The 72,089-nt window shown below is 38.8% G+C and overlaps 1 pseudogene; it reads right to left on the minus strand.

Moving 5' to 3' along the window:
- Positions 1 to 23,876: 23,876 nt before the first annotated feature.
- Positions 23,877 to 23,967, minus strand: LOC122903852 (annotated as a pseudogene).
- Positions 23,968 to 72,089: the final 48,122 nt, after the last annotated feature.

The raw sequence follows: 72,089 nt of genomic DNA on the forward strand, positions 1-72,089 counted from the left end.
AAAAAACTCCACAGAGGAAACTGTTAGTTCCTTTTAAACAAGTGATGAAGTTGTCCTTAAATTACAAACCATATATACTTGAATTCCTTATCTTCAAATTATGTAAACTATCCATGCAACTTGTGGATTACACCTATTAAAAAAGAGAGAGGGAGACACCAGGCCCCAAATGGAGTCACTTGTGGTGAGCCTCAATCAGCCAACCCAGACTTAATATCTAAACCAATCGCAGATTCAGTCTCCACCAGGAATGTGACCTTTAACCAGTCAATCTGAAGCTACCTCATCAGCAGTGGTGAGTTAGTCCGCATGATAAACCCCCGCGCTACACGCCCCCCCTCCCCCGCAGGAGGGTGACCTTGCGGGGAAACAATATACTCTTTTCCTTATCTTATCCCCCTTTCTGGCCTAGAAAAGACTTCCACTTTGTACAGCTCTTAGGCCTCCCTTCTGTCAGCTGGATGAGACCGTGCTCTATTCATGAATTCCTGTTAAGACCTTTAAAAGTTTGCTCACTTGATTTTTGTTTTTTAACACACCTAGCAGTTGAGAGACAGAACAGTGGTTTCTTTAAAGCTGAAGCTACCTCCCTTTCTCCCCAAAAAGAGAGAGAGAAACATTTTCTCCTAGGTTCTGAACTTAACCTTTTGGAATGTCAGTAAAATCTCTCCAAGGGCCAGAGAGACCCCTGCTCTTAGATTATTTTTGACCTAGACAAGCCTCCAAGATCTGAGCTCTTTTTCGTCATGTAAATACCTGAGGAGCCGGCACTCCAGTATTCCTGACACGGAGGTTTTTTTTGTTTGTTTGTTTTTTTAAGATTTTATTTATTTATTTTACAGACAGAGATCACAAGTAGGCAGAGAGGCAGGCAGAGACAGAGAGAGAGGGGGAAGCAGGCTCCCTGTGGAGGAGAGAGCCCGATGCGGGGCTCTATCCCAGGACCCTGGGATCAAGACGTGAGCCTGAAGCAGAGGCTTTACCATGGGGGTTTTTGAACATCATTTGAGCTGTCACCTTTTGGCCCTTTCAGGGAGATAAGGAAAGATGTATTGTCCTTTTAGATATAGTTAATGAGACAAATGGTTACATGTTTTTCTCTTGGTAGAGGAAGAGTACAATGTTTTTAGGGAAAGGGAAATCAGATTCCCTATCTTTCCATCATATGCATTGCTTTATCTCATGAGTCCAGGCTTTCTTTTTACAGAGGCACTGAGAAATCCAAGGAATCTTTATTTCCCCATAGTGCGTGTATTGCTTTTTAATAAAGCTGATCAGATATGAATAAAAGAAAAGAATGAACTACTTATATATGCAACATTACAAATGTTCATGAATCCCCAAAATATTACGTGTGAGTGAGAGATGCCTTTAAATGCCTTTCACAAAAGAGTGCACAATGTTTGATTCCACAACTAAACTATTGTGATGAAAGACCAGTGTTTCCCCAAGAAAGGTAAGAATAGACTGAAAGGAGAACAAAGGAACTTATTTCAGGCATGGGTCTATTCTATAACTTGATTCAAGTGATAGTTACACAGGTATATATAGTTAACAAAACTTTAAAAATTATACACTTAGATTAATGGAAGATGGCAGAGCGAAAAATCCTGAGCTCAACTCTTCCCATGGACCTGCTGAGGTAACAGCCATGTCAGAGCAACTAACTCTGAAAATGATCTGAAAACTAGCAGAACCGATTTTTCCACAGTTAAACGTAGAGAGGAGGCCACATCGAAAAGAGAAAGAGGGACAGAGACACAGTCGGCAACCAAATCCCTGGTGAGACTCCACGAACTAGAGAGATACCACAAGAATGGAGAAATGAGCAGACCACATCGTAACAGACACCCTGGGCATGGGGAAACCACACCGGGGAGACAAGTCCCCACAGTATTTGGCTTGAAAACCACTGGGCTTAACTTCATGAATTTTTACAACTGGTGAGGCTTAATTCCAAGTAGTCTAAAAATCAGTGGGCTTAGCTCCAGGAGAGCCAGAAGGTGATAGGAAATGGCATCCTTGCCCTTCAAGAGCCAGAATAACAAATCGACTCACAGAGATATTGCCTAGAAGCAGCAGTTTGAAAATCACCTGAGGTATATGGGAAGATTTATGTATTAATCTCAGAATTTGTGAGAAGTCGGGATTTTTAAGAAACTTCTCCAAGAACAGAAGTGTCAGGGCCACTTCTTCCTCTACCCCCAGCCTAGATAGCAGGACACTGTGGACACCAGAGAAAACACTCACTACCTATCTTGTAGCACCATGCACTGCTCACATGTTTTTCTGTGAATCCACCCCAGACAACATGCGCCACTGGTAGGCATGCCTCCTAGGTGTCTCCTGCCCTAACACTCCCTGACAGCAGCCCTAGCAGGGACCAGCACCAATCCAAAGTGACTCTTGCCCTGTGGAGAGGGAAGGATAACCACACACACCAGTGCACACGCACACTTTTTTTTTTTAACTACAACAGTATGAAACAAGAAATCAGTCACAAGGAAAAAAAAAACTGGAAAGAACACAAATGCATGGAGGCTAAATAACGAGTCACTAACAAATGAATGGGTCAACCAAAACATCATCAAGGAAATTAAAAAATATATATATGGAGACAAATGAAAATGAAAACAAAACAGTCCAAAATTTCTGGGATGCTGCAAAAGCATTTCAAAGAGGGAAGGTTTTAGCAATATAGGCCTACTTTAAGAAACCAGAAAAATCTCAAATAAACCACTTAATATTAGACCTAAAGGATTTAGAAAAATAAGAATAAACAAAGCCCAAGCCAGTCAAAGGAAGGATATAATAAAGATTAGAGCAGAAATAATGAAATGGGCACTAAAAAAAACAATAGATCGGATCAATTTAATGAGGAGTTGATTATTTGAGAAGATAAAATTGTTAAATTTTTAGCCAGATGCATCAAGAAAAAGGGAGGACTCAAATAAAATCAGAAAGGAAAGAGGAGAAATAACACCTAACATCACAGAAATACAACGTATCATAAAAGAATATTATAAAAAATGACATGCCAACAATTTGGACATTGCAGAAGAAATGGATAAATTTCTAAAATCATAATCTCTCAAAACTGAATCAAGAAGAAATAGAAAATTTGAGCAGACTGATTACTAGCAATGAAAATTTATCAGTAGTTAAAAAAATCCCAACAAACATAAGTCCAGGATCAGAAGGCTTCACAGGTGAATTCATCCAAACATTTAAAGAAGGGGTAATACCTTTTCTTCTCAAACTATTCCAAAAAGCAGAAGAGGAAAGAAGGCTTCCAAACGCATTCTACGAGGTAGTCAAGGAACCATAAGCAAAATGACAAGGCAACCTACTAAATGAAAGAAGATATTTGGAAATGTTATATCCAAAATTGGCTCAATACCCAAAATATATAAAGAACTTACACAACTCAACACAAAAAACCTGCAAGTAATCCAATTAAAAAATGGTCAGGCAACCTGAATAGATATTTTTCCAAAGAAGATATGTAAGTGGCCAAAAGACACATGAAAAGATGCTCAACATCACCAATCATCATGGAAATGTAAGCAAAACCACAATGAGATGTCACCTTCAACCTATCAGAATGGCTAAAACAAAACAAAAAACAAAACAAAACAAACCATGAGAAATAAGAGTGTCAGCACAGATATGAAGAAATAGAAATCTTTGTGCCTGTTGGTGGGAATGTAAATTGGGAAAGTCACTATGGAAAACAGTATGGAAGGTCCTTAATAAATTAACAACATGATTTTAAAAAGGGCGGGGGGCACCTGGGTGGCTCAGTCAGTTAAGTATCTGCCTTTGGCTCAGGTGATGATTCCAGAGTGCTGGGATCGACCCCTGCATCAGACTCTCTGCTCAGCCAGGAGTCAGCTTCTCCCTCTCCCTCTGTGATCTCTCTTGTTTTCACTCTCTCTAATAAAGAAATAAAATCTTTAAAAAAAATTAAGAATAGGATTACCATATGATTTTAATTCCACCACTGAATATTTACCTAAAGAAAATGAAAACACTAATTTGAAAAGATATATGCATCCCTATGTTAATTTCCTCATTATTTATAATAGTCCAAATATGGAAGCAACTCACATGTCCATGGATAGATGAATGGATAAAGAAGAAGTGGTATGTATACACACACACACACACATACATACATACATATACACACATACATAATAGAATATTACTCCATCACAAAAAATAATGAGATTTTGCTATTTGGAACCATATAGATGGATGTAGAGGATATAATGTTAAGTGAAATAATAAGTCAGAGAAATACCATGTGATTTCATTCATACATGGAATTTAAGAAACAAAATAAATGAACAAAAAAAAAGATAATCAAAAAACAAAAACAAGACTCTCAAACGCAGAGAACAAACTGATGGCTGCCAGAGGAGAGATGTGTGAAATAGGTGAAGGGTTAGATTAAGATATACTTACCAAGAGGAGCACTGAGTAATATATAGAATTGATGAATCATTATATTTTACACCTGAAACTAATTATATAATACTGTTTGTTAATTACACTTCAGTAAAAAAAAAAATTGTTCACTTAAACTGGCATTTCAATGTTTATAAAATTCATCTTACTTAAAAAGGTGTTCTTCAAGGGGTGCCTGGGTGGCTCAGTGGGTTAAAGCCTCTGCCTTCCACTCAGGTCATGATCCCAGGGTCCTGGGATCAAGCACCACATCGGGCTCTCTCCTCCACAGGGAGCCTGCTTCCTCCTCTCTCTCTCTCTGCCTGCCTCTCTGCCTACTTATGATCTCTGTCAAATAAATAAATAAAATCTTTAAAAAAAAAAAAAAAGGTGTTCTTCACAGGGTGTCTGTGTGGCTCAGTGGGTTAAGCCTCTGTGTTCCACTCAGGTCATGATCTCAGGGTCTTGGGATCGAGCCCTGCATCCAGCTCTCTGTTCAGCAGGGAGCCTCCTTCCCCTCTCTCTCGGCCTGCCTCTCTGCTTATTTGTGATCTCTTTCTCTGTGTCAAATAAATAAATCAAATCTTTTTTTAAAAAAGGTATTCTTCCCATATATTCTTTTTTTTGTATGCTGACTTACAATATAATTCTTAGTCTCTAAATAAAATCCTCTCATCTTTTATTAATTCTTCATTCTCAAAATGAAAAAAAGAAAACAATCCAACAACAAAATGTTGAGTTCTTTCTCTGTTTTCACTTGCTGTAGGACTGCTGAGCAGGAGTAAATGCTGTTGTCTCAAAGCCAGACCAACATGAACTCTGTTTTACAGAGATGAAGTGCCCAAGGTGATACAGTAATAAAACCAGAACTATATTCTTAGAATCTGATCCTAAATCAGTCTCTGTCTTTTTGACACAAACTACCCTGCTAAGTGAAACTATTACCACGGTGATAAAGAGAAAGGGATAGAATAGTTTCTCATGTACTGAAGTCGCCTAGTGACTAGCAAATAAATGACATACGGCTAAGAAACTAATAAAACTAGAACCCCAGCTACAAAATGTCAGCTGCAGAACTAGCGTTTATGGAGCCCCGGTTGGAAAAAACTTCAGAGACTATTTTAACATGTAGATAATGAAATGGTGGCAGTATAAGCAATAAATCGCATAGCAAAATATAGATTGTTTATTATCTATTTTTATAGTTTATCCATTTAAAAATTTAAATTTTTCTGCAAACATATTTGTTTTCTATTGCTATTATAATAAATAACTACAAACTTAGACCCCTAAAACAACAGAAACTTACATCTTATAATTTTGTAGGTCAGATTTTCAATGTGGGTTTTACTGGGCTAACTCAAACACTGGACTGTGTTTTTTTCTGGAGTCTATAGAGGAGAACTGATCTCTTTGCCTTTTCTAGATTCTAGAGGTCACCAGATTTGTTGGCATGTGGCTCCCTTTTTCCATCCTCCCAAAACCAGAGCCAGCAACAACAAATCAAGTCCTTTTCACTCAGCCATCTCTTTGGTCTTTGAAGCTAGGAAAGTCCTTCGGTTCTAAGGATTTATGACTTGATTGAGCCCTCTTGAATTATCCAGGATACTCTCCCCTTTGCAAGATTCTTCACCTTAATCACACCTGCGGAGTTCTTTTTTCCTTCGTAAAATAACAAGTTCACAGGTTCTGAAGAATATCAGAATACCGTGTCTATCAGGGCATGGACATCACTGGGGGTGATTATTTTGCCTACCACAATGGTTATCAAAGAATTCTTTACAGAGGAGAGCTGTTCAAATGGGGTATGAAGGAAGAGTAAAGAGGAATTTGGCTTCAGCCCAAGATGGAGGAAGTCCTTTTACCCTTTCAGCTGAAAACAACAACAAGAAGAAGACAAAATACGTGGCTCTCTGACATTAGACATCACACATCACAGGGTGATGATTCCTGAGAGCAAGGAAAGAAGGTGAGCATTAAGATTGCCCTAGTTTACTGCTTGGAGAGAGATGGCAGGTTGTATACAGCTCAGGGAGGGAAAATCCAGGGGAAGTTCAGAGATCTCCCCCAGTTGAGGAGAAGCAGTTGGGAATGGAAAGTCCAGAACTATTATACATCACAAAAAAGATTACTAGTAAGAGAGTTAGCTCTGGAGAGCTATAGTCCCCAGGAATCATCAGTGGAGCACTAATCAGTCCAGGTGTGTGAACCTATCTACCTGAGGCCATGGAAGGAATCCCCCAAAAGGAATAGAGAGTACAATCATCAAATCTTATACAAAACTGTGTTTTTAAAAACAATACCATTGGGGCAACTGCGTGGCTCTGTCCCTTAAGCGACTGACTTAAGTGGTTTTGGCTCTGGTCATGATCTCAGGATTATGCGATCAAGACCAGCACAGAACTCTGCACTCAGCCAGAGTCTGCTTGGGATTCTCTTTCTCCTTCTCTATCTGCCCCTCCCTGCACTTGCACCCTCTTGCTCTAAATAAATAAATAAATATTTTTTAAAAAATTGAAAGTAAATATATAAGTAAAACAATACCATTCACAGTAGTGTCCAAACATATGAAATAATTAGAAACAAATCTAATACTCTGATAAAAGATGTGTAATACCTGTACACTGAAAACTGTAAACTGAAATTAAAGATTTAAATAATTAGATAGAGATATACCGTATTTATGGAACAGAGAAGTCAATATTTTTAAGATGTCACTTCTCCCTAAAATAATCTATAGATGTAACACAGTCCCAAGGAAAAATCCCAGCAGTATTTTTTTTTTGTAGAAATTAAAAAGATGATTCTAAAATTTAAATGGAAATGTAAAGGGCCTAGGGTGGCCAAAACAAACTTTGAAAAACACAAATAAAGTTGGAAAACTTGCACTACATTATTATAAAAAGCTACTATCATTAAGACATTGTAGTATTGCCATAAAAATAGACAAATAGATCAATGGAACAGAACAGATAGTCCAGAAATATACTGACAAAGACATGGTCAATGTATTTTTAATAAAGATGCCAATGAAATTAAATAAATAAAGATTATCAGCTTTTTAACAAACTGTACTAGAACAATTTGACTGAATATAAAAGGAGAGAGAGAGAATCAATTCTCACCCAGCATTACATACAAAAGTTCAAAAATCAATTATAGGTAGCAGTGTAAGAGATAAAACTACAAAACTTCCAGAAGAAAGCGTAGAATAACATCTTAGTGACCTTAGATTTGACAAAGATTTCTTAGGACACAAGAAACAAACTCTAAAAGAAAAAAAAAATCAATAAATTGTACTTTGCCAAAAGTAAAATAAACAAACAAACAAACAAAAACAAGAAACTGTTCTTTAAAAGCACTGTTAAGAAAATGAAAAGGCAAGCCACAGAGTGGGGGAAAATATTTGCAAACTACACCCAGCTGAAGACTATATCTAGAATAAACAAAAAACACAACTCAAAGATAAGAGAAGCAATTCAATAATGTTCAAAAATGTGAAAAGACACTTCACCAACAGAGACAGATGGCAAATAAGTATATGAAGATAAACTCAATATCATTAGTCATTAGGAAAATGGAAATTTAAACCATAATAAGATACTACTACACATCCAGTAGAATGCCTAAAGTTAAAAGAAATAAAAATACCAAGTGTTGATGAGAAGGTGGGGGAGCAGGAACACTTACACACTGCTGTTTGGGAGGCAAATTATTACAATATTTTTGAAGAGTTTGGCAGTTCATTAAAAAGTTCAAGATACTCCCATCATATACCCAGACATTCCACTCTTAGGTATTTATCCAGAGAAATAAAAGCACATGTCTCCACAGTTTGATTCCCCGAACTGGAAACAATCGAAAAGTCAATTAGCAGATGAATAGAAAAATTGTACTGTACCCACACAATGGAATACCTTCAATTGTTTTGTTGTTGTTCTTCTTTTCTTATGGTACTATTATTCCATGCTCTCTCATTCTTCTCTATTTTTGTATATATTGCCTTTTCACAGGCCAATATATGAGCCCATAATTGGAAGGACAGAAACAATAAAGGATGACAACAATACACAAATAAATGAGAATCAATTTTACTAATTCTAAATATATCCATGCTAATTGTAGGAAAGAAAAATGTATGAAATAAAAATTATACACACAGTATCAGTACAATATCACATCTGAAAGAATTGCTATTATTTGAATTTTACATGATTCATTCTTATCATTCAATTTTGATTTCTACTGTTACATTACTACTAAACTATAAGAACCATTAGTATGATCCTACAAGTACTTATCAATGCACCATCCTTTCTTCATCTAGATACTGGCAAAAATTATAGTAAGGAGGAGCTCAGAGTGTTCTACACTATTCCTAGTAAGGTTACCACTACATTCTCCCATCTATACTCTCCAACTGACTAAATTCAACAGACCCAGAATCGGTCCCAGTAATGGACTACAAATAGAATACAAAGCTTTCTATGAGAAACACTCGGGCATACCACTGCATCATCCCTGTATCCTTGCTAACCTCAGGCATCCCAAGATGTCCAAGCCTCACTTCCAGACACTTTTCACTGTCAACTTCAAACATTTCGAATCAATTCTGGAAGCCCATCATCACTAAAATCCTGTACATCCCCTTACTCTTTTCTGGATAGTCTCCTAACCTTCTTGCTTTAATTCATTCTGAACCTGCCTCTAAGAACATTATTTCTCCTGAATCACTTCCAAAAAGGGGTTGTTTTGTTTGTTTGTTTGTTTGTTTTTTTCCTAAAGATTTTATTTATTTATTTGAGAGAGAGAGAGACAATGAGAGAGAGCATGAGCGAGGAGAAGGTCAGAGAGCGAAGCAGACTCCCCATGGAGCTGGGAGCCCGATGTGGGACTCGATCCCGGGACTCCAGGATCACGCCCTGAGCCGAAGGCAGTCGTCCAACCAACTGAGCCACCCAGGCGTCCCGGTTGTTTTGTTTTTGTACTTTTGTTTTCTCTGCCCTATCCTACGTAGTACAGGACTTCTAAGGTCTCAACCACAACTAGACCTTTTCCCATTTTTTTATTTTCCCTGAAGAGAAGCAGCTACCCCCATTCAGGCTTTTGCTATTAAGTTCTGCCTCCCAACTTCTCTATCTCACAGCTGTCTACTGATAAGTAGACCCTAAATACTGCCTGGCCATCTTCTCTGTACTTGAGTTGTCAATATATATTCTCACTCTCCAAAAATCTATTTGACCTCTATCCTCAAATTTCTAAAACCCCTTCCTTCTCCAGACACTTCACTGCCAACTTTTTTTTTTTTTAATCTCAGGAGGAAATAGAAACAAGTCAGAAGAGATATGCATCTTTTTCCCATCATAAAATTAACCAACCATATGAACGCACATGCTCTGCCTTTCCTTCTGTTGTAAGAGATTAACTGTCCAGGACCCCATGTAAGATTAACCCCTCGGGCAATGCCCATCTTCTCTCACCCACTCAGTGATATCACTTTTGGACCTAACCTCTCTTTCTAAAAATAGCCATTTTCCTTTGCAATAACAATCCTGTCACATAACATGCTGCAAAATGTCTTTTTTCTTAAACAAAGATCAAACTCTTCCTTGAGCTATTATTACCTTCCACTCACTGACCCCCTTTATAACAAAGCTCGGATAAAGAGCTTTTATGATCTGTTTTCTTCAATTTTTCAGTTTGTTTTTCTTCCCTAAACCACTCCAATAAAGTTTTATAATCAACATTCCTGATGAAACAGTTATAAGGTTGACAATGACCGCTACATTGCCAAATTCAAGTCTTAATCCATATTTTACTCAACTTCGCAATAACATTTGACCTGGCTGTCATGTCCTCCTCCTTGAAATATTTTCTTTGCCTGACTTCGCAGACCCCACACCGTCCACTCACCTCAGGAATTATACCTGCTCAGTCTCCTTTTCTGGTTTCCATCTTCTTCCTTAACAGTGAGGCTTTCAGAGGTCATAATAGGGAATAATGGGGAGAACAATACCTCTTTCATTGGGAGGAATGCAGGCTAAGTGAAATGATTTGGAGCACTCACTATATGCTTGACATTGTGCTGGTACTCACTGAACAGTAGTATTAACCCTGAATCTTTTGACACATCCCTGATTCTTACCTCAGTGTGAATTCCTAGAATCGAATTACACTGTCAATGCATATTTTTATTCCTCTCAATAGGTATTGACAAGTGGCTCTTCAGAAAGATTGTATCAATTTATACTTCACAATTCCACAACAATCTACCCGCCACAGGACTCTTTCACAAAAACTACTCTCTCTTTATATAAATCTAATTAGCAGTATTTAACTAGGATATAATACAAACGCTTCTCTTACCAGATGTCCTCCTGCTTATGGTGCCAAGTTGTTCTATGACTTAAATTGACTTTGCCTTGATTTCTCCATCTGTGAAATGGAGATAAATTTGTGGGTTGGAAGGGAGATATATAATTGGACTAATCAACAAGCATCATACTTTTGAAAAGATAGAATATTCGAGGCCAAGTGATTTTAACACATGATATAGTCAGAATATCCCAATCAAAATCAAGCGTGCATTGAAAGAGAGTTGTGAGCACAATTCAGCTGATAATGGCTGTCAGGAAGGCAGCCGTATTTCTTTTCAGAGCAGCTGGCTTGTCTGAATTGCCTAAGCTGTACAGTAGCCTTGCAATTAGGATGTGTATGCCTATGCATTTTATTCTTACAAAATCATCTCCATGTTCATCTGCTTAGTCATTAAGTTTTATGGTGGAAGTTGAATGCCTAATGAAATTGCAGATTTGAACTGTTTTATGGCCTCAGAAAATCTCATTTACCACAGAATAGCTATGAAAAGATGTGAATGACAGATGAAAGTGTATAGCATTATTATAAATGTAAGAGGGAAATTGTTCCAAGGATACACAAAGAAACAAGGCTGATACTGGTTTGTTTGTTTTTTGTTTGTTTGTTGTGTTTTTTTTTTTTTACCATTTCCTCTACCACTTGATCACTTCATTCATTCATTCATTCATTCATTCATCTACTCAACAATCATTTACTAAACACCAACTGAAGTAACCAGGACATAGTCTATTGTTTACAAAGATTCTATAATATAGATGGGGAAACTGATAGGGCCATAGACAAGACAAGGCAATGCTAAATATCCTACTTGTACCCATACTCTCATTTGGAAATTTTATAGGGAATGATGACTATAAAGTGGAAATTGACTAATATATGATTTAAAAGAAGTATGAGACAGCATGTTATACTCATGGGATTTGACGTTGTGTGTGGCATTAATTAAATTTAGTGGCTTCTAAATAGGCTGGAATAATGAATAGGGCAATAAATAGCTGAAAGACAGATGTCCTAGGCCAATTTACATTATTTGAACATTAATTTTTATAGGCTCACTTTCTGTGCATGTGTGTGTGTGTGTGTGTGTGTGTGTGCTGCTATCCCTAATAAACCTTATGACACAACTACATACATGAGGTTGATGAGCAAATCAATACCAAGCTGGTGGGGATGTCTCGTTGGCTCATAAGACCCCTTGTCATAGTCAATAATCTTTTACTAACAATTTTGATAAAATAAAGTGGTAACAGCACATTCATATAGAGGTTTTCTACCTGTCACTCTCAATTTACTACCCACTGTTTTCACCTTTCTTCACGTGGTTCTGTCCCTGGGCTCCCTTGCCCTCCGGCTTCTCATTGGTTATCAGTCAATGGGAGGAAGCTACAGGATAAGAGTGGGGTCAAGATATTTACATTTCATCATCCCGGTCTGCAGGTTGAACCAGGAGTGGCTGATTTCCTCTATGAAAGACCACAACTCCTGCTGGGAGCTGACACTCATCTCAGGTAACTGCTTCCTTGCCTTGCTCCTCCTGAGCAAGCATGCTGATCCCTCACCGCCCCTATTGCTAGCCCTGTAGATTCCCTTCTTCCCTGCCTCATCTTTGTAAAAAGTCCCTCCATTAAACACTTATCAGATATTCCACTAAGGCATGTCAGCTGCTTCCTGCCAGACCCCAACTGATGCAATTGTTCTTCAAAGCTACTTGTGCAAAAACCCCAGCGTAACCCCCACTTCCCTTCTGTTTTGTATCCCACATATAATTGTTCTGCTCTGTCTATTCTACCCTTCCACAGTATCACATCATCCTTTCCTTTTCATGCCTATTAGTGCACTTCCAGATCACATGAACCTTGATGTTAAATGATAGGACACGTGTGGAATTTCTAAACCTCTACAGACCTTGTTTATGTTCTCCGTAGGTATCAGTATAGCATGGCAGGTTGTGATTTGTTATGGAAATGAGTATTTTCACTGGAGCCTTTCAAACTCCTTGTAAGCAGAACTCATTTGGATTCTCTATTTTATTTTCATCTCTTCATTGTCTGGCACATATCAACCATTTGAAATGTTTATTAAATGGAATTAGGTGATGGCATATGAGTAGAAGGTATGTTTGTCAAATTTGTTTGACAAACAGAGGGGTAATGAATGGTTAATGTGCAATTTGACAGAATTGAGATTCAAAATGATTTTGATAAAATAGCTACAACAAAACTAACAAAATGGATATTAAAGGAGATGAAATTATGCCGCTCAATTTTAAAGGCCCAAATGCAGATATGGGAAGTCCTGGCTGGGCAGCAGTTCAAATTCCAATTATAGATTTTTTTTCATGTGCTGTAGAACAACAATTGCAACCAAAATATATAAGTACATGTCACATATAGTTTCAATAAATAATACAGATTTAGATTAAAAGTAACAAGAGCCTTATTTTGTTCTGTACTGTTTAGACTGTATCTCATATAAGGTGTTCAATTGTAGCTATCCATTTTAAAGAAAATTTTGACAAAGTAGTGAGAATCTGCTACTGTGGATCCTCACAAGTTAATCATAATATTTTTCCAGGAAGAAAGACTTTGAAACAGACCCCAGCTTGTGAGGCTGATTAGTCTTTGCAGTCCCAGAGATTCAGAGTTACGGCAAGTGAACAAATGCTGTAGATAGAGTTCAGCTGGGTATAATAGTGTAGTTATAATCAGAACCATCTATTTGTTATGAAATTCTAAACTCCATGGCATCAAGCAGAAGCTGAGAAGTCCTGTATCAGTGATGAAGAGGAAGGAACATCCACCTTAGCAGGAGAGAAGGGACAGAGCACTTTCCAAAGCCATTCCCTGATTATTTTGTCACACACACAAATTTCACCACATCAGGGCCTTTTTACAAAACTTTTATCTGGCTCTGTGTTTTCCACTGTGTCAATTATAAACTGATAGGCCTGGTTCTCAATGACTATCACAGTCATACACACAGAGTAAACTCCTTTCCCCACAAATTCATTGTATACATCCCTGAAAGAACAAGGTCTCATGTCTCCACAACATCCAAAATCTTGGGGTTGGTACTGGCAAAATGACAATAAGTCCTTTGAGGTTTGTTTTTCTAAACATAATATTTTTCAGTGTAAGGGTTCCTTTTACTGTAGATATAGCACGAAGGGATACATATTGTTTTAAGATTGGGGACTCTTCATCTGCTACTCCCTTCCCACTATATCTTTTTACATGAAGTCAGCATCATTTACCATTTATTTAACAAATATGTATTGTTATATAAAGTCCCTATGCTAAGGTATAAAAATAAAACACGGTTCCATTTCTCATTGTGCTTAGACATAGTGAAAAGACAGAAAAGCAAGTCATTCTAATCCACCATGGCACATGCTAGAGCAGAAAGTAGAGAAGACAACATGCCTGGGGTCAGAGTCGGGTGAGGGGTGGCTCATAGAGGAAAGGGTCACTGATGATGATGGCAAAGTTGGAGTCCTTTCAGAGACATGAACAGATGCTTCATAGAGGCACGTGAGGAAAGAGGTTTCTGCCCAAGAAAACAGTGAACTTTTCCACAGATCTAAAAGAACAGGATGTGTTTGGAGTCTACAAGGAGTTTTGAACAGCTCCAGCTCGTTTGAGGTGGTGACAGTAGATGAGGGTGAGATAAACCTCGGGGTCCTGCCTACAGTGATAAGGGATTCAGACCTCCAAATTCTCTTTCATCATGACAGAAAATAGGACTTAACCAGAGGAAAATGAGTGAGAGGTGTGCTTGTTCCATTATTTTTTTACTTAGAGTTTTGATGGTTTTAAGTGAAAAGAGGGGTGCATATGGCTTGGGATGGATCTCAATCCCAAGAGGTGAATGCCTGGCCTAAATCAGCTTCTCCTCTGGTGCCCCTGAGAAGCATGTGTGGCCTCTGGGTGTAGTCGTATTCCCAGGCTCTGTTCATCATCTTCACTACAAGTCCAGAGGGACCTGACTCAGAGAAGCTATATGAAGAGAAAAATCATTCCGGACAAGGACACTCAAGGGACACATTGCTGCAAATTCCACGAATTGAAACAAATTCTGTCAGTTGTGGAGCAGTGGTGCATGGGAGCTCTCTGGCAGGCAGGAAGTTAGGTAGATCAGCACAGAGGCCGTGTACGGGCACAGCTGTGCTGGCTTGTGTCGCCTGCAAAGCAGTGACAAAGAAAACACTCTTCCTTGTGTGGAAGAATGATCCCTGATTGCTTGGGGAATAGAGATAGAAGAACATGCATCAGATATTTTAAGTTCTTGGCCTTTGAGGAATTATCTTGAGTGCTCTGTTAGGTTATTCTTAGGGAAATGCTAGCCCTGCAAGACAGGGTTGGAAAATGCCTATCACTTAGGAAGACGGCAGCGCATAAGATCTGTTTCCAAAGACTGGTTCTACACATCAGCTCCTTAGCTTTAAATGTCTCTTTCTTTCTTTCTCCTCCCTTCCCCTACTCTTTTCTTCCCTAGCATCAAAACTAGGAGAAAGGAAGAAAGTGAGGGGCACCCGCGTGGTTCAGTCAGTTAAGCGTCTACCTTTGGCTCAGGTCATGATCTCAGGGTCCTTGGATCAAGCCCCGCATCAGGCTCCCTGCCTAGTGGAGAGTCAGCTTCTCCCTCTCCCTCTGACCTTCCTCCATGCTTGTGCTCACTCTCTCTCTCTCTCTCTCTCTCCCTCTCTTTCCCCATCTCAAAAAAAATAAAAAGAAAAAAGAAAAAGAAAGAAAAGAAAAGGAAAAAGGAGAAGGTGAGAAAGGAAGAGCATGCTTTGGTTTATACAATAAGCTTCAGTGAAGTGATTCAGGCTTTTTGGAAACCAATTGTATTTCCAGTTGTGCTCCATGCTTTAACCAGCAAAAGAAAGTATAGCCATATTCTTCTACATACCAATTGTATCTCCTCAGGACCGGAGAGACAATGTGATCACCCCCTGACACTGCATGCTCAGGTCTGCAAAGTCCGCATAAGAGGAGAGCCCTGAAGTGATTTCACCACCCAAGAGAATCATTGAGTTTGAGCATAATGTCTGCATATATGGTCCTTCTAAATAATATTCATTGCACAAATTTTCACTAGAATATTTCCCTAAGTCGGTGTTTCAACACTTCTCTCCTTGATTGCTCAAAGATGACTGACAGCACTTCAGTACTCTTATTTATAAGTTTTTATCCTGCCATCAATGATATTTATTAGGTGAATAGTCATCAATGCATTCGGAGTAGTGAAGTGCTTCTGTGTAATTCCTTCATTGACCAAGGGTCTCCATTCCTCCTGATGTCTGCTCTTTTCAGCTGAAGATTATTCCCCTTCACAGTGTTTTCATAGGAACTTAGAAACATAAGACAGAGGTTTGTTTTCTCTTCATTGGCCCCAAACTTCTGGCTTATACCTTGCAAACTATCTCAAGATAGGCAGAGAAATTGACCTATTTATCTCAGGATTTTAGTGCTGTACCTGGTACATACTGTGTTCTTAATAAATGAAATGTTCTACAGAACGGAACTGGTCTTCTGTCTCCAAATGGGGGAGACACATCTTGGGAGTCCTACAATGAGTCGTATCCTTGGCAATCACATCCCCTTGAGAGCAGGTGGAATCTGTGACCTGCTTCTAACCAACAAAATATGGCAAAATTAATAGAATGTCACTCATGTGATTGTGCTATTCATATGGCAAAACGAAGGGATTTTCAGATGTACTTAAGGCCCTGATCAGTTTGTTTTGGGTTAATCATAGGAAAGGCTGCCTTGGGTAGGCCTGATCTAACCTATGGAGCCCTTTAAAAGAATGTTTAGGTCTTCCCTAAGCTCAGAGACTTGAAGTAACAGAGACTCAGTCTCCCCACTGGCCCTGAAAAAAGCAAACCAACGTGAGTTTGGGAGGGTAGCTTGCCTCAGATGAGATCACAGCTCAACCAACCCCTTGATCACAGGTTTGTGAGACCTTGAGCAGAGGACACAGTGAAACTGTACCCAGACTCCTAACCCATGGAAACTATAAGATAATTTGGTACTTGGTACTTGGCTGCCCGAAGTACATCTCTAAGTAGTCGTAGAAAACTAATATGCTAAACGTAAATAAAATGACCCTTTATGGTTATTCCTGGTGTTCTTTGTAAATCTCAACTATTTGTGCTCCAGATTCTCCTTGTTATAATTTTGTAAAGTTTTATTTGTCCTTGGTATTTTACTTCCTTTTTATTATTATACATCTGATTTTAAAATGTGTGCTCATTGGGGACTCTCTGACTCACTAGGTGGGGTGGATTCTTTCTTTCTTTCCTGCTAATGTCAAAACCAGTAATACAAGCAAACTTTAACCCTTGAAAGCTACACTTGTCAGTTTTTTTCTCCCTCTACAATCTTGTGGTATAGAATCAAGGAGTTTTTTTCTTCGAAACTTTGGAAAATTTATCACATATGGTTGTTGCGAAGACAAACCAAAATAGAGCATTAGAATGCCCACTATCACTGAATATATAACAATTTATAAAGCTCCCTTGCAAACATAATTAAGGCCTCTAGATTAATTCATCAGGCAGGAGGTATTTTGTTTCTGTTCCTGGAGAGGTCCTTGATTTACAGATGAAAGAAATAAAGCCCTTAGGAGTTAAGGATGTTTCCCAAGGTAATAACAGAGATCGATGAACCCAAGACAGTCAACCCCAAACACCTTTTTATAATCCCTCACAGACCCTAGCAAGTGTTTCTTACACCATTTTGTTCAAAGTCAAAGTCTACCCTCTAGTTACCTACATTGGCACCTGATAATGTAGGATCCGAGATAACCACCTCAGATCCCAAGGATCTCTGAGAGGTGGAAACCAGCACTATGCATTTTGAACAAACTGCTAAAGCTATTTTCACTTCCTAAAGATGGAGACTCGCTGCTTTAGGATGACATGGCCATGTTCCCTCAAGTTTCCTTTAGCCTTCTAATTCACAAATAAATTCTTTCTTTGAATCAAAATTATGCCCAGAGTAGCCATTTCTTAGTTGTCTCCTCCATCCCCTGGACATGGAGCTGTCAGGAAGTTGGGCCAGTAACAAGGTTATCTATGGCTATGGTAACTTTTGACACATGCCCAGGTGGTGAAAGCACTCTAACACTCAATTATCACCTCCGGAACAATACAATAGTTCATATAAGAAGTGAATCTCCAATTGTTCTTGCTTAGGAACATGGCAGTGCAGTAAAGAATATTCTTCGAGGGGCGCCTGGGTGGCTCAGTGAGCTAAAACCTCTGCCTTCGGCCCAGGTCATGATCCCAGGGTCCTGGGATGGAGCCCTGCATCAGGCTCTCTGCTCAGCGTGGAGCCTGCTTCTCTCCTCCCCTCTCTCTCTGCCCGCCTCTCTGCCTACTTGTGATCTCTGTCTGTCAAATAAATAAATAAAATCTTTAAAAAATATATATTCCTCTAGAGAGGGTTTGGGAAAAGAGTTGGAGGAAATGAATGCCAAAGTACACATGCATCTCTTAGACATTACTCGGTAAGAATAACTACACCAACCAACTTCTTTTTTTTTTTTTCCAATTTATTTATTTTTAGAAAAACAGTAAAAAAAAAAAAAAAAAAGAAGTTGGTTGAAAAAAAAAAAAAGAATAACTACACCACACAGTGATGATAGAAGACATTCATCACCTCATTTTAGTGAATAGTAAATGGAATCCAGAATCAAAGGCAGGGATTCAGTGTCAGCTGCTATTTACCAACCAATCATTTTTCTTCTCACAACCTTATTTTCTCTGTCTTAAAATATAGAGAACTGGCGTTTGCTCTGTTTACCTCATAGGATTGCTGTGAGGACAAACTAAAATAAAATGAAATAATATGAGTCTCAAAGTGCTATATAAACATAAAACTACCTACACGTGAAAAGGGACATGTACAGTTGACCCTTGAACAAGAAGATTAAGGGGTTCTGAGCCCCCACAGAGTTGAAAATCCACATGTAACTTTTGACTCCCCCAAAACTTAACTACTAATAGCCTATTGTCGGCCCTTCCAATAACATAAACAGTTGATTAACACATAGTTTGTATATGTATTATATACTGTTTTCTTACTTATAAAGTAAGCTAGAGAAAAGAAAATGTTGCTAAGAAAATCATAAGGAAGAGAGAACACATTTACACTACTGTACTGTATTTACTGAAAAAAATCCATGTATCAGTGGACCTGAACAGTTCAAATTTGTGTTGTTTAACGGCCAACTGTATTTTTCCAGGGCTTTATATACAAAGCTTGGCATGGCTCAGATATAAACAAGGTACTAGAAGTCATTTCTGTTTATTGGTTGACTGAAAATATGTTCCTTTATAAGTGTGAAAAAATTACTCAGGAAGATTCTTCACTTGTGGCTAGTCCTAGAGAGTGAAATCCTAAAACAATATACCATAATCCTGAGACAGCTGCATGGAAAAAATGGGTCACAGGGGCCCAACGCTACTCTGAGTTTGAGTAAGAATATGGCTTGAAGAGGGTAGAGGGAATGCAGTGTCCATGGGGTTGGGAAGAAAGCTCAAAGGGACAGGAAGGGAGGGAAATAGGTAATGCTAGAATTCTGGGGAAGAGGATGCCACAGAAAGCATATTTATTTTTTCAGTCACACACTGCACTCAACAAACATTTATGGAACAACTCCCATGTTCCAGGTATTGAGTGAGATGCTGGGGATATTAAGATGAAAACATGGTTCCCAGCCTCAAGGAAATGTCTGGGGCAAGGAGACAAACTAATCCCAGATATTTAATATAGAGCATGGTAGGTGCTGGGATAGAAATAAATACAGAGTGCTATAAGCAAGAACTAGAGTTGCTTAACTCAGTTTGGGAAACAAAGAATGTTTCTCAGAAGAAATGATACCTAAGAGTAATATATTTTTTTTAAGATTTTTTATGTATTTATTTGACAGAGAGAAATCACAAGTAGATGGAGAGGCAGGCAGAGAGAGAGAGGGAAGCAGGCTCCCTGCTGAGCAGAGAGCCCGATGCGGGACTCGATCCCAGGACCCTGAGATCATGACCTGAGCCAAAGGCAGCGCCTTAACCCACTGAGCCACACAGACGCCCCGATACCTAAGAGTAATATTAAAGGACAGGTAAGATTTATCTAATAGGAGGAGAATGAGGTAAGAGTGAAACAGGAATAAGTGATTCTTAATCTCAAAAAACAAACTGAGGGTTGCTGGGGGGAGGGGGGTTGGGGGAAGGGGGCTGGGGTTATGGACATTGGGGAGGAGATGTGCTATTGTGAGTGCTGTGAAGTGTGTAAACTTAGCGATTCACAGACCTGTACCCCGGGGGATAAAAATATATTATGTGTTTATAAAAAATATAAACTTCAATTTAAAAAAAAAAAGAGCCAAAAGTAAAAGCATAACCCAGAATGAGAGATAAAAGGGCCATTTTTGGATAATGCAGTCAGGGACCTGTATGACTAGACAGAAAGACATGTGAGAGAAGGTGGAGATCGACCAAGTTATACCCAAATCTTATTGTAAATGACCTTATACAACATGCCAAAGAGTTGAAATTTTATCCTAGAGGCTTTGGGAGCCATTGAAAAAGCCCAAGTGCGAGAGTGACATCATCAAATCTGCTACAGGGTTAATTGCTTAACTAAATTACTTAACTAAAAATTATTTGAAGATTCTGCCCACTAATAAAGGTTTATATAACACAAACTTGGGTAGTCCGTAACCCACAAAAATGTGGAAAAATGGGTTCATAGCAAGTTCGGAGGCAGAAGTTCAAAGATTTGTACAGCTCAACCATGATGAGCATCATAATTCTAATTAAAGTTACCCATTGGGAGAGCATCTGCTGCTGTCTGAACCCTCCCACCTTTAAAAGCACTAAAGGCCTTACTGTTTCAATAGTAAGGGAATAAGAATTTGTATGTTTGAGCTTACAGTAGTGTTTCTAGGTGGATGGTTTCGCTGTAATACACCTAAATGTACCTCAGTGACAATGACAGATGATACCATAGAATGGAATGTGGGGAATGGGTCATACCCTCAAGCATAATGGTGCTAAGTGGCATTATGCAGTATCTGTCAGTGGGATACCAGTGTCCTGTAAATTTCATCTGCGATTGCTTTGAAAACAACCATGCAAAATATTTTGAATGAGAGCTATGAAAACAAGCAAACAAATTTTCTCCAAGAGATAGCTGGAGAATACATTTGCTATAAAACAGGAATACAATAGAAAGGATTTTAGAGTTATAGTTCTAGTAGACACCTTAACATTAAGAGAATTAATATTGAAAAGCCAAGGAGGCCCTTCCAGGAATTTGAGCAAGTACTCACAGTGAGAAAAATTCAACTGAAGCCAAGTAGTTTTAGAATTATGATAATTTCATGTTTTCATCCACAGCCTTAACTTTTCCTTTGAGCATCTACCCTAGACATTTCCATCACACTGTCCCCCATAAACACATCAAGCTTAGACTCCAACATTGATTATATGGTGTCCCTGCATCAATTCCTTTGTATTAATTGGTTGTACCATCATCAAGACAGTAACCCAACTCAGAAACTCTGCAGTTACTCTAAAATATTTCTTCCTTTTAATATTCCAAATCTGGTCACCAGTCCTATTGATTCTAAATTCTAACAATATTTCAAATCTATTACCTTTTCCTTTCTTGGGGTCCCGTCTCAGATGAGGTTCTTAACCCTGTCACCTACAGAACTGAATGTGTTAGTCAACTAAGTGATCAGTCTGTCCACACTCTCTCTTCCTAGTTATCTACCTCACTGCCACCAAAAATGACCTTTAAGAATGAAAATTTATTCATATCACTTTTCACTCTTAAAACCATTTAGCCACTCTCCATCACATGAGCATGGCATATAACTAGAGTGATCATTTGTCCTTCTTTACCCAATAATGGCTACTGTCCTATTATAATTATAAATAAGTCCCTTTCGCTATCAAAAGTGCCCCCAATTTAGACAATGAATTACTAAGTAACTTTGTTAGTGATGTTCTTCATTATCTAGCTTCCTCCCACTTCTTTTGCTATCTCTCTAGGGAACACCTTTTTATTATCCCAAGTCATTGGCTTCACTAAGACTACCTGTTCTCAGACAGCTGCTCACACTGGTCTTAGAGCTTCCTTTGCCTTTGCCTGTAGTTCTGTTATTGTAATGGATAACTTGCATGGCTTATGATAGGAGTAGTGAGGCAGAGACAAGGCCCCAGTTGTCTCTGCAACATTGGAACCTAATAGAGGATCAGACATACAAGTGTATCTCATTAGGTAAATCAAGCTTTGATTTGGCAGCTCACAAAACTGTACTTCCTAGCCTATCAAATCGGTCACATATGTCAATTTACAAAATAAATGATGAAAATATATTTTATAAATATCACCTTTATTTTTATATGTTTAACACTTAAGACTAACCTGACATCATGCAATCTATCATACCTATTAATAGCTACCAATAACAGTAAAAATAATGACAAGAATTATTCTTTAAAACAATTTTTAGGAAATATAATGGCATTTTTGATGTTCAATTAAAAATCGATTCTCTTGAGAGATGATCAATCTTCATTCAGGTCAGACACTGTATTTTTCCTGTATCCTATAAGGTGTCTCACACGTTGTCAACACCCCATGGAGTGTAAAACAGCAGTGATAATTAGGCTTTTATATTTGTGCTCATTATCCAGAACAAAGAGTGCACATGCTACTAAAGCACAATGACTTTTTCATTTGAATATTTACAGTCCTGACAACTTGAAAAGCATATTATGTAGTGTTAATCAAATGAAGAGTTTCACAGTCTTCTCACAAGCAAAGGATACAAATTTTAGGTACAAATTAGAACCCAAAAGCATTTGACCTTGAAAGGAGAGGGAAAAAATGCCATATAAATCAAGATCACCTGAATATGTGAGCCAACTCACAGCACCTATTTTGTTAAAATCTTAATTTTTGTGAATATTAAGTTTTAGAAGGAGCCAGAGTAATTACACTAGTTTGTAGGATTTGAGGTTAGGTGTTCCCTAATTTAGCCTTTGCTTTCCCCTTCCCTTTCATTAACATCCCTTGCAACCACCAAAGAGGTGATTAGATATGTTGATAGTGCATATCTGGGGAGAAGGTAAGATCCTAAGACAACAGCCAGTTTTTTGGGATTTAGCAACTAAGAAATGGGCCCCCTCACTGGATAGGATAAATGGGGGGGACTATTTGGGAGAAGCTGAGAGCATTGTATGGAAACACACAGAGCTCTTAAGGCTAAGGAGACATTGAAGGGAAGTTATCTACTGGGCAGTGGTCTGTGGAAGCTTAGGAATCAGAGTGAAGCTGGGCTTCACTATTCTTAACTGAAACATTGGAAGTTGTTACAATCCCCCAAGAGAATGAATTGAGAAGGAACAAAATCCCAGAATAGAAACCTGGGGAATGCCACATTATAGGAAGAGGAACTGGCAAAGGATACTGAGACTGGGTTGGCAAAGTGGTGGAAGGAAAATCAAAGAGAGTGTGAAATCTCAAAAGATAACAAAAAGAATTTTTACATAGCAGATATACTTATGAATACAAATATTTCAGAGAAGTCGAACACGATAAAGACCTGGAAGTGACCATTAGGTACTGAAACAGAATAGTCATAGATGACGTTGCCAAAACTAGTTTCCATGAAGATGGAGAATGGTCGTCCAATTACAGTGGCTTGAAGAATGAGTAAAAGTGAAGCAGGAAACAGTGAAGCTTCAGCAAAGCTGGACAGTAAAGGGACAGGAAGTGCCTAGGCTACCAGCCGTTTGAACCTAGAAGCCAAATCCAGGAAGGGTTTCTTTTGTTAAGATAGAAATATTGAATGTAATTAGGTGTCATGGCTAAGATTCCTTTAAAGAGGGAAATAATAACATAGAATGAAGAAAGTGGATGATTAATAGACTAGATCCTAAGAAGGTGAAACTGGATGCGATCCAGCGGAAAATAGGGAAGATAAACCTTGAAGGGGGCCTGGGGCTCATTGTGCCACAGTGAGAACAAATTTGCATGTCATCCTTGCACAGAGGCCATGCTAATCTTCTCTGTAACATTCTAGTTTCTGTATATGTGCTGCCAAAGGGAGTGGCTCACAGTGAGAACAAAGAAGGGAGAATCAGGAATGCCAATGAAGTTAAGCACAGAGCTTAGGAAGTTGTGAGAATTCCCATTATATTGTTCTCTACCTGTTTTTTTCTTAGTACAGTAAGAGTCAAAGTTGTTTGCTGAGAATAGAGATTAGGTCATAGCTTGGTTGGTTTGAAGAAAAATTAGATTAAAAAAATAGCTTGAGCAGAGAAAGAAAAGAACCAATTAGGGAACAGGAGGATCACCAGGTAGTCCAGGGAACCGAGCCTTGGTTCGAGAGAGTTAATGCATTAATTAACAGAGGCACCAAAATGTGGGCTCTCAAGTCCCCTCCAGAGGGTCTCCTTGGGGGAGACTGAGAAATCAGGACCAACTTCAAACCAGGCATTGCAGAGCCAGTGCCATGGAAAGGGTCGGAGTCCAGGGAAAAAATTGCAACTATTTCATTTGTTCCCTCTCACATCTCTACAGAAAAGCTGTTCTTGCCCTTGTTTTACAGAAGGTGAAACCATCACTCATGGAGGCTTATCTTTGTTCCATCTTAGCCCATCTGCACATCTGCACCGGCTGAGTTAACAGTCTTCTAGACCTTCACAATCAAAGCCACTGCTCACTCCCTTCACCATACTGCCTCTCTGGGAGCTACACACTCCTGAGCCCAGCAGAAGGAAGGGGTTAAGAACTTTATCCCACTCCCATTCTAGGACAACTCTGTTCCCTCCATTTTGTAACATAAATCCAGGTTATACACACAAGGCATTTTAGCCCCCAGAAGGAAAGCACTGTGCTAATTTAGAGGATATAAAAATGGTCTACCAAATTGCTCAGAGCAATGTTCACACAGTGATAAGCTCATTTACGAAACAGGATTATTAAAACCCAATCTTGGTTTTTTGGTTCCAACTGGTTTTCATTTGCCTTAGCAGCAGATGCTCTATGCCGGGAAAAATGAGAAACGATCTTCAGTGGGGACAGTGGGGCGCTATCAGGCCTTCCAGCAGAAGCTGTAAACCAGAATTACATACTTTTCCAAACACAGATTTCATTCCCTCGGCCCTTTGGTGGTGGTTAATGTCATTGCACTGAAGCTATCCTCAAAACACTGGGAAGTAGGCAAAACGGTATTTTATGATGAGGTATGCAATTGTAGCCTAAGAATTTAAAATGTTTTAACAAGATTGTTTCAGTCCTCCCTTGATGGATACGGCCCTCAACACGAATGGTGGCAGACAGCTCCTTGATTTTTTACTTTTGAGCTCTAGCTAAAAATCCTCAGCAGCCCTTAGAGCTCAAGAGAGCTTGACCAGCTCCAAAGCCTAATCAGTTTTGAATATTGAATGATTTGGAGGAGTGGACCCATGTAAATCCAATAAACACATTAATTTTTTTTTTAAAGGGAAATTTTCAGGGCCCCCAAATATGGCGTGATCTCCAAAGCACCAGGAGAAATGAAACCAGAAGCTGGTGCCCTAGCTTTGTCCCAAGTGCTCCTCTTGGAGTTTCCATCTCTTGGTCTCCCTTCCTCTCTGCTGAGGAAAGAAAGCTGGTCAGAGGCCCTGATGATGAACCTGGCACAACCCTCCCAAGGGCATGAACACCCAGAAGAAAGGCAGCCCCAGACAGAAGCCAATGAGGCAATCGTCAGAGCAGGCTCAAGAAATGGGAAGTACTGGATTCCACTTGGTCTCTTGCCAAATCCACAGGGAAGCCTCATTTTGTAGGAACTAAGTTACCTCTAGCTTATCCCTGTAATAAATGTTGGATACAGAATTTATCAGCCAAATTGCTCCTAAATGCTTTTTATATCATTAAACAATAAAAGCAGTCATTAAAAGTGTAGTCAAATATATATCTTATGCACACACATTATTTAAATATATATATTTATATACATTTAATATATATTAAATATATATTTTATATATTAAATAGGAATATAAATATAAATATAAAATATGTATATCTTATACACACATTATTTAAATATATATATTTAATATATATATTTTTAAAGGCTATGGGTAACTCATCCATCAATTTTATTGGAATAATCTTTAATGTTCTTACGTTAAAAGTTTGGGCTTGTTTTGTTTTTTTTTCCTTGTATAGAAACTTAGGAAACTGCTACAGTCTTTACAATGTAAGACTAAAAGAATTAGCCTCGGTTCTTGTTGGAACTTTAGACCCTGAAAACATTGTTAGGGTGGGGACTATTGTCTCCTGTATAGCATCTGATTATTTTACATTAAGTTCGTACAACAGGCACCATTAATGAGACCATTATGGAACATGAATGTATGAAAAACTCCATCCCATATCATTAGATTTTAAAATGGCTCAGACTCGGGGTGCTTGGGTGGTTCAGCCGATTAAGCATCTGACTCTTGATTTTGGCTCAGGTCACGATCTCAGGGTCATGGGATTGAACCCCACATCAGGCTTCCCCTCTCAGCAGAGAGTCTGCTTCTCTCCCTCTCTCTCTGACCTTCTCCCTACTTGCTCTCTCCCTCAAATAAATAAATCCTTTTAAAAAAAAATTTCTAGGTGGCTCAGTGGGTTAAAGCCTCTGCTTTCGGCTCAGGTCATGGTCTCAGGGTCCTGGGATCGAGCCCCACATCGGGCTCCCTGCTCAGCAGGGAGCCTGCTTCCTCCTCCTCTCTCTCTCTGCCTACTTGTGATCTCTGTCTGTCAAATAAATAAATAAAAATCTTAAAATAAAAATTTCTCAAACTTACTAATGTCTGTAGAGGAATCTGTGTCATCTAAGTGTTGTCTTTAAGGGATGCCTGGGTGGCTCAGTCAGTTAAGCCGCGACCTTCGGCTCAGGTCATGATCCCAGGGTCCTGGGATCTAGTCCTGCATCAGGCTCCTTGCTTGGCAGGGAGCCTGCTTCTCTCTCTGCCTCTGCCTGCTACTCTGCCTACTTGTGCTCTCTCTCTTTTTGACAAATAAATAAATAAAATCTTAAAAAAAAATAGAGTCCTCTTTAATTTTTGTTCTTTTTCCACTGGTCTGTTATAACTAATTAAAATGTTTTCCATTGCTGTATTTCTAGTTGGCACATGGGATTCCATCTTAAAATGTTTGTTAGACAACAAGAAGTTCTTTGATAAGAAAACAGTATCTCCTATTAACTTACATGGCGGGATAAGCTGACATTATGTGCCATTTAATATGATGTGATGTGAGATGAGATACCCAGCACAAGCTATGAACAACTGTTCCTGAAAATCTTCATTCTGAATGCAGTCGAGACCTGATACTTGTGCACTTCAAATGTGACTAGTTCAAACTGAGATGCGGTTACAAGTATAAAATACACACCAGATTTCAAAGACTTAGAATAAAAATAAAAAGTAAAATTGCTCAATAATAATTATTATGTCAATTACATGTTAAAATTATTAGATTTCGACTCTATTAAGTTAAATATAAGACATACTATTAATTCCGCCTCTTCCTTTTTACATATTTCATATGGCCACTAGAATATTTAAGATCACAAATGTGGCTCTCATTGTGGGCTTGCATAACACTTGTACACAAGAGGACTGCCTTATATTCAACCTGTAGTTTACAGAAAATATAGGAGAAAGAAGTTAAAGGGCACCAAGTGGAAAACGATTAGCCATATCTAAGCTGGGAGAGATACTACAGCAGACCTCCAGAGAACATGGGTCGTAGACTACTGCTGGTCTGCATAACCATTTGTTAACAGGCTACAAAAAGACCGGGAGCTTGCACAAGAATCTACATCAACTATGTCACATCCTACATAGGCTGTGCATGGTTCAGATGACATCACTTTCATAGCGAAACTTAGCCAACAAAGAAAATTTGTCCCTTCATATTGGGAGGAGGAGAGGGCAACTCTGAAAGACATTTTGGGACAACTGGGAAAATATTAATATGTGCTGGGGCAAAAAGCAGATTAATTGTGCCTTCTCACTTCAGTCTATTCTTTTGAACTCTCTGAGGCAGGGTTTGAGAGAAAAGTCAGTGAACTTTTCCTGAGTTGGGTTCTAGACCCAAAGACGATGAACCATCTGACAAGATCTTACCTTGTTATTGGCCCATGCAGTCCAAAAGTAGAAGCAGATCAAAGTCCACTTAATTTATAGTGGAATCACATTGCCCAAGAGACCCCAAGTTGGCCAGCAATGCTATGCTTCTGCTAAGACCCTAAGCAATGCCTAGACTCTGAACTTATGTCAACAGAAAATGGGTCACCGAAAATACAATCACTAAGGGGAACATCTTCTGGATTATTCATCTCAGATGACCAAACAAGGTAATGAGCAGGTGAGATCCTGCCTGAGTTCAGAACCAAAAAGAGTAAGATAGTCAAAAGATGGAGTTTCCATCCTTTGTAGGTCAGAAGTCCTTGCTAATTTTGTATCATGAGATATCAGATGGAGCAGTGACCCTGTTTGTTGTTTTCCATACTCCCTCTTTCCAATTTGGAAGGTGTTTTTTTTAACCTTTACTGTGAAAAACCTTAAACATACCCAAAAGTTTAAAAAAAAAAATCATATAATGAACACTTTATTACTCAATTCAACAATCATCAACATTTTGCTAATCTCCTTTCATCTCTTCCCTCCTTTTCTTCACTGAAGTATCTTAAAGCCAATACCAAAGATCATGTTATGTCATGAATAAATTAAGTGGGAGTTTTAAACTTTTTTATTATACTGATCTATTTTTTCGAAAACCACCATATGAAGAATAATTTGCAATGATGAAACTTTTCATTTAACACATGCAACCAGACCATTAGAAGCTACATGACATGTGCAGAAGACATAGAGGTCCTGGGCAGTGTATGTGACCACAATAATCACCTTATTATGCACCTTTGGTTGTCTCCCACTGGTAAAGAACTGATTGCATTTCTAATCATATGGAGTGAGGGACCTTTGATGGTGTATATTCACACGTGAAAATGATATGAACACCAAAGTGCTCTTTTTGGGTTTCAATCTCCCATATTTTTTGGTAAGAAACAGCTTTCCAAGTCAGATATAAAACTCAGCTGATTCAAAAACTAATAATGCCTTGTGCTTGTTTCATGCTTTAAGATGTACTTTCCCATGAGAAAACTTTTTTTCTTTAGGATGAAATAGATTCTAAATAAATCAAAGGCACAAAAATCTAAATCTAAAAACGAGTCACTCATTGTAGGATCTGAGCCAAATTAGGTGAACTTTCTCTTTGTCAAACTGGTGAGAAAAAAAAATCTTGATTTGCATTACCCTCAAAAAATTTACATGAAAATGGAGGTGTTGGAGGAGGTGTGTGTGAAAGACTCCTGTAAGAGGTGGAGGAAGGAGGGCCGACGTTGCTGGAAGTAACAGCTCAAGTCGTACAGCGTGTTCCTCAGTGCATTGCCACTCTGGTAGGCAAGCTTCTTTTGGCAGCGGGCTTCAGAGGCTACACATTGTCAGCCAGAATACTGAGGGTGCTAAGATCTCATACAATGTAAAAATTCCCCTTACTGGCTGCTGGGAAGCAGTGAATATTCCGAAGGTTTCTTCTGGGTTGAGACTTCCAGGTTTCCTGGCTTCTTAGTGACACATCACAACACTTGTGAGGGGTGCAAAAGTCTAAAATAGGTCACCTTCCTCTCTGTAAAGAGGTTTAGTTCATATCAGGTTAAAAAATAATGCTTATTCATTCTAAAACAGCCTCCAGGAGAAATGGCAGTGACATTGAGAAGATGTCCTAGGATATTTTAAGGAGATAAAAGTGGATTTTCCCTTAAGAACTTCTTCGAGATCATTATTTTCTGGCTGAATATTTGTTTATATTAATTTTTTTATATTACATTTTTAAAAACTTTTAGTTAAAATAAGGTTACCTAATTTGTTATCTTTGTGAAACAAGTTAGTTTGTCATTGTGGCCCTCTATTAAATAATGACACTGAAAGTGTACCTCAGTAGCATAAGAAAAATAAAAGGACTAATTGTGCAAATAGACCATGGCTGGCCCACGTAGAACAACAGAACTTTGACCCACAACTTCTGCAGCAATAGGCCCAGACCATCAGAATTGATCAGACAGCTGGCTTCCCTAGTACGTGCCCTTGCTTCCACTCAGAGGCAACCAGAGAAAGGCAAATATACACCCCCAAACCAATCTCAGAAGAGGCCCTAGTATGCCCACCTCCAGCTTCCCCAGCCAATTCCCTCCACCCAGGGCATACCTGAGCCTTCCTTTTTTTTCCCCATTATGAAGCTCTTTGCTTTATATAAAATATATACAAATATATAATTTATATATAAACATATACAGATAATATATAAAATTTATATAAAATATATAAAGCTCTTTCCCACTATGAAGCTCTGCTTGCCTTTGAGTCTCTGCCAAACACAAGCGATAGTGGCCAACTTTCTTTCTATAGCAAGCCCTAGATAAATAGTCTGCATTTGTTCCTGTAGTAATGGTCTTTGCTTATTCCCATAGTTTCCTGAAGGTGTCACTAAAACCGTATGCTCTGTCCTCTGCTGCGAACTCCAGTGTCTGACCAGATGTGCTGCCTGCAGAATCTCCTTGACATTTGCTGCTAGCAGCTTGCGGAGGTCTTGCCAAATTAGTAAGTCAGCACCAGGTCTCATCCCCACTCCCTTTGCCTGGAGATCCTTGGCTCTTTACCCTCAGTTTGGTAATGAGGCTCTATTATTGATTATCATTTGTTTGGATCCTAGGTATAACAAGGTTGCTCCTTTTCATTCTGGTTTTGCTCTTTTGTGCTACTGTTTTGTATTGGGCCGTTTAAAAGTATTGTTCATTATGAGAAGGAGAATCACACCAGCAACACACAGGCAGAGACCTTATAAACCTATTGCTCCAGCCAGCCCCACAGACTGGTGAGTTTGTAGTTCTCACAGAATCCATGTTCACTGGGACAGACTTTGCTATGGGTCATCAGTAAAGCCAGATGAGGCTCTTTCCCCCTCTCTTTTTTTTTTGTGTGTGTGTGTATGTGTGTGTGTGTGTGTGTGAGCTTGGCTTGGATCCAAAGAGAACATTCTCTCTGGTTTTCCTTTTGCCAGGTGGAGTGGGGCAGGATGGCAGGGTAGGGCATGTACCAGTTGTCAGGTCTGTGCTCACAGCAGCCAATCATTAGGTTGGGTCCCTGAAACTGGAAGTGAGCAAGAATTACAAACATTGCATTTCTACTTTGATGGCTGACTTTCGTGGGTGTCTCAGCCTAAAACCTCTCCCCTACATGTAAAAACCCCTGCTTCTTCTGTATACCCTCCTTACAATATAATTTTATAGTATAAGTTCTTAAAATATAAATTCCTGTACATATCTTTCTAAATGGCATAGCTTCATCAGGGATGACTTAGGTCTTCCACGGTCACTCTGGGAAATGTTTGCTTTGAATGAAATTGGTCTTTTGAGAAGTGTCTTAGGAAAGAACAGGAGTAAGATTGTACAAGTTCAATGGGTGGCATCTTATGACTGATATGTAGACTCCAAAGGAAATTCTGATGCAAACCTTGTCTCAATTAAAGATTTTTTGGCCAAAGAAAATGAGCCAACTGATAGACTGAAGCAAGAGCAAACTAGACTTCTTTTCTTAGTGGATATTCTCCTTTCTGTCATCCTGTTGCCTCCCTATATCCAGTTGTCATTCTAATCCTTATCTGTCTGATCTTGCTGTTCTTTCCTTGTCCAGAGCTGTTCTCTTTTCCCTAAAACACTAATACCCTCAAATACTGGTTGCCTCCAAAGATGGATTCCATCCATGAGGCAAGTATTCAGGCACCTGTAATTGAAACCTTGGACTCCAGCTGAAACAAGAGCTATTAATAAGGATTTCCATACACCAAGACAAGACCAACAGCAGCTACAAGTAAACTTTGGAGCCACTGTGGGTTCAGTTCCAGACCATTGCAATAATAGCACCCATGGCATTGACAGTGAGTCAAATCAATTTTTTGGTTTCCCAGTATACATAAAAGTTATGTTTACTCTGTACTGTAGCCTATTAATTGTGCAATAGCATTATGTCTGAGAAACAAGGTACATACCTTAATTTAAAAATACTTAATTGCTAAAAAAAAGCCAACTACCAAAGAAACTTTCAGTGAATCTTAAGAACTGATCATAGATCACCATAATGGACATAATAATAATGAAAAGTTTAAAATGTTGTGAGAATTACCAAAATGTTACACAGAGATACCAACTGATCAATTGCTCTTAGAAAAATGGCACCAAAAAAGTTTTGCTCAATATAGGGTTGTCAAAAACCATGAATTTGTAAAACAAACAAACAAACCAAAAAAACAAAACAAAACAAAAAAAAAAAACAAAATGGTATCTGCAAAGCACAATGAAGCACAAAAAACACCGTGTGCCTGTGTTCATGGAATTCAGAATCCTTCTGGGTAGCCTTGGGTTATCTGACCTATATTAACTTGTACACATATTGGTTGGAACCTCCTATCAAATGCTAGATGACAAAAGCTGATTAGAGTCACCTGGAAAAGGACCTAAAGGAGCCTTCTTGATTTTTAGTTCCAGTATTATATTAGTTTCAGGGATGTAATAAAGTAATTCAAAAATTCCATATATTACTCAGTGCTCATCAAGATAAGCGTATTGTTAATCCCCTTCACCTATTTCACCCATTCCCCACCACCCACCTCCCTTCTTGTAACCATCTGTTTGTACTCTATATTTATGAGTCTGTTTTTTGGTTTGTCTCTCTCTCTCTCTCTCTCTCTCTTTTTTTTTCCTTTGTTGCTTTGCTTTCTTTCTTAAATTCCAGGATGAGTAAAATCATATGGTAGTTCTCTTCCTCTGACTGGCTAATTTTTCTTAACATTATACACTCTAGCTTCATCCATGTTGTTGGAAATGGCAAGAGTTTATTCTTTTTTGTGGTTGAGTGATATTCCATTATATATATATGCACCCCATCCAATTTCCCTCAACTCCCTTCTCCTCTCCATCTCCCCTTGTCCTCCATGTTATTTGTTATGCTCCACAAATAAGTTAAACCATATGATAATTGACTCTCTCTGCTTGACTTATTTCACTCAGTATAATCTCTTCCAGTCCCGTCCATGTTGCTACAAAAGTTCGGTATTCATCCTTTCTGATGGAGGCATAATACTCCATAGTATATATGGACCACATCTTCCTTATCCATTCGTCCGTTGAAGGGCATCTTGGTTCTTTCCACAGTTTAGCAACCGTAGCCATTGCTGCTATAAACATTGGGGTACAATGTTTTTCTTTTCACTACATCTGTATCTTGGCACCCCATCTTCTTTATCCATTCATCAACTGACAGGCATTTGAGCTGTTTCCAAAATTGGGCTATTGTGAATAATGCTGCTATAAAAATGTGAGTGCATATATTCCTTTGAATTAATGTTTTCAGATTCTTAGTGCAAATGGCCAGTAGTGTGATTACTGGATCATAGGATCATTTTATTTTGAATTTGTTGAGGAACCTCCACACTGTTTTCCACAGTGGCTGCACCAGTTTGCATTCCTGTCAACTCCACATCCTTGCTAATACCAGTTGTTTCTTGTGTTTTTGATTTTAGCCATTCTGACAGGTGTGAGGTGATATTTCTTTCCAGAATATACCCAAGAGTCAAAAGGGGGCTGAAAAGTAGGACAAAATCTCCTAAACTACATCCAGAAGGTTTTGAATACAAATCAGTTGTATTATAATTTTCTCTGCAAATGGAGAAATGATAAAACAATAAGATATTTTTATAACAGACCAGGCAATACTTTCTCTTTAATTAATTAATTGAGAGCGAGAACACATGTAGGAGCCAGGGGTGTGGCAGAGGGAGAGGGAGAGAAATATTCAAGCAGATACTCTGCTGAGTGCAGAGCCGTACATGGGACTGAATCCCAGGATCCTGAGATCATGATCTGAGCCAAAATCAAGAGTTGGATGCTCAACCAATGAGTGACCCAGATGCCCCTTGGGCAATATTTTCTAACATTTGAAAGTTAAAGAAGGTGCTATATTATAATAGCAGTTCTTTCATCTCATTTTACCAGTGGAGTTAAACCTGAAATTAGAGACCTAATTCAAAAACAGAAATCAGCCTTTGCCTGAATTTTAACACCCATATGGCATCTTAAAAGAGTTTTCTCATGAAGTTAGACAGGACCCCAAATAGACTTATGACCTTACAGATCAAACAATTATGTGACCCATTTCCCAATTTACCATCTTTTGAAAAGAACATGTGTAAATATTATAAACAGAAGGAACACTGAATTAATATTGCATTTTTTTTAATAAAAGAGAAACCAAGATACAGAAATAACCCACAATTCCGATCAATGATGATATTCTTAGGGAGGAAAACAAACCCAATATTCTGCCTTATGCTTGAACACTTAAGACCAGTTAATTATAAATATAGAAAGTTACCCTCATCAATTTCTGATAGATACAAGCAATATCCATTCTACAGTAAACACCGCTAACTGCTCAATCTCTGAATTCTTCTCAGAGAAAACATACAACAACAATGATAAGTATTTCAAATAACCCACATATTTTCCCAATCCCCTAACCCTTAACTGTAACCCTTGGACACTTAACTAAAAATATTTCTTCCTGCTCCATGATACCACTTTTGCAAATCAAATAAGGACTTACTTTGCAAATGGGATTGTACAAATGCACAGCACAGAAACTATTCCTTGTGGTTCCAAAGTACTCCTATAGTCAAAATAAATTGTATCTGCCCTGGATATAATTTTTTTTTCCTTTTTTGCTGTATTTGATGCAGATTCAGATCTTGGTACCAGACTTGACACTCAGTGGGCTAAAATTCCAATGGCATAGGAAAAATAATTTGATCAGAGCCTAGTGAAGTTCACACAAACCCTACTGTTACCTCAACTTGCCCAATATCCTTTGAAGCCAAAAACAAAGGAAGGGCTCAAGCCTATATTTGAGAGACTTCTATGCAAAGGTCTTCTCAGACCGTGTAGTAGCTCTGCAACACTTCTATCCCACCATTAAATAAGCCAAATAGATGAAGATCTCGGGTTTTTTCTAGATCTCAAGGCCATCAGCAAAATTGTTATCACTTACTTCCCAGCAGTACCTAACCCAAACACCATCTTGTTATTGATTCTGCTTCAGGCCACTTACTTCACTGTAATGGATTTTTTTTTTTCCTTCCAAGATTTTATTTAAATTCACATTAACATATAGTGAAATATTAGTTTCAGGAGTAGAATTTAGTGATTCATCACTTACATACAACACCCAGTGCTCATCACAAGTGCCCTCCTTAATTCCCAACAGTTCATTTTTGCCCTTGCTTCCCTTGCCTTTGGTGATGTTTCTATGAAGAAGTCGCCATGGATGCCTATGTTCTCCTCTAGGATTTTGATGGATTCCTGTCTCACATTTAAGTCTTTCACCCATTTTGAATTTATTTTTGTGTATGGTTTAAGAAAGTGGTCCAGTTCTATTCTTCTGCATGTGGCTGTCCAACTTCCCCAGCACCATTTGTGGAAGAAACTGTCTTTTTTGCTTTGCCCTTTTTTGTATGCCTCTATACCACAGGAGTCAATACCTTTTGCTAACCTAGGCTAAACACAAGTAATAGGGACTATCTTCCTTACAAAATACTAAAAGTGATCTACACAGGAGTTCTGATTCTAATAATAATGAAGTAACTTATGTCTTATTCACCTATACACATTTATAATATATATAAAAGGCTGGATGAAAGTATTTAAGTACAGAAACACTCAAAGGCACTCAAGAAGGAGTTTACCACAATTACAGTAGGAAATTTCAACACTCTTCTCTTGGTAATTGATGGAACAAGTAGTTGAAAAATCAGTAAGGCTATACAAAACTTGAATAGCACAATCAAGTGATGTCATTTAATTGAAATTTATATAACAAAATGCCCAAGAATGACAGGATGTACATTCCTTTAAAATGCCTTTGGAACATGTACAGAAATGGACTATACAGTGGGCTGTTAATCAAGTCTGGATGAATATAGGAAGACTGAAATGACTGAATATTTTGAAAAACAAAATCATGCTTTATAGCCTCCTAGCAAAAAACAACCAATGAATACAATACAAAACAAAACTGCAGACTTAAATGTCTTCACTTATGAATCCCACTGATTATTAAAGAAATATATAAAGCCAATGTCACATAAAATCTTTTAGAAAATATAAAACGAGGGGCACCCAGGTGGCTCATTTGGTTAAGCAGTTGCCGTTGGCTCAGGTCATGACTCCCTGGTCCTGGGAGCAAGCCCTGTGTCATCATCATCATTGAGCTCTCTGTTCAGTGAGGAGCCTGCTTCTTTCTCTCCCTCTGCCTGCTGCTTTACCAACTTGTGTGTGTGTCTCTCTCTGTCAAATAAATAAGTATATAAATATTTTTAAAAAGAAAATATAAAATGAAAAAATATTTCCCAGAACACTGTACAAGGTCCATATTATCTATCTAGATACTAGCACTAAAAGAATATATGACAATAAAATAAAATTATAGGTGAACATGTCTCACAAATATAGACACAAAAATCCTTAATGAGTTATTAGTAGATAAAAACAAGCATGGGTAAGGGATAACAAATTATGAATAGATAGAGTATCCCAGGTAAGAAAAGTTAGGTTGATATTTGAAAAGCCAATCAATGTAATTCTCTAAATTAACAGACAAAAAATTTTAAAGCCCTCACCACATGATCATCTAATAAATAATAATTAATTACTATTAAAGAAAAATAATCTGGTGAAATTCAACACCATTCATTATTTGCGCAAACAAGGAATCGAAGGAACTTTATCAACTAGAGTTTTGTTGTTTTCCTAAGCCTACTAAAAAACCTACTGGCGGGGCCCCTGGGTGGCTCAGTGGGTTAAAGCCTCTGCCTTTGGCTCAGGTCATGATCCCAGGGTCCTGGGATCGGGCCCCGGCATCGGGCTCTCTGCTCTGCGGGGAGCCTGCTTCCCTCTCCCTCTCTCTGCCTGCCTCTCTGCCTACTTGTGATCTCTGTCTGTCAAATAAATAAAAAATTAAAAAAACAAAAAACAAAAAACAAAAACCTACTGGCAACACACATACGATTTCAATCAAAGGTGATGTGATGAATTTCGAAAGAAATTTTCTATACAAGTGACAAGTTATTCATTGTATATAAGGGTTGGAGGAGAATTTCTTCCCTCTGTTTATATACATGAAAGGATAAAGAAGGAGAAAGGAAGATCTTTGAGCCTTGGAGACAGGGTGGAAAGGATCTTGGGTTCTGACCTTAACTTGTGGAATGTCAATAAAAATCTCTCTTCAGGCAATGGAGAGCTGCATGTGCCTGAGTTTTTATCACCTAGAAATGGCTCTTGAAGAAAATTCTGTAATGTTTTTCAGTGACAAACAGATGCCTTACAAACTCTTACATGCGCGCACGCACACACACACACACACACACACACACTTATAATACATACATGTAAATCTGCTAATGGAGATACTGTCATACACTTCTGCTTCTATCTTTCCTGTATATCACCAATAGGAAGCCTGAGCAAAGGCAACATATAATAATGTTTGTAAAAGCAAATCACTTTACCCTTCTGAATCTTACTTTCCTCATCTATTAAAATGATGGAGAGGAGCTAAGTGACCTTTAATATACATTAAACTCTGTCATTCCATACTCTTAAATTTGGTATGTTAGTCCTGTGTATAAAAAAAGAAAATTATGAGAATTCTCTTTTCCATTTGGACATTTTTCTCTGTGTTTGGAGATAAATAACTGTAGATTGTGTTTTCAGAGTTTCTTTGTCAGCTGGCTTTCAGTTGAAATATGCCAATGAGAGGAAGCAGTAGCAAAAGATAGAAATCCTAGAGAGAGATAATATATTTTCCCCCAAATTCTCACTCTGTTTGGTGCTATGTATTTGCTAGTGGCTGCCTTCCTTCAGCTCCCACCAGGCAGCCTCTACACCAGTTCCAGTTCCTTTGGGGGAAGGTAATGGCTTTGTTCTGGCTAGTTTCTATAGGTTTCATCCTCCCTTTATCCTGGATAAACCTCTGAAAGCAGTACTTTAAAGTTTCTTTGTTGAAAAATCCAGGGGAAATTTCATTTCATGCTGGGATTTTTGAGAAGCCAACAATCCAAATCATTACTCACATCAATGGATAGATCATTCAGACAGAAAAGCAATAAGGAAACATCAGCCTTAAATGGCATGTTAGACCAAACGGACTTAATAGACACATACAGAACATTTGATCTAAAAGGAGCAGAACACACATTCTTCTCAAACACACATGGAACATTCTCCAAGACAGATCATATGTTGGGCCACAATGTAGGTCTTAATAAATTTAAGAAGACTGAAATAATATCAAGCATTTTTCTGACCACAATAGTATAAGACTAGAAATGAATTAGAAGAAGAAAAGTGAAAAATTCAAAAACATGTGGAGAACAAATGACATGGTAGTGAACAATTACTGGGTCAAACAAAGAAAACAGAAAAAAAATTAATACAAATGAAAATGGAAATACAACATACCAACATTTATGGGATACAGCAAAAGAAGTTTTAAGAGAAAGTTATTGGTAATAAATGCCTACCTCAAGAAATGAGAAAAATCTCAAGTAAACAACATAACTTTATACCTTAAGGAAGGAGGAAAGGAACAAATAAAGCCCAAAGTTAGTAGAATGAATAAAATAACAAAGATCAGAACAGAAATAAGTGAAATAGACTAAAAAGATAAAAAATATAAATAAAACTAAGAGCTGGTTCTTTGAAAAGATAAACAAAATTGACAAGCCCAGATAGACTAAGAACAAAAGAGAAATCAAATCAATAAAGTCAGAATAAAAGAGATGTCAGTTGATATGACAGAAATGGAAAGGACCATAAGAGAATAGTATGAGCAACTATAGATCAATAAATTAGACAACCTAGAGTAAATGGTAAGTGTCTAGAAACATATAACCTTCCTATACAAAAACAAAGAAATAGAAAATCTGAATAGACCGATTACTAGTAAAGAGATCAAATCAGTAATCAAAAACCTCACAACAAACAAAAATCTAGGACAAGACTGAACCACTGGTGAATTACACCAAACTTTCAAAGGAGAATTAATACCAGTCTTTCTCAAATTCTTCCAAGATATAGAAGAGGAAGGAGCACTTCCAAACTCATTTTATGAGGTCAGCATTACAGAACCAGAGAAGGACACACAAGAAAATGAAATTATAGGCCAATATCCCAAGTGAACAAAGATACAAAAATCACACAAAATATTGCCAAGCCAAACTGAATAATGCATTAAAAGGATTATGCACCATGATCAAGTGAGATTTATTTTAAGGATGCAAGGATGATTCAACATCCACAAATCAATCAATTTGATATGCCACATTCACAAAATTAAGGATAAAATTCACATCATCTCAAAAGAGGCAGAAAAATGCATGTGACAAAATTCAACATTCATTTATGATAAATTCTCAACTTTCTCAAAAAAATAGTCAACTACATATACAGGGAACATATCTCTCAACATTATAAAGACAATATATGACAAGCCCATAGCTAACATACTCAATGACAAAAAAGCTGAAAACTTTTTTCTAAGATCAGGAACAAGACAAGGATGTCCAATCTTACCCCTTTTATTCAACAAAGTATTAAAAGTCCTAGTCAGAGCAATTAGGTAGAAAAAGACAAAGCTCATACAAATTAGAAGGGAACAAGTATAACTATCACTATTTGCAGATGATACAGTATTATATATTGAAAACCCAAAAGACACCACCAAAAATCTGTTAGAACACATAAAGAAATTGAGTAAGATTGCAGGATACAAAATGAATATTCAAAAACCTGTTATATTTCTACATACTAACAATGAACTATCAGAAAGAGAAATTAAGAAAACCTCATTTACAGTTGTATCAAAAGGAATAAAATACCTAAGAATAAATTCAACCAAGGAGATGAAAGATCTATACTCAAAACAATTATAAGACACTGATGAAAGAAATCAAAGGCAACACAAATGAATGGAAAGATATTCCATGCTCATGGATTAGAAGAACTAATATTGTTAAAATTTCCATACTACCCAAAGGATCTATGGATTCAACAGATCTATAAATTCAATGTATCAAAATCCCAATGATGTGTTTTACAGAAGTAGAACAAGTAATTCTAAAATTTGTATGGAAACAAAAACAAAAAATTTAAAAACCCTGATTAATGAAGGTGATCTTGAAAAAGAACAAAAAGCTGGAAACATCACACTCTCTGATTTCAAACTATATTGAAGCAGACACATGAATCAATGGAACAAAAGAAATAGCCCAGGAATAAAACCAAGCATATATGGTCAGTCAATTAGTGACAAAAGAACCAAAAATATCCAGTGGGAAAGGACAGTCTCTTCAATAAATGGTGTCAGGAAAACTGGACTGTCACACGTGAAATAATGAAGCTAGACTACTACCTCCCACACACAAAAGAACTAATTCAAAATGGATTAAAGACTTGAATCCCAGAATACTATCATGAAATTTCTAGAAGAAAATATAGGCAATAAGGTCCTTGACATCAGTCTTGGTGATGATTATTTGGATCTTACTCTAAAAGTCAAAACAATAAAAGCAAAAATAAATAACTAGAACTACATCTAACCAAAAAGCTTCTGCATAGCAAAGGGTATCATCATCAAAAGGAAAACTACTGAATGGGAGAAAGTATTTGTAAGTCATACAGCTATCTGATAAGGGATTAATTTCAAAAATACATAGAGAATGAATATAATTCAATAGCAAAAATAAACAAACAATACAATTTTTAAAATGGGCATAAGATCCCAACAAATGTTTTTCCAAAACAGACATATGGAGGTCCAACAGATACATGAAAAATGCTCAACATTACTAATCAGCAGGGAAATAAAAATCAAAACCACAATGCAATATCACTTCACACCTGTTAGAATGGCTATTATCAAACAAAACAAAACAAACGTAGTAAGTGTTGGTGAGGATGTGAAGAAAGAGGAGCCCTTGTGCAATGTTTATAGGGATGTAAACTGTGAAACTTCTATGGAAAGCAGTCCAGAGGTTTCTCAAAAATTAAAAATAAGCCTACCATGTCATCGAGCAATTCCACTTTTGGATATTTATCTGAAGAAAACAAGAACAGTAACTCAAAGAGATATATGCACCTGCATGTTCATTTCAGCATTATTTTCAATAGTCCCAATATAGAAACAACGTAAGTGTTTATATGTAACATATATACACAATAATATTCTGCCATAAGAAGGAATGAAATACCATTTGTGACAACAGAGACAGACCTTGAGGACATTATGCTAAGTGAAATAAATGAGACAGCAAAAGATAAATACCATAGGATCTCACTTAAATGTGGAATTTAAAAACAAACAAACACTCATAGATACCCCAAAAACCCAGTTCACAGATACAGAGAATAGATTGATTGGGGGTCGCCAGAGGTGGGCAAGGACCAAGTGGATGAAATGCTTAACGGGGGTCAAAAGGTACAAACTTCCAGCTGAAAATAAACAAGTCCTGGGAAGGTAATGTACAGCATGGTGAGGATGGTTAATAATACTGTATTGCATACCTGAAAATTGATAAGATAGTAAATCTTAAAAGTCCTTGTCACAAAAAAGAAATCTTTTAACCATGTATGATGGTGGATATTAAGTAACTTATTGTGGTGATCATTTTGATATATATACAAATATCAAATTTAAAATAAATACGACAAGGGGCGCCCAGGTGGCTCAGTGGGTTAAAGCTTCTGTCTTCGGCTCAGGTCATGATCTCAGGTCCTGGGATTGAGTCCCGCATCAGGCTCTCTGCTCAGCAGGGAGCCTGCTTCCCCTCTCTCTCTCTTTGCCTGCCTCTCTGCCTACTCGTGATCTCTGTCAGTTAAATAAATAAATAAAAGCTTAAAAAAAAAATCTTAAAAAAAAAATCTTAAAAAAATCTTAAAAAAAAAACCTCTTAAAATAAATAGGACGAGAGTAGAGACCTGGTGGCAAGCTCTTGCATGTTGGGGTTTGCTTTCTGGGGGTATGAGGAGACATGTGGAGACAGACTCCAGTCATCCTTGCCCTGTCTTCTCAGGTGAGTCCCCACACAGGTGAGGGAGGCTACCCTTAAGCCACCCAGTGTCAGCAAAACTGAGGGAGACCAAAAAGATCCCTTAGCCAACTTCAATACTATCTCCTAGGACTGGGAGAAGATGATAATAATTTGGCACTTTGAGCCAATAAATAAATAAATGCATACATACACAAATAAACTTTTATTTTGGAATATAGTCTAAATTATATTTCATATTAGTTTATCTAGTATTTCAGAAATTCGTACCACTTTAAAGACAAAATGAATCCAAACAATGAACCCTCAATTCCCTAAGAACTAAGAACAACAACAAAAGTTCCATTGAATTGCCTGAACAATATTCATTCCTGCTCCTCAGTTGAAACCCCCAACAATCCATCTCTCAGACTAACACAAAATACTGGCAGCAGTTCACCTATGAGACCGATGTGCTCCTTGGTTGGTAGCAATAATTAAATGTTTTGATTTAAAAGGCTTCTCACTAGACAATTGACTGGATTATGAAGTGAATGTAGATATACAATATTGAATTTTGGCTCGGTTAGGTATCATACTCTGTTGAAATTTGAAAGTAATATTTGTTTCCTGTTATTCACAATGGTCTGTGAATTGCATTCAAAGATAGGAAGCCTGAATTTGATTCTTGGATTTGAAAATAACTGTGTGATTAGGGCCAAAAGTTTTAGCCTCTTGGTGGTTTACCATCCCAAGAATGTATGCATTCACACCTAATTGTTTTTCAAAATAGCTTTAAAAAAACCCTCTTTGAGTGCTTAGGGGGCCTGAGTGGGCCTGTTCTCCACTTCCAGTTTATTTACAAGGGTGAAAATATAATTTTCCAGCAGCTCCCCCTCCCTCAGATTTATCAAGACACTGTAACAGCCTTAAAAACACTCCTGATGGTTTTGTGGGCTTGAGAAAGCCACAGGTTTACTTTTACTGAAATAACAGTGCTCTCAGTGGTTTTATCTCTCTTTTTGTTTAATTCCTCTTAAAATAGGCTAAGCAGCCCTGGGAACATAGATCTGCAAGTGATGAGATTTCTACTCCTCAATTTAGCCCTGATTTTGGCACATACCTATCCTTTTGATGACAGGCCCAGAGCAATTAATTATTCCTTCAACTATTCATTCACTTACTCCTTATAATAAATAGTTGTGTTTTTTTAAGATTTTTTAAAATTTTTATGTATTTATTTGAAAGAGATCACAGATAGGCAGAGAAGCAGGCAGAGAGAGAGGAGGAAGCAGGCTCTCCGCAGAGCAGAGAGCCCAGTGCAGGGCTCAATCCCAGGACCCTGGGATCATGACCTGAGCCGAAGGCAGAGGCTTCAACCCATTGAGCCACCCAGGCGCCCCAATAAATAGTTGTTTTGAGCTTATGATGTTCTAGATCAAGGTGTGTTTGAGGAAGTTAAAAAAGAGATGGCCATTGTGACAGCAAAGCACTTAAGGACCCAAGAAATGATAGAGTAAGTGTATGAGGTTTGGTATAACCCAACTCACAATATGGGAAATTTCTCAGGGAGATTACAAGCAAGCAACTGTAGATATTTAGAGAGGAAGAGAGTGAAATCAAGTGTGTATCATGGCAAACTTGTGGTGGGCTTTGAGGTGGGTCTACGTGAGGGGTTAGGATTGCAAGAGGCTCTGAGGACATAGCCAAATACTTTGGAAATTTCAAGTATCGTGTAGGTGTTAGATAATCACAATTATTGCATAATAATTTTTAAAAGTATTTTTCCACCAAAATGCCGTAATTAATTATTTTTAAATGTCCTTATGAAACACTTAGTGTTAACAGACATCAGCAAGAAAGAATCAATAGTTTTGACATAGCTGCTCCAGGGGACAGGGAAAATGGTCACCCGCCATTGTCAAGTTATCCTGTGCTCCCAGCTCAAATGTATACATCTGTGGTTCCTAAACTACACTGAGGCACCCAGGGTATTACAATAAACTCACAGGGATGCTATGGAATATCTTGCATTTTTGAGGGGAACACAACAGTATTCAACAGCTGTCAGACCCCATGCAAACTGCTGGTTTGAAGTAGTTCAAGGTTTCAATATGAGATGACACTACATGACATTTGATACCATTCATCTTTTTCAAAATGGATTTTTGGCAATTGCTGTCATAGAAAAACAAGTCCTGCACACAAATCAAGATGGAACAAAAAGTGAGCATGATGGCCAGTCTGATCCAAGCTTGAGAAATTGTGCAGTGCCCAACAGGGGACCAATATCCCATTAGCAAGTAACTGAAATCACTGGAGATTTTAATATACTTTTTCATTCACTTTCTTTTTCAACTGGCTACTGAGTCACCTGTATATAAATTCTACTGGATAATTGGACCTTAGCAGGTTTAGTAAAGTATTTAGGAATTTAGTAAATAACTTGGGAATTTTTTTTGATCTAGGAGATCTATAAAACCACAAACGGTGGCACACATTATGAACAGAGAAAATTTGGGGGCCCTGTAGTCTGTGGAGCTGACAGGAAGTCCACTCGGGAGTGGCTATATTTATACCCAGGTCTGTTTTGAGGTGAAGCCTCTTTGCTTCTCTTGAGGCAAAATTCATCATAGAAAACAGTCACTGGATAGTAGTCCTAATGGCTTAAAGGAGCCTTGAAAATCATTTTTTTGTTCTTTTTAAAAAATTACAAATATGTCTTGTCAAATCCTTTGTTTCTGCTTTCTAAAACAAGTAAGGAACACTGTGTCCTAAGGTATATATATATTTTTTATTGCCAAGGCACCTTGCCTGAAAAAAAATAAGAAAGGAAAGGAGAGACATCTTCCAATTTTTCAATATTTCCAGTTTATATTTCTAGTCCTGACACTAATGTTTTGAGGTCTGGGGAAAGCATGGATGGGGGCCTCCAGCCCAGGTATTTAAATGTTTAAAAGTTATAAATCAAGCTATCAAAACTATTAAATGAAATATGTTGTATCTTCTAACCATGAAAAATAATGCCTCCATAGTGACTTGGAAGGCCTTGACCTAAACTCTTAAGAGTCCTTGGAGGCCCCCTAGGGGATATGGCAGTGTTAGGAGACCACCTAATACATAGCTAAATTCCCACCATGCTGTTGTCCTATACCTACTGCGCTACATGTGGTCTTCTACATGGTGAGGGACTTGGCAGATAGATATGGACCCCCACCTAGCAGATCCCCTCCCAAACAGACACCCTTGGCCAACCCTCAGACCTTGGCATATACATCACAGGATCAAATACCTTCAGATGATGGATCCAGGAAGGATTATTATACAGGCTGTGGAAGAGCCTGTGGAGCTCCGGGCAGGTTCCTAGGTATCCATGGTGTAGTCTAGAAGGGAGGAAAGAAAGAGTATTGGTGGAGCTCTACATATTCATTGTCCCTTGGTGATGAGCTGGAGTGGGTCCTCCTAAAGCTAGGAATCAAGGCAGGTGCCTCTAGTGCCAAGTCTAAGGATGAGGCTAAAATCTGCATATTTCCCGGTCCTCTTTAGGATTTAAAAAAAATTTGTTCCCAGACACAAACCCCTTTCTTCCTAATCACTTCCTGTCAAAAGAATGAGTGCTCTTGGTTGCGTGGGTTTTCATTTTTTACATGCAGAAAACACAAAATAAACTTGGCAACCGGCAGAACTTGCCCTTCTGTTCTTGTGATATTTCTGGCATCACTTGGGCGAAAGATGTGTGCCAGATCAGCACGCTAGTCAGAATGCCTCAACCACAGGGCAGCTCACCATCTCTACCTTCCCAGATGCTCTCAGGCTTCCCTGTGGTTCTGGATATGGGCAAAGATCAAGAAAATCCCTTGAGCCCAGGGGGACAACATGAACCAGAGCATTCCCATCCATAACTGAAAGTTCCAGGTTCGTGGCTTTGAGCAGTGTCCTCTTTGATTTCTTTATTTAGTCACCCGGTAGGACATTCAGTGATGCTTTATGCGAGCCTGCCACATAGCTAGGCATCATGTGTCAGCCATCATCTAAAATCTCCTCATGAGGGTTCCTGTAACTGTATGTAAGCATTACTTATCCTGTTACAAGTAACTTTCTGGTAATAATCTTTGTGAATTATTGTATAATGATACTATCTCATAATGATACTATTTCATACCTTTTATGGTTTAGAGGTGTCCAAATGAGTGTTTTAGTTTCTTTAGCCCCAGTTACATTTTATATTATAAGGAGATGTCAATTTTCTACCTACAGCTAGGAAGGTCACATCGTATTAATATCTCTTGGCCAAAAAAGCAATAAACAGTCTATTGTGTTATGGATTTTGCATGTTTATTGATGACTCTCCTTTTTTACATATTTGTTTTGGTTTTTGGTATAGTTTTAGAACAAGGGATTAGAAAGTAAAAAGAAGCAATGGCCATATCAAGTACTTTCTAATCTATTTCGCAAAATGTTTAGGAAAAGGAGGGTGTTTCAAATGGAGACTAAAACAAGATGAATCAAATAGCAAGACCGGGTCTTTGTGCCTGGACACAGCCAACCCTGATTGGCTGACATAGACCTAAGTCTCTTCGTTAAACATAAATCTAAGGCAGTGATGAGCATTACGCTGGACCCTAACATCAGCTCACTATTCAGAACGATGTAAGTTTGATCGTATATTCTCCTATAAGAGAAAGCATGCTGAAAATCCAGCCCTCTGTCTTTCAGCTTAGTCCCTTCCTCTGCCTAGCCCCACTTCTGCAACTCCCCTGTCATGTTAATGACAAAGATACTCCACTGTTAAGCCCCCAGTTCTCTAGAAACAAGGGTTCCATGCCCAGGAGAAAACACTTGTGCTCTGGTTTCTCTTTTAGGAAAGTAATGCTATCTTAGTTTGCTCAGTTTGCTCAGTCTGCTATAAGAAAATACTGGAACTGAGTGATTTTCTTTAAAGATTTTATTTATTTGAGATCGAGCAAGAGAGCACAAGCAGGGGGAGGGGCAGAAGGAGAAGCAGGGTCTCCAATGGGCAGGAAGCTCAATGTGGGGCTCAATCCCAGAACCCTAGGATCACCATCTGAATGGAAGGCAGATACTTAACCAACTGAGCAACCCAGGAGCCCCTGGAACTGAGCGATTAAACAACAGGCATTTATTTCTCACTGTATGAAATGCTGAATCCCTGAACCAGGGTACCAGCATTCTGTTTCTGGTGCATGCTTTCTTCTGGCATGACAGATAGCTGCCTTCCTGCCGTGTCCTCATTTGGCCTTCCCCCAGGTTTGTGCACCCGGGGAGCGAGAGGAAGCTGGCTCTCTGAGGTCTCTCCTGATCAAATCATTAATCCCATCATGAGGGCCACAGCCTCACCACCTCATCTAACCCTGTCTCCCAAAGGCTTCACCTCCAAATACCATCACATTGAGGACTAAAGAGTTGACATATGAATTTGCTGGGAACACACAAATATTCAGTTCATAACAGTCCATGACTTCCTAATGCTTCGGACAGTTAAGCTCCCCTCACCAAGGTTTAGAAAGGGAAGCATTAGAGGCAGTTGTTAAAAATTATAGCTCTGGAGTTCTGGAACAGCGTGTGTGTATCTCTGTATGTGTGCATACATATGTGCGCATTCATGCATGTTTTTAATCCTGAGTCCACCATGTCTGAGTGTCAATAATCTTGAGCAAGTTACTTAACTCTCTGAGCCCAATTTCTTTGTCAGTAAAATGAGGATGGTAACAACAGCATGTGCTGTAAAAGATAACCGTGAAGATGGAAATCAAGTAGGCATCTGGACTGGGGCAGAGTAAAAAAAAAAAAGAGTGAATGAATGAATGAATGAATGAATATGACTTTTTTTAAAATTTATTTATTTTCAGAAAAACATTATTCATTATTTTTTCACCATACCCAGTGCTCCATGCAAGCCGTGCCCTCTATAATACCCACCACCTGGTACCCCAACCTCCCACCCCCCCGCCACTTCAAACCCCTCAGATTGTTTTTCAGAGTCCACAGTCTCTCATGGTTCACCTCCCCTTCCAATTTACCCAAATTCCCTACTCCTCTCTAACGCCCCTTGTCCTCCATGCTATTGGTTATGCTCCACAAATAAGTGAAACCATATGATAATTGACTCTCTCTGCTTGACTTGTTTCACTCAGCATAATCTCTTCCAGTCCCATCCATATTGCTACAAAAGTTGGGTATTCATCCTTTCTGATGGAGGCATAATACTCCATAGTGTATATGGACCACATCTTCCTTATCCATTCATCCATTGAAGGGCATCTTGGTTCTTTCCATAGTTTGGCGACTGTGGCCATTGCTGCTATAAACATTGGGGTACAGATGGCCCTTCTTTTCACGACATCTGTGTCTTTGGGGTAAATACCCAGGAGTGCAATTGCAGGGTCATAGGGAAGCTCTATTTTTAATTTCTTGAGGAATCTCCACACTGTTCTCCAAAGAGGCTGCACCAACTTGCATTCTCACCAACAGTGTAAGAGGGTTCCCCTTTCTCCACATCCTCTCCAACACATGCTGTTTCCTCTTTTGTTAATTTTGGCCATTCTAACTGGTGTAAGGTGATATCTCAATGTGGTTTTAATTTGAATCTCCCTGAGGGCTAATGATGATGAGCATTTTTTCATGTGTCTGATAGCCATTTGTATGTCTTGATTGGAGAAGTGTCTGTTCATATCTTCTGCCCATTTTTTGATGTGTTTGTCTGTTTCGTGTGGGTTGAGTTTGAGGAGTTCATTATAGATCCTGGATATCAACCTTTTGTCTGTACTGTCATTTGCAAATATCTTCTCCCATTCCGTGGGTTGCCTCTTTGTTTTTTTGACTGTTTCCTTTGCTGTGCAGAAGCTTTTGATTTGGATGAAGTCCCAGAAGTTTATTTTCGCTTTTGTTTCCTTTGCCTTTGGAGACGTATCTTGAAAGAAGTTGCTGTGGCTGATATCGAAGAGATTACTGCCTATGTTCTCCTCTAAGATTCTGATGGATTCCTGTCTCACGTTGAGGTCTTTTATCCATTTTGAGTTTATCTTTGTGTACGGTGTAAGAGAATGGTCGAGTTTCATTCTTCTACATATAGCTGTCCAGTTTTCCCAGCACCATTTATTGAAGAGACTGTCTTTTTTCCACTGTATATTTTTTCCTGTTTTGTCAAAGATTAATTGACCATAGAGTTGAAGGTCCATATCAGGGCTCTCTACTCTGTTCCACTGGTCTATGTGTCTGTTTTTATGCCAGTACCATGCTGTCTTGGTGATCACAGCTTTGTAATAAAGCTTGAAATCAGGTAAGGTGATGCCCCCTGTTTTATTTTTATTTTTCAACATTTTCTTAGCGATTCGGGGTCTCTTCTGATTCCATACAAATTTTAGGATTATTTGCTCCAGCTCTTTGAAGAATGCCGGTGGAATTTTGATCGGAATGGCATTAAAAGTATAGATTGTTCTAGGCAGTATAGACATTTTAACAATGTTTATTCTTCCGATCCAAGAGCATGAAATGGTCTTCCATCTATTTGTGTCTTCTTCAATTTCTTTCATGAGTGTTCTGTAGTTCCTCGAGTACAGATCCTTTACCTCTTTGGTTAGGTTTATTCCCAGGTATCTTATGGTTCTTGGTGCTATAGTAAATGGATCGATTCTCTAATTTCCCTTTCTGTATTTTCATTGTTAGTGTATAAGAAAGCCACTGATTTCTGTACATTGACTTTGTATCCTGCCACGTTGCTGAATTGCTGTATGAGTTCTAGTAGTTTGGGGGTGGAGTCTTTTGGGTTTTCCATATAAAGAATCATGTCATCTGCGAAGAGAGAGAGTTTGACTTCTTCATTACCAATTTGGATACCTTTATTTCTCTCTGTTGTCTGATTGCTGTTGCTAGGGCTTCTAATACTATGTTGAACAAGAGTGGTGAAAGTGAGCATCCTTGTCTTGTTCCTGATCTCAATGGGAAGGCTGCAAGCTTTTTCCCATTGAGGATGATATTTGCTGTGGGTCTTTCACAGATAGATTTGATGAGGCTCAGGAATGTTCCCTCTATCCCTATACTTTGGAGCGTTTTAATCAGGAACGGATGTTGGATTTTGTCAAATGCTTTTTCTGCATCAATCGAGAGGACCATGTGGTTCTTCTCTCTTCTCATATTAATTTGTTGTATCACATTGATTGATTTGCGAATGTTGAACCATCCTTGTAGCCCAGGGATGAATCCCACCTGATCATGGTGGATAATCTTTTTAATGTGCTGTTGGATCCTGTTGGCTAGGATCTTGTTGAGAATCTTAGCATCCATATTCATCAGTGATATTGGTCTGAAATTCTCCTTTTTGGTAGGGTCCTTGCCTGGTTTGGGGATCAGGGTAATGCTGGCTTCATAGAAAGAGTCTGGAAGTTTTCCTTCTGCTTCAATTTTTTGAAACAGCTTCAGGAGAATAGGTGTTATTTCTTCTTTGAAGGTTTGGTAGAATTCCCCAGGGAATTCGTCAGGTCCTGGGCTCTTGTTTTTTGGGAGGTTTTTGATCACTGCTTCAATCTCGTTATTAGATATCGGTCTATTCAGGTTGTCGATTTCTTCCTGGTTCAATTTTGGTAGTTTATATTTTTCCAGGAATGCATCCATTTCATCTAGGTTGCTAAGCTTATTGGCATATAACTGTTCGTAATAACTTCTGATGATTGTTTCTACTTCCTTGGTGTTAGTTGTGATCTCTCCCTTTTCATTCATAATTTTGTGAATTTGGGCTTTCTCTCTTTTCTTTTGAATTAGTGTAGCCAGTGGCTTATCGATCTTATTGATTCTTTCAAAAAACCAGCTTCTGGTTTCATTGATACATTCTACTGTATCTCTGGTTTCTCCCTCATTGATCTCAGCTCTAATCTTGATGATTTCCCTTCTTATGTGTGGAGTTGGTTTGATTTGTTGTTGATCCTCCAGTTCTTTAAGGTGTAGAGACAGCTGGTGTGTTCTGGATTTTTCAATGTTTTTGAGCGAGGCTTGGATGGCTATATATTTTCCCCTTAGGACCGCCTTTGCTGTATCCCATAGGTTTTGGACAGAAGTGTCTTCATTCTCATTGGTTTCCATGAATTGTTTCAGTTCTTCTTTGATCTCCTGGTTGATCCAAGCATTCTTAAGCAAGGTGGTCTTTAGCTTCTAGGTGTTTGAGTTCCTTCGGAACTTTTCCTTGTGATTGAGCTCCAGTTTCAAAGCATTGTGATCTGAGAATATGCAGGGAATAATCTCAGTCTTTTGGTATCGGTTGAGTCCTGATTTGTGACCCAGTATGTGGTCTATTCTGGAGAAGGTTCCGTGTGCACTTGAGAAGAATGAGTATTCTATTGTTTTAGGGTGGAATGTTCTGTATATATCTATGAGGTCCATCTGGTCCAATGTGTCATTCAATGCTCTTGTTTCTTTATTGATTTTCTGCTTCGATGATCTGTCTAATTCTGAAAGAGGCGTGTTAAGATCTCCTACGATTAGTGTATTCATATCAATATGACTCTTTATCTTGATTAACAGTTTTCTTAAGTAATTGGCTGCTCCCATATTGGGAGCATAGATATTTACAATTGTTAGATCATCTTGGTGGATAGTCCCTTTAAGGATTATGTAGTGTCCTTCTGTATCTCTGACTACAGTCTTTAGTTTGAAGTCTAATTTATCTGATATGAGAATCGCTACCCCAGCCTTCTTTTGAGTCCCATTGGCATGAAAGATGCTTCTCCACCCCTTCACTTTCAGTCTGCGTGTATCTTTAGGTTCAAAATGGGTCTCTTGTAGACAGCATATGGATGGGTCCTATCGTTTTATCCAATCTGCAACCCTGTGCCGTTTTATGGGTGCATTTAGGCCATTCACATTGAGAGTGATTATTGATAGATATGTTTTTATTGACATCGAGTTACCTTTGAAGTCTTTCTTTCTGTAGACTGTCTCTATATTTCTGTTCAATGTTATTCTTGGGATTTTTCCTCTTTTATAGAACCCCCCTTAATATTTCCTGCAGTGTCGGCTTGGTGGTTGCATAGTCTTTTAAGCCTTGCTGGTCTTGGAAACTCTTTATCTCTCCATCCATTTTGAATGTCAGTCTTGCTGGATAAAGTATTCTTGGCTGCATGTTCTTCTCATTTAGTGCCCTGAATATATCTTGCCAGCCTCTTCTGGCTTGCCAGGTCTCTGTGGACAGGTCTGACGTTATTCTGATGGGCTTCCCTCTGTAAGTAAGGAGCCTCTTTGCCCTGGCGGCTTTCAAGAGATTATACCTACAATTATAATTCCTCAATTTGACTATCAGGTGTCGTGGTGTTTTTTTGGAATGTATAATCTTGGGTGGAGACCGTTCAGCCTCTAGTACATGAACGCTGGTTTCATTCGCGAGATTCGGAAAGTTTTCATGAAGGACTTGTTCCATGATATCTTCTAGACTTCTTTCTTTCTCCTCCCCTTCAGGGATTCCAATAATTCTGACGTTGGAACGCTTCATGGCATCATTTATTTCCCTGATTCTGCTTTCGTGGGATCTAAGCTGTTTGTTCCAGGCTTCCTCCTGATCCTTTCTCTCTATCTGTTTGTCTTCCAGATCACTAATTCTATCTTCTGTCTCAGTTACCCTAGCTTTGAGAGAGTTTAGATTAGATTGGAACTCATTGAGAGCATTGTGGACCTCCTCCCTGGTAGCTTTAAGCTCCGCCCTAACATTGTGAACATCCTGTCTGGTTGCTTTCAGTTCGGCCCTAATCAATTCTGTTTGGTCATCCATGGCTTTCTCCAACCTAGCTATTGCCTGGATAATTGTTAGCCTGAATTCTCTTTCCGACATATTGTCTATGTTGATAGCTGTTAGCTCTGTTGCAGAAGGTCCATCCTCTGTATTTTTCTTCTGTTGGGCATTCCTCCTCCTAGTCATTTTGGTGGGAGAAGACTGAACAGATGTAGCTGGATGTATCAACTCTGGTGCAGTTAAGGTGCACCCTGGAACACTTCTGAGCAATCAGGATTCCCCACCCAAATGAGAGAAAAAAGAAAAGAAAAAGAAAAAGAAAAAAAGGAAAAGAAGGAAAAGAAAACCAAAAAAGAAAAAAGAGAGAGAGAGACAGGAAAGAAAGGGAAGATGAAAGAGAAGGTTCAGCCCAGATGGGCCCCAAGGTAAGATTTATGAAGTAGACAAACAAAAAGAGATAAAAAGACTGATACAATTATATGGCAAGAGAAAGAAAAAAAAAATATATATATGCAAATAAAGAAAGAACCTCGTCAAAAAGAATCACAAGTGTAAAATTTATATGCTATCAGGACAAACACAAAAAACACAGAAACACTGGTGGAAGAAGATGGGAGAGTTCTTATAAATTCTCAGTGTGTGCGAGGAAGGTTGTTTTGATTCTTCCTGGATGTATCTTGATATCTTTGTTAAAGGACTCAACTTTCCTAAGATAAAGGGGATTAAAAATTGGTTTACCTATAGGGGTAGTATTGATTGGGGAAAGGGGATTACTTTGAAGTTAACTCTATATGAGTATTAGAGGATAAAAATAAAAAGGAATATACTAGTCTAAACTAAACTAAAATTTTTTAAAAAAAGGAATTCAAAAAATAAAAATGCAAAAGAAAAACATAGGTGTATGTATCAAAAAGTTCAGGTTAGAAAGGTATTATGGAATTTGATGTACTGTACAGCTCGCTGTGATGGTAAATAGGTTAAAAAAATTATCTATGTGTAAAAAAAAAAAAATATGAACCGGAATAGTGGAAACGAGTGAACAATACAAGTTTTCCTATGAAGTAGTGGTGGTTCTCTTGTAGTCCTTTTTTTTTTCTTTCTTGGTTTGTTTTCTGGGGGAGGGGCCTGCCACGTGGGTTGTCAGTCAATGATGTTTCCTGAGTTGAGTCCCCCCGCCCTCCTCAAGGGGGTGGGCTCTGGAAACTGGTTTTTTTCAGGCTTTTGTTCTCTGGTGGTTTTTTTGCTTGTTCACTTTTTTCCCTCTCACCTTGACTGCCTTTGATGGTTTTTGTAGTATTAGAAGAAATCAAACCGCTCCCTGATCTCCCTCTCAGAGAGAAGCCTCAGTCAGGGTGCAGAAGCTGAATAAATTCCCCCTTGGCCGCTGGCAGCGCAGGTTCCAAGTTGCAGACCCTGGGGGCGCAGGATCTTTTGCTCCTCCCCAAAGCCAAGGCAGTGGCGGCTGTCTGGGAGCTCCCAACCGCCAGAGGGGTTCCAAGCAGCGATCGCACACTGAGATTTTGCCACTGGCCCGGGCTGGGAGTGCCCGGCTTGCGCGCACCTCTTTTCAGAGGCGGCTGTGGGTCGGGCGCGCGGCTGGGGCACTGAGAACGGGGCGCTGGTTCGTAAGCCCCAGGCTGGGCTTTTGCGCGCCTCTGTCAGGGGAAGAGTTTCGGGCGCGCGCGGCTTAGGCTTTGAAACAATGGCACGGGTCAAGGAGCGCCCGCCGGGCCTCAGTAATTCAGGGGAGCGTGAGGGACGTGCGCGCGTATCTCGAGCTTTGTGGTAGGGCTAGCGCGCGTTCTGCAGACCAGCGTGGCTCCCATCCCCTCACAGGAGCCGGAACCCACGCGCTCTGGGGCGCGCTGGCGGCTTAGGGACCAGCAGCTGGTTTCTCCGCCGCACTCTCTCTGCCTCAGCGCCGGGGAGGCCGTCAGGAACCGGGGACTTAAGCCCCTGTCCCTAGCCGCCCCGATTCCCACAATTTCCCCCCGCGATCCTTTGCTCTTTTGGAGTGCTTTCAACCAGTCTCCAAGTTAATGCTGGTCCCCAGACGCAGGGCACTCTTGCTCGTATTGGGGTATTACTTTCCCACCGGTCGCCTCTGGTGGCTCCCTCCCCCTTTTGTTTATCTTCCGATATCAGTCCGCTGTTCCCATTCCACTTTACTGGCTCACTGGCGTCTTCTGCCCCTGTAGAGATCCAGACGTGTATAATTCTGATCTCAGGCTGATTTCATGGGTGATCAGAGTTCTTTGGTAGGTGATCAGCTCACTCTGGGGTACCAGCTGAAAAGGCGCCTCTTCCTACTACCCCGCCATCTTGTCCCCCCGAATATGACTTTTATATGGTCCTATATTAACATTTTAAGGCCTGCATTGAAATTTGTCTAGCATGTCTCTCCCACCACAATGTGAACATTCTGGGCAGGGTGTTTAGACGGCTCTATGTCCCCATGGACTGGGTCCATGCCTGACACAGAGCAAGCACTCAGCAACTGTTTGTAGAACTGATTCCAGAAGGCCTGGGGAAACTTAGCAGGAGTGAAAGCTATGAATGGATTTTAGGGTTTTGCTGAATGTGTAACTCAATATGTGGTTAATCATAATAGGCCATTCCTTACAAATGACTGAAATATATATTTTTGCTCATTGATTTCCATAAGCTAACACTTATTCATAACCCACTTACATTATAGGTCTATTTTGTTGGTGTGCAAACATTTAAAAATCTGGGCGTCCTAGAGAACATTGTTGTTCCAACATGGGCAAAGTGCAGCAAACTTGCTGTGTCTCCTACAACACAAATCATGAAAACTAATTGGTAAGTAAAGCACGAAGTTCTCCAAGGGCTTATTACAGCAATCATAGCTCAAATGGTAACACCAGGATTTCGAAATATGATTTGTCATGAGGTCTCCTTCCTACACCCACCTCCACCCTCTACTGTCTGTTGTTCTACCTTCTGGCCTGAAACTTTCCAAGTGTTCATTTCACTGTCAGACATTCTCATGACTTGTATTTCATCATCTTTACATTTGTTGCATTTTTTAATTGTTTAACACATTTGTATTCTTTTTGCCATAGTCTCTTGATGACAGCCTATAGAGAATAGGTACTATAATTGTGATTAGCTATAAGTAGGCCTCAGGGAGCTTTGTGCCATGCTTTGAATAAACATGCAACAAAATCAATTTAGGCATGTTTAAGCTGACATTTGAGTATTTGTCATTTGTAAAGATGACAAAAGTTACACAAAATTCCTAGACCCACAGTTAACATTTTGATATGTACCTTCTAGATGTTTTAGGTAAAATTTCTTTGTGAACACCAGGAGCAATCCTGGCTTATGTAAACAAAACCCAGGACTTCAGAGACAGGTGCCAGAATCTTTCAGAGAATCAAAGGAAACAGTGAGCTGCCAGGCTTTGAGAAGTGGGCGTCCATAGAGCTCGAGTCCTGGAAACCAGAGAATATGGAACCTCTAGGGGCCACCATGAATGTGGCTCAATTCCAATGACTGCCGGGCTCTGGGTTGGTTTTCATTTTCAGTTTGTGGGACAGAGAGTTTGATCTGCCAGCATGGGCCAGATGCTCTTGCCTGGATGAATAAACTCAGGCCGGGAGGGCAAAGTGATTCATAGTCCTGGTGAGGAGAAGTGCGGTGTCAGGGTCATGGACCCACTGCTGGGGCTAGTGGATCAAGAGTGCCAGCAGGATGGTCTGTGTGGAACCTGTCCCCACTCAGAACTGCAAGGTAAAGTGGAGGGTGGAAAACCCAAGGCCTGTTCCCGAATAAAAGAAAGAATGCTGGGCATTTAAGAAGAAATATCCAGTACCCACACTTGGACATACCTATATAATTCTTTTTTAAAAGATTTTATTTATGTATTTGAGAGAAAGGGGAGAGCACAAGTAGAGAGGAGGGGCAGAGGGAGAGAGAGAAGCAGACTCCTCGCTGAACAAGGAGCCCAATGTGGGACTCGAGTCCAAGAAGCTGGGATCACGAACCAAGCTGAAGGCAGACACTTTACTGACTGAGCCATTCAGACATCCCAAATTCTGAAGATGTATTTATATTTTTTATAATGAAAGCATTGCACACAAGGAAACTGCCCTCTCTCACTGGGTATTATAATGTGAACACATTTCCATTTATAACCAAGGGATTAAAAGTATGGACTGTGGAGCTGGACTCTCTGGATTAAAATCCAGGCCCTGCCATTTAAGAGCTTGGGCAAGGTAGTTAACCTCTCTGGGCCTCAGCTTCCTCATCTGTAAAATAGGGATATCTCTCTCATGGAAAAGTTGTAAAGATTAAATGGACTAATATGTGTGAAGTGCTTGGAATAAGATCTGGCATACTCTAAGTGCTCCAAACAGTCAGCTGTCTTAGTGAACCCTCTGGTACATACGTACATACATCCTTAGACACTTTTTTTGGTAATTTTTAAAAGCAAATACTTAGAAGTGGAGCTGCTAGGTCAAAGGCTGAAAATACTTTTAAGACTTTCATAGACAACAAATGTCAGATTGTGGCTCTCCTTTGCTAAAAAAAATGGCCCAGTGACTTTTGATGTCACTCAGGGGGGAAAAAAAAGGAATGTTCTCATCTTTTTGATTCTCTGTACAACCTGGTTGCTGATTATCTCTGTGACATTACATTACCTCTTCCCCTTCCTTCCTCATTTCCTGACCTTCCTTGAGAGAATTCCTCCCCATTCTCCCCAGAGCTCATGCCCTTTTCTCTTTCTGGAATATTCCTCCCCCAGGATCCCACAGGGCTTGCTATTCACATATTGGCTCTGAAGTAGCTGTTGTGAATTTCTCACCCAACCTAACTAGAAGGGCAAACTCCACACTTTATGCCCCTCCCCATGCTTGTTTTTAATCTTAGTTCTTGTCACTAACATCTCTGATGTCAATACGATACATTCATTATCATATTTACTTCCTGTATCTTTCTAGAATGAAATGGTGATTGAATATATTTGCCAAGTACCCCTTCAGGAAAACTGCACCCATTTACTCATTTATATTCCAGCAATTTATGCATATTAATCTTGACACTATATATATTACCAATATTTAAAATCTTTGCCAAGTCTTACAGGCAAATACCTCTAATTGTTTTTGCTACAGCATTTTTGACATCAGGCATCTAGTTCCTGGGGGATGCTGCCAGCCACAGAGAGCTCTTTGCATCCATTAAGGGACAACTCCCATAGCTGGCATGCCAGTTCTCCCTCATATTGAACCAAAATCAGCCTGTTGAACTTTTCTATAAAATCCCCTTTAAAGCCAACCTGTTCTTCTGCCACTCTTGCATCAAAACTCAGGCAAGGATGGGGCCATTTCATTTACCGAGGACCCTGAACAATACAGGTTTGACCTCAGTAGGTTCACTTACACATGGATGAAAAAGAAAAGAAAAAAAAAAAAAAGTAGTGCACATGTATTTTCTCTTCCTTATGATTTTCTTAATATCATTTCCTTCTCCCTCGCTTACTTTATTGAAAGAATACAGTATATAATATATATAGTGTACAAAAATATGTGTTAACAACTGTTTATGTTATCGGTGAGGCTTCTGGTCAACAGGAGACTGTTAGCAGTTTAGTTCTCAGGGAGTCAGAAAGGATTTCCAGCTGTGTGGGGGCTGGTGCCCCTAACCCCTGCATTGTTCAAGGGTCACCTGTGGTTAATTGGTTATATTGTGTTACAGAGGGCTGGGTGAACAGTAAGTAGTAGGTGGGGTTTTAGAACTTCAGAGCTCAGACCATAAAGTGTTGTACCAGCACTTCTGACGGGGACGGTGTTGGGGGGGGTGGGGGGGTTGGGTAGGGTGGAGGGGTGAGGGGGCATGTTGTGATGAGGCTGATTCTGGTAGTGCTAAAACCCAATGGCTGGCAGAGCCAACTGTCACTGCTGGAGTTCGAGAGTCAGCGGAGTATATGAAACAGCAGCAGCCCTGCCCGACTCCTGACAGAGAATATGCAAGAGAACAAACTGGCTTAGAACAGTATTTCATGGTAGGAATCTGAAAAACTAACAGGGAAGTCCATTGTCAGCTCCTTCCAGCTTCAAATTTCCCTCGAGTGCCATCTAGTGGCAGGACTTAACCTGAAGCCCTGCAGCAAGGGTTTCTGGGAAAGAGCATCACAGAGAAGAGTAGAGAAGGGCCAGTTTTGGCACTGAGAGATAATAATACCTACCATCCCTCCTTCTTTATTTAAAAAAATTCCAGAATTAGTAAACTAACGCTGTCATTTGCATTATCATTATAGAGTCACGACAGATTGTGAACCTTAGGATACAAAACGAAGCAAAACCAACCAAAGTTAATTTTGCTCTTAATTCTCCAGTCATAAGGCTCAGGGGTTACTTTCAAATGCACAAGATATCCCACATGGGAGGTATTAAGGTGGAGGAAGCTCGGGGGCTGCAAGCAAGTAATCCACTCTGTATTCTCCTTCTTGTAATAGCACCTGCTTCCTTTTGCAGCTCAGCTAGGGGAGGAGATAGCTGACAGGCTCAGATGTGTTGAAATAATTTGAAAGTAATCACAGATAGACTTTTAAGCCCTAAAGAACAAGCCTTCCTCTCTTAACATATGCTAGCTTGACAGCTTTACTCTTTAGCATAGTTTCTTTCTTAAAACACACACACACACACACACACACACACACTCACACAGCTACAAGTACAAGAGAGAATATTTGATGTTACTGCATTAGCCTGGTGGTGTGGCTGTCTCCATAAATGTTTTAGAATGGAGGGAGGACACCAAAAGCTCACCCTGTAGAGCCCTGATCTTGGAAATGATTTAACATTGATCTAGAGCCAGTTACTGTCAGTGGTATTTCCTTTGAGGCCTTAGTTTTTCGATCCATCACTAGAGAAAATCTTTTTTCTAGTAAAGTCCTTTGAGAACCTGGGAGAGAGTAGAATGAGCTCAAAGGGTTCTTCATCAATGTGCGTTTAAAATATTCCAGCTGACAAGTGGTGGCGATAAAGCCTGCTTTAGTCACCCTGGTGCCTGTCAATTCCTTCTCCATTTTTGGTGCATAATCAAAAGAGCTTAATGCGAAGTGATGGAAAGCATTCTTCCTGCATTACCACCATCTGTTTCCTTGGCATCCACTACAGACAGCTGTGTTGCCAGCTTTCGAGCTGTTTATTGGTATGTCACATGGAGAAGTTATTGATGGACTGACTGAATCTCCTGGAAACTGGGCATTTTTTGTTTCTTTCTGAAGTGCTTATTCAATATCTTGTCATTCTTACAAGATATTCAGCAGGCATTTATTCTATGACTTGACTGACCCCTGACAATAGGGCAGTTTCATATTTATGAATGGGTATCTTGAAGACAAATTACACCTGTGTCAACTCTCAAGCAAGTTATTAATGGAACTACAAAAGGATCATAAGAAGGAAAATGAAAAGGTCCAATGGAAGGAAAGATCACCCTGTGCATACAGATTGAGAAGATCTATGTGCAAGTGTACAGCAATGGAGACAGAGAGATATAATTTAAATTTCTATTATCTTGGAGTTTGTGATAGAAGAAGGATGCTGAGATTGTGGGTCCTGCTATTTAAGGTTGGAAAGAAGAATAGATACAGAATAACAAGTAAAGAATAAAGTGGAGTCTTTCTTTGCACAATGGTAATAAGCCCAAGATTTCTGTTATCCTAAATATCTTTTAAAAGAAGCTGAATTCCAAATGATACATATATATGTATCACATATGTATGTGTGTGTGTGTGTATATATATATATATATATATATATATAAAATTAGATCTGAGAAATCCAAGCTCTTTGGGCAAATCTCTATTCTCAAATATCAACATCGAGAAGGTCCAAAAGCTTTTTCACAAAAGGTCCTTCAAATTCACTGTAACAGGCAGACTATCAAACCAAATACCTCACAGATTAGTATTTCTTATTTGATTGAATCCTTTACTAAGTGAAGCCCGGTTGCCAAATACTGCTGAAAATATAGAGATTGGGTAAATAAGTAAGTTTCCAGTCGTCAAAGAGTTTATAATTAAAGATGTTCAGATATAAAGATTTCCCTATGCATTATACATAAACACATACACATATATGTATATTTGCTATTAAATACTATTATAAAAACAAACACTACATAAAAGGGCACTGATCAAATAAAAATGATCTGGGAAGACCTTATGACTATGGTTCATAGAAGGTGGCTACTATCCCCAGTTGGAGGGATGGAGAAGAGGTATCAATTGAGCTGCATCTCAGTGAACTGGCTGAGCTTGACTGCATTCAGATGAAGGAGTATTTCATCCACAAAGGACTATGAGTGAAGCATAAAGGCAGGGTACCTGGATTTATGTCTAGAACAGTAAAATATCGTGCTGCCTAGAACTTGAAGCGTTATGAGGGGAAGTAGTGGTGTATGACAAGAAAATGCCACTTTGATATCATTTCATGAAGGATTTTTGAATAGCATCCTAGAGTTTAGAGCTTAAAGCTTTTCAGTAAGAGAGTGATGCAATTAGATCGGCAAGATAAATTGAAAAAAAAAAAAAAGACTTGATTCAGGAAGACCAGTGTAGGACAATAACGAGTGTCTCTGATTAAAAGACACTCTCTTGGAGTGTTACAGCTAGCTCTGTTACAGCTAGAAAGGACTCAAGAATCCTTATTAGTGCATCTGGTTTGTTTGTTCATTTGTTTCACAAATTTAAAAAAAACTATAGTCTGGCTGAGTAGGGTGATTCATCCAAGTTCAATTATCTAATAATGATAGAGCAGGACTAGAACACAATTTATGGTTTTAATTCCACAAAGGAGATATAAAGGGTTTAACTTTTAAAATGTGGACATGGGTAGAAAAATCCTTGTGATAAAAGTAATTGGCCTTGTAGACTGAGAACGGGAAGGAGAGAAAGATAAGTTCAAATGGACTCAGGCATGTGAGTTTTCCACAGGCCTCCTTGGTCTTCAAAGACATCTCGTTAACTTAAAATGACTTCCTGATGGAATTTGAGGCAGTGTTTTGGAGAGATTAAAAAATAGATGATAGCAAGAGTTTAAGCCAGGCGTAACTATTGACCTCATTACACTGTCCTCTATTCCTAGGAAAGCAAGTTCTTAACATCTGACCAAAGAAAACACACAGGATCAGTCATCCTGGGTGAAAATTACCACATCACATCATTTTTCCTCTTCTCTGCATTCTCAGAGATTTACCCTGCTGTCTTTGCCTCAGCATCCTCTTCAGCAATCAGGAAGTTATCAGGGAAAAAAATTAAATCAGTTACAATTCAATTCTCATGCAAAAAGAATAACAACCAATCAGCTCGTTGCAACATTCAGCATACCCTACATAGCAAGGGGACCATCAAGTTCCCAGCTACTCTATATTCAGCCTTCCTTCTTCCAGCAATCATTTCTATAATTAGTACTGGCATATTGTGCCTAATTAGTTATTTCTGTGGCATATGGGCATAAAATGTATGTGTTCCTTAGTCACCCCATTTTACTGTTAAATTGCCTGTAGAGATTTTTCAAAAAATGAATAATTAAGCTTATTTCTTTGTCTCCTGTTTTCCAATTCCCTTAGATTCTATTCAGGTGATATAATTATAGTGTATCCATGGCAATGCTCATTATCTACATCTATAGGTGAAATCTTTGGGGGCTGCTAGTTAAATCACTTTTTTTCTCTCTTAATCTGGCTTCAATCTGTAGACCAAGAGGGACAGAGCAGTTAAAAGTCACTGGTGCTAATATGGATTTGCACTTTAATTTGCATGGCACCTAATGTTCACATTCAATTCCCAATAGTATTTCCTCTCTCTTTTTTTTTTAAGTTTGACAGATAAATATGTATGCCCTCTATCTACATCACAGTTTTGTTCTAATGAAGTTCTCAATTATAATGAACACTCAGACTGTGTAATGCTACTGAAATGGTTGTTATATTTTTAGACAAGGTATAAATAAGAATTTAAAATTTAAATAATGAATTTCACAAAACACCTCAAACTACACTAAATTCAAAGTATCAAAGCATTTTTTCTTTTTTAAAAATTTAAATTCAAGTAGCCAACATATAGTACATCATTAGTTTCAGATGTCATGCTCAATGGTTCATCACTTGCATATAAGACCCAGAGCTCATCATGTCATGTGCCCTCCTTAATGCCCATCACACAGTTACCCCATTCCTCCACCCACCACCCCTCCAGCAATGCTCAGTTTGTTTCCTGGAGTTAAGAGTCTCTCATGGTTTTCTCCCTCTCTGATGACTTCCCATTCAATTTTCCCTCCATTCCCCTATGAGCCTCTGCACTGTTTCTTATATTCTACACATGAGAGAAACCAATGATAATTGTCTTTCTCTGATTCACTTATTTCACTCAGCATAATACCCTCCAGTTCCAACCACATCAACGTAAATGGTAAGTATTCATCCTTTCTGATGGCTGAGTAATATTCCATTCTCTCTCTCTCCATATATGTACACACATATATATATGTATATATATAAAATGGACTAGTAAGGATTCCTGAGTCCTTTCTAGAAGTAGCAGGATATATATACATACACACATGTCTCACATCTTCTTTATCCATTCATCTGTCCCAGTTCTTTCCACAGTTTGGCTATTGTGGATATTGCTGCTATAAACATTGGGATACAGGTGTCCTTTTGGATCAATACATTTGTATCTTTGGGGTAAATACCTGGTAGTGCAATTGCTGGGTCTTGGTAGATACCTTGGTAGTGCATGGTATTTTGATAGAGATTGCATTGAATGTGTAGTTCTGATTTTAACTTCTTTAGGAACCTCCATACTGTTTTCCAGAGTGGCTGTACCAGCTTGCATTCCCACCAACAGTGTAAGAGGGTTCCCTTTCTCTGCATCCTCACCAACATGTGTTGCTTCCTGTGTTGTTAATTGTAGGCATTCCAACTGATGTGAGGTAGTATCTCATTGTGGCTTTGATTTCTTTTTCCCTGATGACAAGTGAGGTGGAGCATTTATTCATGTGTCTGTTGGCCATCTAGACGTCTTCTTTGGAAAGATATCTGTTCATGTCCTCTGCCCATTTCTTGACTGGATTATTTGATTTGGGGGTATTGAGTTTGATAAGTTCTTTAAAGGTTTTGGATCTAGCCCTTTAATCTGATATGTCATTTGCAAACATCTTCTCCCATTCTGTAGGTTGCCTGTAGTTTTGTTGACTATTCCCTTTGCTGTGCAGAAGCTTTTTATCCTGATGAAGTCACAATAGTTCACTTTTGCTTTTGTTTCTTTTGGCTTTGGAGACCTGTCTAGCAAGAAGTTGCTGTGGCTGAGGTCAAAGACATTACTGCTTGTGTTCTTTCTATGATTTTGATGGATTCCTGTCTTACATTTAAGTCTTTCATCCATTTTAAGCTTGTCTTTGTGTATGGTGTAAAAAATGGTCTAGTTTCTTTTTTCTGTATGTGGCTGTCCAATTTTCCCACACAGTTTCTTGAAGAGACTGTCCTTTTTCCATTTGATATTCTTTCCTGCTTTGTCAAAGATTAGTTGACCATAATGTGGAAGGTCCATTTCTGGGTTCTCTATTCTATTCCACTGACCATTGTCTTATTTTGTGCCAGTACCATGCTGTCCTGATGATCATAGCTTTGTTTGTTTATTTTTTAACATATTAATTTATTTTTTTTCAGTGTTCCAAGATCCATTGTTTATACACCACACCCAGTGCTGCATGCAATACATAGCTTTGTAGTAGAGGTTGAAGTCTGGCATTGTGATGCCATCATCTTTGGTTTTCTTTTTCAACATTTCTTTGGCTATTCGGATCTTTTCTGGTTCTATACAAATTTTAAGATTATTTATTTCAGCTCTTAGAAAAATGGAAATGGTATTTTGATAGGGATTGCATTGAATGTGTAGATTGCTCTGGGTAGCATAGACATTTTAACAATATTTGTTCTTCCAGTCCATGAGCATGGAATATTTTTCCATTTCTTTCTGTCTTCTTCAATCTCTTTCATAAATGTTCTATAGTTTTAAGACTACAGATCTTCTACCTCTTTGGTTAGATTTATTCCTAGGTATCTTATAGTTTTTGGTGCAATTATAAATGGTATTGACTTCTTGATTTCTCTTTCTTCTGTCTCATTGTTAGTGTATAGAAATGCAACTGATTTCTGTGCATTGATTTTTATATACTGCCACATTGCCTAATTCCTGAATGAGCTCTAGCAATTTTGCAGTGGAGTCTTTTGGGTTTTCCATATAAGGTATCATAATACCTTTAGACAGTGAGAGTTTGACTTCTCCTTTGGCAGTTTGAGTGTCTTTTATTTTTTTTGTTGTTGTGTGATTCCTGAGGCCAGGATTTCTAGTACTATGTTGAAATGCAGTGAGAGTGAACAGCCTTGTCGTATTTCTGACCTTGGGGAAAAAGTTCTGTTTTTTTCCCCATTGAGGATGATATTCCCTGTGGCCTTTTCATAGAAAGCTTTTATGATATTGAGGTATGTTCCCTCTATCCCTATACTGTGCAGAGATTTAATCAAGAAATGATGTTGTATTTTTGCCAAATACTTTTTCTGCATCTATTGAGAGGATCATCTGGTTCTTGCCCTTTCTCTTATTAATGGATGTATCATGTTGAATGATTTGTGAATGTTGAACCACCCTTGTAGCCCAGGAATAAATCCCACTTTGTCATGATAAATAATCCTTTTTAATACTGTTGCATCTTATTAGCTAGTATCTTAGCGAAAATTTTTGCATCCATATTCATCAGGGATATTAATGTATAATTCTCCTTTTTGGTGGGGGTCTTTGCTTTTGAGATCAAGGTAAAGCTGGCCTTGTAGAATGAGTCTGGAAGTTTTCCTTCTCTTTCTTTCTTTCTCTCTCTCTCTCTCTTTCTTTTTTTTTTTTTTTTTTTTTGAAGCAGCTTCAGAAGAATAGGTATTAGTTCTTTAAATGTTTGGTAGGGGGCACCTGGGTTACTCTGTTGGTTAAGTGTCTGCCTTCAGCTCAGGTTATGATTCCAGGGTCCTGGGGTTGAGCCCTATTTTGGGCTCCCTGCTCCACAGAGAGTTTGCTTCTGCCTCCCCACCCTACTCATGCTCTCTCTCTCCTCTCAAATAAATAAATAAATCTTAAAACAATTCAACTCTAGACTCCTGTTTGTTGGGATATTTTAAATTACTGCTTCAATTTTCTTGCTTGTTATGTGTCTGTTCAGGTTTTCAATTTTGGTAGTTTATACGTCTCCAGGAATGCATTCATTTCTTCCAGATTGCCTAATTTGCTGTCATATACTTGCTCATAATATATTCTTAAAACTGTGTATATTTTTTTGGTGTTGGTTATGATCTTTCCTCTTTTGTTCATGATTTTATTTATTTGGGTCCTTTCTCTTTTCTTTTTAATAAGCCTGGCTAGGGATTTCTTGATCTTATTAATTCAAAGAACCAGCTTCTAGTTTAATCAACCTGTTCTTTTGGTTTCTAGTTCATTGATTTCTGCTGTAATCAATCTTTATTATTTCTCTTCTCTTGCTTGGTTTAGGCCTTATTTGCTGTTCTCTCCAGCTCCTTTAAGTGTAAGTTTAGCTTGTGTATTTCAGACTTTCCTAAACTTTTGAGAAAGTCCTGTATTATTGGATATTTCCCTGTTAGGACCAATTTTGCTGTATCCCAAAGGTTTTGAACAGTTGTGTTTTCATTTCATTGGTTTCCGTGAGTTTTTAAAATTCTTTTTTAATTTACTGATTTACTCATTCATTCTTTAGTGAGATGCTCTTTAACTTGCAAGTGTTTGAGTTCCTTCCAAATTTCCTCTTGTGATTGAGTTCTAGCTTCAGAGCATTATGGTCTGAAAATATGCAGGGAATGATCCCAATTTTTTGGTACCAGTTGAGACCTAATTTGTGACCCAGTATGTGATCTATTCTGGGTAATGTTCCATGTGCACTCAAGAAGATGTGTCACCTAATCTGTGACCCAGTATGTGATCTATTCTGGGTAATGTTCCATGTGCACTCAAAAAGATGGACTGTGGAGTCCATCTGGTCCAGTGTGTCATTCAAAGCCGTGTTCCTTGTTGATCTTCTGCTTGGATGATCTGTCCATTGCTATAAATGGGGTGTTAAAGTCCCCTACTATTATTGTATTATTACCAATGTGTTTCATAATTTTGTTATTAATTGATTTACATAATTGCTGCTCCCAAGTTAGAAGCATAAATATTTATAATTGTTAGGTCTTCTTGTTGGGTAGATCCTTTAAATATGATATAGTGTCCTTCTTCACCTCTTATTATTGTCTTTGGTTTAAAATCCAGTTTGTCTAATATAAGGATTGTTACCCCAGCTTTCTTTCGATGTCCATTAGCATGATAAATTGTTCTCCACCTCCTTACTTTCAATCTGGAGGTGTCTTTGGATCTAAAATGAATCTCTTGTAGACAATGTATGGATGGGCCTTGCTTTTTTATCCAGTCTGATACCCTGTGTCTTTTGATTGAGGCATTTAGCCCATTTACATTCAGAGTAACTATTGGAAGATATAAATTTAGTGGCATTATATTACCTGTAAAGTCCCCTTTTCTGTGGATTGTCTTTGATTCTTTCTGGTCTATGTTACTTTTGACCCTCTCTTCACTTACAGGATCCCATTTAATATTTCTAGCAGGTTGGTTTACTGTTTACACATTCCTTTAGTTTTTGTTTGTCCTGGAATATCTCTACCTCTATTCTGAATGAAAGCCTTGCTGGATAAAATTCTTGGCTGTATATTTTCCCCATTTAACACATTGAATACACAATACCCGTTCTTTCTGGCCTGTGGATGGGTATGCTGCTAGTCTTATGTTTCTACCATTGTTGGTTAAGTACCTCTTATCCTGGCTGCTTTCTGGATTTTCTCTTTATCCCTGAAATTTGTGAGCTTCACTATTATATGTTGGGTTGTTCATCTATTTTTATTGATTTGAGGGGGGTTCTCTCTACCTCCTGGACTTAAATGCCTGTACCCTTCCCCAGAGTAGGGAAATTCTCAGCCATGATTTGCTCAAATATCTCTTCTGTCCCTTTCTCTCTTCCGTCTTCCTCTGGGACCCCAATAATTATAATATTGTTTCACTTTGTAGTATTGCTTTCACTTTGTGGAGGCTTCTCAAAGCCTCCTCCTCTAGGTCCATTAGTTTTTTTTCTCTCTTTTCCTCAGCTTTCTTGTTTCCATCCTCTTGTATTCTATGTCACCTCCTTTTGCCTCATTCAAGCTGTGAGACCATCCATTTTAGACTATATCTCAGCTTAAAGCATTTTTAATTTCAGCCTGATTAGATTTTATTTCTGCACTTAGAGATTCTCTAGTGTCTTTTATACTTTTTTCAAGCCTAACTAGTAACTATCATCATTACCCTTAGTTCAAGCTCTGACATTTTACTTATATTCATATCAATTAGATCTGTGGCAAAGAGTATTACCTCCAGTTTTTCTTTTGTTGTGAATTTCTCCTTCTAGTCATTTTGCCCAGAGAAAAATGGATGAACAAGAGAACAAAGTAAAAAATATCAACCATGACCCTTGTGAAATATACACTAGACAAACCTGAAGAAGTCAGAAACTAAAAAAGAAAATAAAAAGAATAAAGCGGGGAGCAGAAAGAATATAATCTCTCAGGTGGACAAAATAGAGTGATCCAACTGGTCCTGGGTGTATTTTGGTCTGTTTGTTAAAAGACACTAACTCCCAAAATTGTAACAAAACCAGAACTTACATATATACAAAAATAAAACTGAATACAGTGAATAGAAGCCAAAAATGAAGAATATATCTATAAAATGTAAATGTAAAACTGGATGTTAAAAAAGACTTTAAAAGAAAGAGTTGATAAAATAAAAAACTAGTTGAAGAGGAAAAAAGCAAAAAAGAAAAGGAAAAATTTAAACTGAAAGATGAAAGAATTATGAGGAAAATAGTTTAAAGTCTATATACTATTTTCCCCTTGTGCTAGAGTTTTGCAGTTCCATGTACTCCATAAACTTAGTATTATCCTAATATTCCATCTGGTCTTCTGAGGGAGGGGTCTGCTGTGCTGATTCTCAAGTGTCTTTGCCTCTGCAGATTAGCACCACCCCTTGCCAGGGGGCCGGGCTCAGTGTAAGCTGCTTTGGGTTGCTCTCTGTGGCTTTTGCTCCCTGAAGGCTTTCCCTGCCATCTTAGAGGATGAAAATAAAAATGGCCACACTTTCCAGCCTCATAGCTGAAAGATCGTGGCCCCCTGTCTTCAGTAAACTCTCAGGGAAAAGCAGTCTTTATTTTTGTGTGCACAAAACTCTGCAGATTCCTATGGTGTGCACCCATACCAATCCTCCCAAGGGAGGAAAGAGGGTCATCATAGGCCTGTTGCTTGCAAGGCGCCTGCATGGAGAATGGTGCTGGAATGTGCCATGGTTCACAGTTCATGGCAAACTGAACTGAGAACCAACTCCCGGGCTCACTGACCATAGCCAGTTTCCTCACCCCAAAGCTTGGGAACTCTGCTGCACTCATGCATCCTCATTCTTTCTGTGACCAGGGGGATCCTGAGACTACACCGTCCCACCTTAGATTTTATTTTAAAGATTTCATTTATTTATTTATTTATTTGTCGGAAAGAGTGAAAGAGCAGAAGCCAGGGGGAGTGGCAGGCAGAGAGAGAAGCAGGCTCCCCACTGAGCAGAGAGTCCAACAATGGGGCTCAATCCCAGGACCCTGGGTTCATGATCTGACCCGAAGGCAGATGTTTAACCAATAAGCCACCCAGGCATCCACCAAAGAGTCTGCCCCATTTTATCACCCGAGCACCTTCTAGGCAGGGACATCTCTCACTGAAGCAGACTTCTAAAAGTTCCAATTTTGCACTCCAGGACTATATTACTTTCTGGTAGCTGGCTTACAGATATGCTCTCTCTGCTGCTGTTTAGCTTCTGATATATCCCCTTCAGATTCACTTCTCTGTACCTCCTACCTTGCAAAAAGCAGTCTCTTTTCTATTTGTAGAATTCCAGCAATTATTTTCTTACATCTCAGATTGAATTCACAGGTGTTCAGAATGATTTGATAGATATCTAGCTAAACTGAAGGGACACCTGGCTGGAATAAGATGTCCATGTTTAATTAGTTTGCTATCTTCAGCAATACTTTCCAAATTTTAATGTGCATATAATCACCTGAGAATTTGTGAAACCACAGATTTGGATTCAGAAATTCTGGGACCCAAGACTGCCTTCTTACAAAGCCCAATATCATGACCATGCAGTTTTAACAATGGCAGGCAAGATGGCAGAAGAGAAGGGGACCTCCCTAAAAGTATCAATGCATTTAATAAAACCAACTACTCTGATATCAGATAGTATTAATATTTTAAATATAAACCACATGCCCCTATTTTTAACTACTTTGCCTGCCATTGTTAAAACAAAACACCAAAGTATGCCACGGTTAGTAGCTATAGGAAGCAGGATGAGGGATGGAAGAAAGAGTGAGGAGGATGGAATTAGTAAAACTTAGAATTGTAGAGGCAGAGGAGGCCTGTTAGACCAGAAGTCAGACCTCTGGGAAAAGAACACTGCTTGCCTGGTGTCTCTGACTTGGGCATCAGAAAGCTGGGTCTGCTAAGCTGGGGGGACCACAAACTGGATTCAGTGGCTGCAAGCGGATGGCACCTCTAGTGCCCGCAGCTCACAGCTGCAAAAAACAGGAAGGAAGCTCACAGGACAGAGCAATCTCTTCCCTTCCTTTAGACTTCCTCTCTCCTGCTATTATTATCTATTTAGGCAGGCTAAAGGCAGTCGCTGGCAAAGGACAGCTGTGGCTTAGAGAACAGCAGCCCCAGCCAGCATCCCAAACCAGAGCACTGGAGAATGGATTTGGAGAGGAGACACAAGAATTTTCTAAAGAGCACTAGGTCAAGCTGTTGTAATGTGAACTGAGTGCTAAATGCCACATGTAAGTCTATGTTTTGAGGGGTAGGAGGTCCAGAGGGAACAAAATAAATACTTCCAGCTCTGGCCATGGTAGTCCATGAGCTCTGTGCTAGAGAGGAGATAAGAACGGGCTCCATCAAGTTTCTTCTTCCTGTCTTTCCATTCCCCAGATGTTAAATATGGAAAAGGGAGGATTGGGAACTTGTACATCCTCATTCTGTGCTTCCACTGGCAGAGAAATGATCCCTTGAAACAAAGGGAGGGAAGGACCACTATGAACCCAATCTTTCAAAAGCAGTTTTTCTCCATTTTTGCCTGTGGTTTGTCTCTGATTATTTGGGTTTTTGGGAAGCTTCTTGTGATTATGACTCCAAGAAGAATAAGGGGGATCCAGGTAGAAAGATGGTAACCATCAACTGTACAGAACAGAAGTCACCAGTGGGGTGTGTGATTGTATCCTTGGCTCCTGACTCCTACAACAGGGTGGAGAGTTCCCTATGCTCCTGAATAGGGCATACATCAGCAAACCAAATGCCAAACGCTTAACTTAGAAGTGAAAAAATTCTTCTGGCTCATAGGTGGAATACAGACAGCATCATGACACTAGCATTTATCTTCAGGGAAGGAAGAGATCCCTCCCAGAAATTACGCTGGGAAAAAAAAAATCCTTAGGATATAAACAAGGACCAAGAAAAAATTAGAGTACACCATCAAAAGTGGGGAGAGGGTAGAAGTCACAATAGATAAGTTTGTATTTTCCCCATTCTACACTAAATGCCCCCAATCTGTTAGATTATGCACTTTAATCATCAAAAACAAGAGCTAAGAGGAAAATCATGTGTCTATTTTGTAAGGAAGAAAAAGCAGGTGTATTGTTGGTCTTTTGGATTTTTTTCTTTTTAAGGCATTATTCACATTTAACAAATGTGTTAACCTTTTCTGAAACTTTCTCTTTCTAGAATAGATAATGAATTGTGCCCTTCTTAAGGAATCAAATAGGTAATCAAAAGATACCAGATTCTGAACACCTCCGTGGAACTGAGATCCCATTTGTATTTTTTTTTTTTTGGCTAAAAGAATGTAAGGAATGCACATGAATCATATATTTTATACTGTATTAATTTACTAGGGCTGCCATAACAAAATGCTACAGACTCAGTGGTTTAAACAATAGAAATCTATTTTTCTCACAGTTCTGGATGCTGGAAGTCTAACATCAAGGAGCCAGCAGGGTTAGTTTCTGTAGGCTTCTCTCCTTGGCTTGCTGACAGTTGCCTTC

The sequence above is a fragment of the Neovison vison genome, chromosome 3, assembly GCF_020171115.1.
Source record: "Neovison vison isolate M4711 chromosome 3, ASM_NN_V1, whole genome shotgun sequence".
Taxonomy (NCBI): Eukaryota; Metazoa; Chordata; class Mammalia; order Carnivora; family Mustelidae; genus Neogale; species Neogale vison.